At 38.7% G+C, this 69959-nt stretch overlaps 7 protein-coding genes and 3 long non-coding RNA genes across 16 annotated transcripts in view; 4 read left to right on the forward strand and 6 right to left on the reverse strand.

The window, feature by feature from the left end:
* Positions 1–2556, forward strand: part of LOC112569187 — a 17698-nt gene extending 15142 nt beyond the window's left edge. For both annotated transcript variants that reach the window (XM_025246912.1, XM_025246913.1), the window contains one exon: positions 1835–2556. In XM_025246912.1, the coding sequence (XP_025102697.1) occupies positions 1835–1982 (148 nt within the window). In that variant the 3' untranslated portion in view covers positions 1983–2556. The remainder of the gene's footprint in view (positions 1–1834) is intronic.
* A 552-nt stretch (positions 2557–3108) lies between these two features.
* LOC112569151 lies at positions 3109–7989 on the reverse strand. The gene is made up of 6 exons (XM_025246859.1): positions 7542–7989; positions 6961–7317; positions 6383–6496; positions 4757–4912; positions 4085–4228; positions 3109–3658 (listed from the first exon to the last, which is right to left on the reverse strand). Exons 1-6 carry the CDS (start codon positions 7627–7629, stop codon positions 3588–3590), a joined length of 930 nt encoding a protein of 309 aa, XP_025102644.1. The 5' UTR covers positions 7630–7989; the 3' UTR covers positions 3109–3587.
* Positions 7990–14681: 6692 nt separating this feature from the next.
* On the reverse strand, positions 14682–17396 carry LOC112568233. 2 transcript variants are annotated; one of them, XM_025245432.1, is made up of 5 exons: positions 17217–17396; positions 16531–16890; positions 15978–16115; positions 15356–15500; positions 14682–15032 (listed from the first exon to the last, which is right to left on the reverse strand). In XM_025245432.1, the coding sequence occupies exons 1-4, from the start codon at positions 17248–17250 to the stop codon at positions 15361–15363; spliced, it is 672 nt and encodes a 223-aa protein (XP_025101217.1). In that variant the 5' UTR covers positions 17251–17396; the 3' UTR covers positions 14682–15032; positions 15356–15360. The 2 variants fall into 2 exon arrangements, with proteins under 2 accessions (XP_025101217.1, XP_025101216.1); XM_025245431.1 differs by having other exon boundaries at positions 15360–15500; positions 17217–17393.
* A 773-nt stretch (positions 17397–18169) lies between these two features.
* Positions 18170–21659, reverse strand: LOC112568324. The gene is made up of 5 exons (XR_003100063.1): positions 21292–21659; positions 20297–20642; positions 20032–20181; positions 19106–19263; positions 18170–18556 (listed from the first exon to the last, which is right to left on the reverse strand). It is a non-coding gene; the product is annotated as an uncharacterized LOC112568324 (long non-coding RNA).
* A 586-nt stretch (positions 21660–22245) lies between these two features.
* Positions 22246–24996, reverse strand: LOC112568382. The gene is made up of 5 exons (XR_003100075.1): positions 24660–24996; positions 24068–24446; positions 23815–23925; positions 23178–23327; positions 22246–22994 (listed from the first exon to the last, which is right to left on the reverse strand). It is a non-coding gene; the product is annotated as an uncharacterized LOC112568382 (long non-coding RNA).
* Positions 24997–26120: 1124 nt separating this feature from the next.
* On the reverse strand, positions 26121–28128 carry LOC112568469. The gene is made up of 3 exons (XR_003100105.1): positions 28015–28128; positions 27424–27573; positions 26121–26839 (listed from the first exon to the last, which is right to left on the reverse strand). It is a non-coding gene; the product is annotated as an uncharacterized LOC112568469 (long non-coding RNA).
* Positions 28129–30016: 1888 nt separating this feature from the next.
* LOC112568328 lies at positions 30017–34217 on the reverse strand. 2 transcript variants are annotated; one of them, XM_025245587.1, is made up of 5 exons: positions 34146–34217; positions 31495–31853; positions 31092–31215; positions 30614–30778; positions 30017–30352 (listed from the first exon to the last, which is right to left on the reverse strand). In XM_025245587.1, the coding sequence occupies exons 1-5, from the start codon at positions 34162–34164 to the stop codon at positions 30051–30053; spliced, it is 969 nt and encodes a 322-aa protein (XP_025101372.1). In that variant the 5' UTR covers positions 34165–34217; the 3' UTR covers positions 30017–30050. The 2 variants fall into 2 exon arrangements, with proteins under 2 accessions (XP_025101372.1, XP_025101371.1); XM_025245586.1 differs by lacking the exon at positions 34146–34217 and adding an exon at positions 32681–32821.
* Positions 34218–35333: 1116 nt separating this feature from the next.
* On the forward strand, positions 35334–41858 carry LOC112568644. Of its 2 annotated transcripts, XR_003100135.1 has the most exons (12): positions 35334–35438; positions 35707–35838; positions 36090–36291; positions 36615–36745; positions 37046–37263; positions 37453–37558; positions 38099–38257; positions 38639–38944; positions 39256–39605; positions 39937–40114; positions 40352–40410; positions 40926–41858. XR_003100135.1 is itself a non-coding variant. In XM_025246044.1 (9 exons), the coding sequence occupies exons 5-9, from the start codon at positions 37080–37082 to the stop codon at positions 39524–39526; spliced, it is 1026 nt and encodes a 341-aa protein (XP_025101829.1). In that variant the 5' UTR covers positions 35334–35438; positions 35707–35838; positions 36090–36291; positions 36615–36745; positions 37046–37079; the 3' UTR covers positions 39527–39606. The 2 variants fall into 2 exon arrangements, 1 of the variants encoding a protein (XP_025101829.1); XM_025246044.1 differs by lacking the exons at positions 39937–40114; positions 40352–40410; positions 40926–41858 and having other exon boundaries at positions 39256–39606.
* A 381-nt stretch (positions 41859–42239) lies between these two features.
* Positions 42240–52600, forward strand: LOC112568642. 3 transcript variants are annotated; one of them, XM_025246041.1, is made up of 15 exons: positions 42240–42359; positions 42525–42600; positions 44148–44286; positions 44693–44827; positions 45085–45285; positions 45570–45701; positions 46419–46613; positions 46821–46947; positions 47594–47755; positions 47982–48314; positions 48833–49195; positions 49522–49932; positions 50164–50295; positions 50674–50847; positions 51242–52600. In XM_025246041.1, the coding sequence occupies exons 3-15, from the start codon at positions 44235–44237 to the stop codon at positions 51258–51260; spliced, it is 2436 nt and encodes an 811-aa protein (XP_025101826.1). In that variant the 5' UTR covers positions 42240–42359; positions 42525–42600; positions 44148–44234; the 3' UTR covers positions 51261–52600. The 3 variants fall into 3 exon arrangements, with proteins under 3 accessions (XP_025101826.1, XP_025101828.1, XP_025101827.1); XM_025246042.1 differs by having other exon boundaries at positions 42341–42359; positions 42556–42600; XM_025246043.1 differs by lacking the exon at positions 42525–42600 and having other exon boundaries at positions 42297–42359.
* Positions 52601–52880: 280 nt separating this feature from the next.
* LOC112568645 lies at positions 52881–58410 on the forward strand. The gene is made up of 8 exons (XM_025246046.1): positions 52881–53623; positions 55041–55174; positions 55273–55407; positions 55644–55844; positions 56090–56221; positions 56578–56766; positions 57200–57326; positions 57544–58410. Exons 2-8 carry the CDS (start codon positions 55117–55119, stop codon positions 57632–57634), a joined length of 933 nt encoding a protein of 310 aa, XP_025101831.1. The 5' UTR covers positions 52881–53623; positions 55041–55116; the 3' UTR covers positions 57635–58410.
* Positions 58411–69959: the final 11549 nt, after the last annotated feature.

Raw genomic sequence — 69959 nt, forward strand, 5'->3', positions numbered from 1 at the left:
CATTAATCCGTTCCAGATCCCAAAACACCACCTCAGTTGTTTTTGTTAAGTGTTTTTGAATAAGAAAAATGTATTTACAAAAAGAAACATTTATTTATAAATCACAAATACATATTCTATAAAAAAAAATAATAAAAGAAAAAGTGAAGTGCTTAATTTTCGTCACTGGTCTTCGCTTTTTTCGTCACGCTTTGCTCATTTTCACCTGTAGATCGTTTAAAAAAACTGTCCAAGGAGGTTTGTTTCTTCCTTTCTGGATATTGCGGAAATGAGGAACGTTTCGTTGAACAACTCCGATGCACGACCAGTTGCAACTTTTTTTTATCCTCGAACTCTACAACTTTCTCCCACATTCCCAAGATCTCCTTTATATCTCTTGTAGAGATAACCTCCTCCATCTCTATAATATTTAATGTTTATTGATAATGTTTAATGTTTAGTGATAATGTTTTGTAAATGTACAAAAAGCAAAAAACGCGAACCCAACTTATCAAAAATGCTTCGAACACGAGGGTAGCAAGCACACAGACTGAGGTCTAGTCTTAGGTGGGAGAAACTGTTAGACGCTGCACACGACCCCAACATCCGCCCCGCATGTTGGGGTCGTGTGCAGCGGTGTAGTGTGCGATTCCTCGTATCTCAAATCTTGCTCTCATCTCGAAGCAAAATATCACTCGCTCGGCAGCTCGTATCTCAAAACACTCGTATCTTAGGGCACTCGTATATCGGGGTACCACTGTACATTAAGATATAATTAAGAAGACGAAGAAGCAATTAGCGTCTTATAAAAACAAAGAAGAACACAGTTTGCGTTGAGCCATACAAGGACGGTCCTATTTTAAGTTAACAAAGCTTAGGTTTTTGTACCAAAACGCTAGATATGACACTTTCAATTAAGTCAGATGATGATGATGATGATGATAAAAACAACGTCTTATATAGAGCATTTCCCCCACATAGAGGCGAGCTCAAGGAACCTTACAAGATACATGTACAAAGGACAGTAGGTGGTGATGCCGTATGCTGAAAAAGACGACACACTCAGGCAAACATACACTCACACATACTCAATGAACATTACTGGATTATGAGGGAGCTCTAATTGTGTTCGTCCAATGCCATCTCTGATTGTAAGGTAACAGGAACTTCCCAATATTTCTCGGCAAGACCTCCTCGCCACCGAAGTATTTGGTCAACACTTGAAACGTCGTTAACTTCTTTCAAAGCCGGTGGACGTCTTTAAGCCTAGAATGAAGACAAGGCAAACACGTGGGAAAAGGTGGAGAAAGTTACAAATCATGGGACACAGATTACACTAGGTTTTTCCGAAAAACTGATAGGTTCTAAGTCACGACCGGAAAGTATTATTGTATCCCTTGGACAGAGAGACAAAGGCAGGGTATCAAAAGTACCGGGCCCGGACCCGGCTACAGGAGTCAAGTGTGGACAATACAAACGCAAATATAAGCTGCTTGGTAGGAGCAACAGATAGCTGTCTATTGCGGCTGAAACTACGCAGCTCAATAAAATGGACATGTAAACAAAGACAACGATGTGTTCTAGAATTACACCAAGGTTCCTAATAGATTGGTAAAGAGTCATTATGGATCATGATGGAGTAAATAATGTTGACATGAGTAAATTTTAAAGTAATCAGAAGCTATCGTCAACAAGCTAGTCTTTTATTAGATTACTTTTTCTTTTGCATTTCCCCTTCAATCTCCTCATATTTCTTTGCTGTCCAAGTTATGGCAGTAGTTATCACCCTTCTTATTATTTTACATCATCTTCAAAATTTGTACCCCTTTATTCTATGATGACATGTGTCTTTCAGCCATCTCACTGCCGCCAGGAAGCTAAACAAGAAAGATGATGTTTCAAAACATCAAGAAGACTCACTTTCCATGGAGTGTGCGCCAGCAGGGGGAAATGTCAAAGTTCGTGAAAAAGTCACAAAAAAGAAGACAGATACAGACTGTTAACAAAAATAGTAGTTTGATCACTTTTCCCCCATTGTACAAAACTTACCTCAAGGGGGAAGAGATCGGTCCACTTCCTGGATAGTTGTTTCACTGTACCCTTGCCAAGAGAAAATATGCCCCACCTTGTAGGACTATAGGTACTGACGTGAGGCATAGGCTAGGGGAGACAACCTGACAGAACTAAGCTGACAATGGGGAGTTAGCTTCCCACGATGGAAGGGCGTTTCTACATGTCCGTTGCCATGTGTTTGTTATCCGCTGCCTGGGTGACATCTCGGGAGGGATATAGTACCCTATATCTTTTCAAAAGTAGAATGCTGGCATAGCAACCGCTTGTATGACCTTTGTACAGGGTACCGACCAGGTCTCTTTCTTACTGGGTAGAACCGCCACGTGTAGCCGGCTCGAGACGAGGCACCTCGGCTAAGCAACCCCTTGGTGTAGATTGTTATTAAAATCAACCGATGGACAAAAGCTGGTAGGTTTGTAAATAATGTAACTATGATTTTGTAAAATTAAATTTAAATGTCTGTATGAATATGTCTGTCTTAATTAAAGTATTTACTTTATTATTGCATCATTGTTTCTGATATTCTTTGTTTCTGATATTCTGCTGTGTAAATGGCTGAAGTAACTTTTTACTGTCTTAATCATTTTTTTTATCTACTGATAAGCTTTCAAGTAATCAAACTAAGTCAGCTGTATAAAAGCTGCGAAAACACCCTGCAAAAACAGTTTGCATCAACTGTATCAGCACCGTGTATAGTATATCTCAATAGAAACAGATTTTTATATTAAACGTGAGGCAAAGTCGTGACAATACTCAAATTTATTTCCAATAAACAAAACTCAAATCATGTAAAATACAGCAAATTATACACTTGGGATAACTTTACTACTACTAATAAAATAAACCAAGCATAATAACAAACACACTTATTACAAGAAAATGGAGTCTTTTTATTACCAATAGGTCCAAAATCAAATCTGCTAATTAATGTCGATCAGAAAAGGAAAAGATTTCGCGTCCACTGAGTTGAAAAAGTTAAATTTGCAGTGAAGTGGAAACAGTCAAGTCCATCAAGCAAACAACTTTAGATAAGATGACCAAACGACTGCAGAGACCGCCAGTGGACGAGATGTCTACAGATGGACACGACTTTGCACAGACAAAGAAAAACAACCACAAACAGAGATAAACAAGTTGCGCAGGTTAACAGGAGACATCCGAAGTCGGCGGGGACTCACGGACGACAAACAATGACAAAGAAAAGTCAACTAGAGCCGGTTGTTCCTGTCCAGTCCACCCATTTATACTGTAGATGTCTTTCAATTCCAAGAACAAAGATAATGTTTCGAGATCATTCGATTGCCCATCAGCGACACGAAACGTTTGGTCAAGTCCCGGACTCACTGGTCCGCTGTGTTCATCAGGACACTGAGATGACCTTTGGTGTGGGAGGTACACTTTGACTACAGCAGCGACGAAAACAGGTTTGTGATGTAGAGCTAACGATTGTGATGAAGAAGTAGAGTTTGTGATGTAGAAGTAGAGGCTGTGATCATAGCGATGACGCCGCTGAAAGCTGCTGATGTTAATGATGACTAAGCTGACAGCGCCTCTAGCGGTGTGATGTCAACTCTTGTTTGCGGGCCGAGACTGATGGGAGTATCACCTGCAACAAACGAAGTGAAATTTCAGCAACATCAACCTGCGGACTGATTCGGTTTAAAAATCTGAAGAGTAACAAGGCAATTTTTACATAAAAAATTACAGGTAATGTCAATGTAATGTTTTATAGACATTACTTGTCTGACTAATACAGTTTGAAAATGAAATAAGTTTTACGCAATACAAATACTTTCTAACCTATCCTTTATTATAATATCAATACACTGTGAAATAAACATACTACATTAGTCAGATTTGATGTTATGTGGGAGCAAATGACACTTTAAATATTGAAATCAACAATTATTGTTCTCAGATTACACCGATACGATAGTTCGGATATAACATCAAACCTGTATGTGTGACATAGTCACCTTAATAAAAACATCAAAGAATGAAGTAATTACTAATTGAGATGGGAGAATTTTACCTGTAAAAGTTCGCAGCATCAAATCGTCATACACCTGTCCATAGATTGACCCCGAAGACTGTTGTAGGAGGTCAGCTCTGTCTTGTGACATGTTGTGTCTCGATGTGTCCCGACGTGGGCGTGAACGGCTGTAGTACACGTTGTCTGTAAACAAGTAAACAAGAAAGAGCACGTGACATCTGAGACCGGAGACAGATTGCAGCTCACACGATGTATCAGCAGTGCACTCCTTACTCTTGTTTATCGATTTATATAATATTTAATAAACTTTCTGAATTATTGTTTTTCTCTGACACATTTTTACTCAAATATTTACACGTGCCAACCGTATTGAGCCATACGTTTACCAAACAAACAAACAAAAATAGGCAGAGACTTAGGCATCCTTTCATGTTGTCCTTCATTCCTGTCAAACTCACATGCAGGTACAATAAACATAAAAGGATAGAGCTAGAGAAAAGGAAAAGATGGTAACTCTCATTGTGATCTCATCTTTGTGATGCGGATACTGGCGCGCTATAAAACTACATCATCATCATCATCATTAATTTTATTAGTCTTGAGACATAAGGAGTTAATTTAAGTGGGAAATACGATTAAAGATGGCTGCTTTAACATAGATAAAATGTTATCTAGATAACATAGATGAAACAGAAATTTCAGGACTGTTACCTTCAGACCTTTGGTGGAAAAGAGAGTCATGGACTTCTTCGTACTGTCCCATCGAGTGTTGTCTTTTAGAAAGAATGGCTTGACCCTGGCCGGAAGGATTCCTGGCTACACCTGACCCTCTGGGTGCTCGAGGTAAAAGTTCAAAAGTTTTCTTGTCTGTGTAAAAACATAAGACAACGCGGAGAAACCAAACATTTGTATTTCGTTCTGCCTAGTTAGTTTTGGTTTCTCCATCTTTAGTAAATCTTTAAAGCTTATAGTGATAATCTTCCAGGTGTTGGGTATCTGTAAATATCTCATAGCAGATCTTTCGTGTTTTTAAAAACAAGATTAGACTTATAGCCGAAAATTATAAAACAGATAAGGGCAGTTAGAATTGTGGTAAGTTATTCACTCTGAGGTTTCAAGTCAGTGAATAATGGATCTTACTTACCTGTCTTGATTTCTAAGGTGCGAAGAGTCGCCAGGTAATGAACAACACATTTTCTCTGAGAGAGAGCCTTTGTGTAAAGTTCTTTTGATAAACAGTAAGTATTACACTTCATATTGGTATCAAAATGTTATAAAAACATTGTAGATTAACAAACTCAAACGCCTTACTGACGATCAAACTATTCTGTCTGAATGCCCTTTGAACTACGTTGTGCTCAGTTACTCCGCTTTCCTCGGATTTCTCCATAATGGAAATGTATTTAAAGATAAGTAGATAGGTTTGTACTGGCTTCATTCGGACATATATCTTTCTCTTGGTTTATCACACAGATGTTTATTGGTTTATCCCACAATAAAAGGGTCCTCGCATCAACAGCCATCGTCAGTAGATCACCTGTAGAGGTTTGTACTCTGAAACGGATGCTAGAGTCTCGACTACCACAGAACTAGTTTTTATCTACTTAATGCCAACACAGGGACACAACCACTATGTGAACTATAATACTAGTACAGACAATAGCCACTGTGTGGACCCAAGTATGTCTAGTATACTATACAGACATTATGTGGACTATAATATTGACAGGCAAGTATTCATCTCTCCCTTTGTAGGTATAATACGGTAAACCAACATTTCGCTCTATCTGTTGGTAATTGAAAATAGTCTCCAATGTTTTATTTCTGAACGAGTTATGTACTACCACTGAACTTTCGACACTTTATTTTGCATGAAATGGTGAATGCTTTTAGCAACCGAATAAAAAAGCAGCATAGGTGTTAGTAATCCTCAATACATGTTCAGATGGGACAAGGACAAGACTGGGACAAGGTTTATCTGACAATGTCCTCTCTACCTCCAGCAACTGGCCCACAGGAAGAAATTAGCCGGACGCACGAAATGAGTGTTTCCGCTTTCACATGTCGTCTATTATCTCCGGGAACTCAGGTCACAGGTCATATAAAAGTGGTGATATTGGGTTAAAAACCATAAAATCACAAAGGTGCACTAATCTATAAGACTCACAACTCGAAACAGGAGCACTAAAACAATTATTTGCATAAGAAATTATTTTCACAGAGCAGAAAAAATAAATAAGCAGATAGCATCTGAATACAGACAAGACAGACACGTTGAAAATTATACAAACTGAAATACAGATGAAAGTAAATTGTGAAGTTACCAAATATACATACCGCGCTTTTTGTAGAAGACAACACACAAAACACTGGCCACAGTGATGACTGCTAAACTCCCTACAATACTGCCAAGTATTATCATATTGAAAGAAAACTTCATGGAATCATCTCCTGAAATATATAAAAGTAATATAAAAAACACGTTTGTTTGTTTGTTTGTTTGTTTGTTTGTTTGTTTGTTTGTTTGTTTGTTTGTTTGTTTGTGTAAAACAACTTGTATATTCATAGACACAAATGTATGCAATCTTTTCGAAAGAAGAGAATATTACCAAAACAAATGCAAATTTTTTTTTAATGTCGTGGGAAACGATTAAGACGGGACAGTTTTTTGTTTGTTTGTTTGTTGTTGTTTGTTTTTGTTGTTTTTTTTTTGGGGGGGGGGTAAACAAGCAGAAAAAATGCAAAAATAAAATTAAATCCCATTTTCTGCCTGTCATGTAGATGCGCGTGCTATTACTACCAGTGGTAATTTAAAATACACAAGGAGACAACAGCATTATAGAGTATTGTGGGTACTGTTTCCTGAATGACACAGATATTTCAATATTGTTACAAAGAAACTTGAAAAATTGTACCTGAAACTACAACAGTGACGGTTCTTTCATTATCTTCCGATGTATTGTGCCGCAAAGTCCACACGTATGTCAGGTTGCCGGTCCCGTTAGCTTTGGTGGTGAAGGTTGCTGGAGCAGTCGCTGACTTACAGTTACAAGCAGGTGATGACTTGCTCACTGTACACGTACTTTGGTTGTAGATAATTTTACATTCGACTGTCGGTAAAGGGCTACTTTTACTTTTCTTCGATATCGTAACTACAAGTCTGTCAGTAGTTGAACAGTTCTCGAAACGTAGTGAAAACGCGATGTTGATGTCTCGGCCGACTGTCGTGTGAATAATGTCGTCCTTCACATTGAGAAACTCCAGCTGTGTGCCTGTGAAACTCACACACATAAAGATATGTATATAAATATGTACAACGCATGATGTAAAAACGTATGAAACGGCTTCGACGCAAGAGGTTAAAATAAACAACTGACTCTGACAAACCGAAACTACTAACAATTCCAAAAAATATCTCTGTATTTTATAACCTAAAAATTAAGAGTAGCATTACTGTGCATCACATGAACATTCACACAGCGGTACAGGTCCTTACAGTTGTTATCTGATGTCAATTGCATCGTCGCCGCTGACATCAGTGTCATGATGACGATTACAAGGAGAGGCCAAGCGAAGCACAGCATGGTGATGCTACTCAAGTGATAAACACAAATTATAATGAAGACATACACTGTCCTCACACTGGTTTGAGTACGACACTAAACAAAATGTCTATTTCCTCATTAAGTTTCGAGAGTATGAACAATGCATCAGAAAACTGTTCACGAAATCAAATGTTACAAAGTAGATATGACTATGGCACACGCGCACTGTCTACTCATTGTTCCAGAAACAATAACCTGAGGTCACCAGATGTTAGGCTAGTGTCCAGGAAAACAACGAAATTCTTCCTGTCATCTCCTACTTATCTATTGTTTACATTCTTTAACCGTGTCTTGAGACATCTCTTCTACATGAGTTCCTAACGAAAGTAGTCCCCGTCATCTACACACTCGTTCACTTTCCTTTTTGGTTTCTCTGTTTAGTCTGTTGTTGCTATCATCATCGTCGTCGTCGTCGTCATCATCATCATCATCATCCTCATCATCATCAATATCATCATCATCTAAATTGATGTCATGTTATATAAGGTCTAAGATACAAAAGCTCATTACTGTCCATTATCTAATCATCCATCCGTTCTTTTCCTTGATTTTTCTGATGAGTTTGCCGCTATGCCTGTGTAAATGTTCGTAATAAGAGTATTTAAACTTCTTACATTTATTGTCAGTCTCTTCTTTTCCCGTCAACTCCAGTGACATCGTTGCCAACACCAAGGCCAAATGAAAAAACTCAATCCGTACTAATGTTAATGCTGTAAAGGGCATTTGTACCTCGGTGCTTCTTTCGTCGGTTACTTTGGGACATACACAACATAAAAGACACTTTAAATACAAATTATTTTATATGAAATTTCTGGCATCATCAAAAGCATACATAATCAGAAAATATTAAGTTATTAAAATTAACAAAAAAAACAATAAATCTTTAGGGTATAAGACTATTCCATTCGTCTTCATTATTAAATTATTTTCTCTGTAAATATCGCAAAAATGTTTCAAATACAATGTGCATGGAAAACGTTGGTCAATGCTACGCATAACATAAAGATAAATTGAAATAAATTATTGTAATTATTAACATAGCTGATAATAAAACTTACCAGATAAGAGAGAAGATGTAGACGTCTGTAGCCACGTCAATTAATTGAAAATAAACGTTGGTAAAAGTAAGGGAGATAACTGTTCCGCTGTCAATTGTACCGGAAATTCTCGGTTGGTTTTCGTTGCTTTTTGAGTGAGAATAAATTACTTTGAACTGGACTCACTGACTCACACACTCACAAACACTTGCAGCAGTTTCACTAGCAAACATATTTACACCAGCTCTCAATGCTGCTTCCTACAATGAACCCTGAAGATACTTACATACTTATATATACTTTGCTGATGAGTGTCTGAGGAAGTTGGATAAAGGGGAGGGAATAGTTCGGAACGAGTCCTATGCACAGGATTAAGTCTAATGGTTTTTCAGGGGGTCGACTGGCTGTTGCACAGATACCATACTTTTCATCTTTTTAGAATAATTCTTCAAAACTCATTGACAAAGAAACTTCAGCTGTGACACACGTAGTGTACCTTCCTGTAGTTGGAATTGTTGCTGGTGAAATCTTAGCTGTCTTGTGACATCTAGCAGTTTTTCTTTGTTGTTTGTTTGTTTGCTTTGTTGTTTTGTTTTATTAATTTTTTTATACACTAAGAAAAATTCATAGAATCGTCTGAAGATTTGTAAAATATTAAAGAGAACATTATATATATATTTGAAAACAACTTGTATATTCGTAGACACAGATGTTCTTTTTTTTTATTAAAACATCTTAGAAGAAACAATTATTATCGGCTTACTGTTTCCTGTATAACATAGTTTTCTCAAACTTCTCGCATAGAAACTGTAAAGAAGTATACCTGAGACGACAACAGTGAGGGTCCTTTGATGTTCTCTGGACTGATTGTACTGCCAGGTCCACGTGTAGGTGAAGTTGCCGGTGTCGTTAAGCTTGGTCATGAAGGTTGTTGCAGCCGTTGCTGATGTGCAGCTGCAGGCAGACGACGCCTTGGTCACTGAACATGAACTGCGATTGTAGCGAATTTTGCACTCGACTGTGTGAATAATGGTGTTGTTATTTGTCTTCGATATCTTTACCAACAGACTGTCGTCAGTTGAGCAGTTCTCGAAACGCAGTGAAAACGAGATGTTGATGTTCAGCCCGACTGTGGTGTGGATGATGTCGTCGATGACATTGAGAAACTCCAGCTGTGTGCCTGTGGAACACACACACACACACACACGCACACACACGTACAAACACGCACACACACACACACACACACACACACACACACACACACACACACACACACACACACACACACACACACACACACACACACACACACACACAAACACAAACGCACACACACACACATGTTGTGAAACGATTTAGCCGCAATAGCTAAATCAATCAGCCGACTGAGACAAACCAAAACTGTTAGCAAATAAATAAACTTTATTCCTTTATCAAACAACCTATAAAATAATAAAAAAAATATTTATCCAAACGAATAGCTACCATTCACACGAGCAAGTTCTTCACAGTTCACATCCGATGTCGATTCCGTCCTCGTCGCCGCTGACATCAGTGTCATGATGAGGATGACAAGGAGAGACGAAAGAAAGCACAGCATGGTGATGCTACCCCAGTGATACCCAGACTTACACTGGACTGACACTATCTTGGGTATCAGATTTAATATCATGCTTATTTCCTCATTATGTTTCCAAGGAATCACAAACAATGAATAAGAAAACGATTGACAATATCTAAGTGATATAAAAAGTAGGATACCACACTGCTGTCAGTTGTTTACAAGAATATCTGGAAATTAAGGAAAACCTTTTTTTTAGCTTTATTTGGTTATTTAAAGGCTGTCCTTGACTATTCCTGGAGAATTTTTATAATGGAGGCTACAAAAATGTATTTTAGGAAGTTACTTGTATTATCTTGTTGATGTACACTGACATGCTCCTAGACATATTTACTTATGTGTATAGCCACAGTTTTCAACTGCCCTACCTCGGGTGGCTCAAAAATGGTTTCTTTAAATTAATTTCTGCCGTTTGCTTATCATTCAAACACAAGGTGTAGTGCAGTGTGTGTATGTAGGGGAAGGTACATGGAGGGAACAACCTGAAGTGTTGTTTACCTACCTGTCAAACATTTCAACATGGCAAAATATTCTCAGACATAGTAATATATCGTAAACTATAACAATGAAATTGTTGTCGTGTGTAATAAATAATCTGTGGATAATCTATTTACCTTTGACTAAATACATCACAATAATAACAAACTATAACAGACATAGTGTGCATATATTCTTCATCTTATTCAAAACACTCAGTTCTTCCTGGAAAAACTCATTGTTACCAGAACAATACAATGTTGTCACCTGATGTTTACATGTTGTGCAGAAAAACAAAGGAGCTCTCTTCCTCTTCCCTGTCTTAGCCATAGACCCCTTGCTACGAGCATGTCTTATGAGAGAGGTGTGTATCTTATTATTTTCTTGATATATCAGCAAATAACAATTTGATATCAACTCATTGTCATTTGTTGATCGGTTCCATTTATAGTTAGTTGTCAGTTACTTTTTAGTGATATTTATTTGGTAGTTGATGTAGCTACATATTTTTTTAAATACTTAAAGATTGCCAACGATCTTCACACACAAGTATTTAGACTTCTTACATTTATTGTCAGTCTCTTCTTTTCTAGTCAGCTCCAGTAACATCGTTGCCAACGCCAAGACCAAATGAGAAAAATAAATCCGTGCTAATGTCAGTGCTGTGAAGTTTACTTTTGGGAAATATACGACATAAAAAAACACACTTTAAACACAAACATTTTATATGAAACTTGTTGACATCATATAAAACAGACATAATTGAAAAATATCAATTCATTAGAATTAACAAAAACAATAAATATTCAGTGTATAACTCTAGTCCATTCGTCTTTATTAACATTTCTCTGTAACTATAACAAAAATTTAATGGTTTCTTATATAATGACGAAATGCATGGAAAACGCTTCTCAAACGTTAACTTGAAAATAATTTTTAAGAAATTGTTGTGATAATTAACATACATTGATAATAAAACTTACCACATCAGTAAGTAAATGAAGAAGTCTGTAGCCACGTCAATCAATTCAAAAATAAACGTTGGTAAAGGTAAGGGAGAGAACTAATCCGCTGTCAAACATACGAATTTTTAGTTTCCATTTCATTTGAATTGGAAAAAAATTACTTTGAGCTGGACTCACTGGCTCATACACTCGCGAACACGTGCAGCAGTTTCACTAGGAAGCAGTTATTTACACCAGCTCTCATCTCTGCTTCCTACAATGATCCCTGAAGATACTAATTCTGTACAGATAAGTACAGTGGCTGTACTAATCCTCTGTACTAATCCCTACAGAATTACACAGCCCTGACCTGGAGCATCTAATGCTCGTGACTATCAGTACCTTAACTACAAGCAGCTGTACTTAAATTATATTTATTTACACAGTTTACATTCTCTCAAACTCTGCACTTGTTGTCCAAGAAGACTATGCATCCACTCTGTAAGACTACAACAAGTGACTACACATCTTGTAGTCAGTATTTCGTGCCACTTACTGGAGTTTCTGTGGACGGTTGGCTCTCTGGAGAACACAACAGTCTTCGTCGTCTCCTCTTTGCTGGAGCCCTGGTACTGCCAGGTCCACACGAAGGTCTGCTCGTCCTCACCGACCCTGGCGACAAAGGACACGGGACCGACGGCGTCAGACAGCGACAGTCTGACGTGCCCGTGGACACGCTGCACTCGCGCCTGCTGTGCGTCAGCTTGCACACCTCGCTCAGGTAGCCGTCCTCCATGGCCGCCACTTTGATAAAAATCTCCTGGATTGCCGACGAGCAGTTATCCCAGTTCACTGCGAAAGTGATGTTCACGTGTCGCATTTTGACTCTCAAAACATCATCCTGGTGGTCGAAAAAAGTTATTTCGGCACCTGCAAGTTGCAGCACGTGTGTGGACACATGGAAAGCAAAAGATGCATGTTAGCTAGAGGGATATGTGTTAATAACAACAACATCTTCTTAATTAAGATTTGGAATCATTGTCTGTACTGACTTTTCCAATAATGTTATTGGCATTTCAATATTAAATAATTCAAGAGACATGTTCGAGTCAGAGAATGTCATACAAACTGTTAGAGTGTAGAATAACAACAAACATTTGTCAAGTTATTGAGTGTCACAGAATGTTTCTTACAGTTATTATCCTCTGTTTGAGACTGCCTTATCATCTGAAGTGTCATCGCCATAATCAGAAGAAGATAAATAGAAGTGAAGTGCTGCCTGATGGGTGTCATGGTCAGCAAGATGACGATCACACTCAAGGCTCTGAGTTCCACTGGCAACAAGTTTACTGACCCACGGTCGGACCGTGGACGGGACAAAGCTTCTTTGCTCCGTGAGAGGTCACGTGATATGGCAGCTCCACACGCGCTTTACAAACACGTGAGAGGAAATAATTACAGTACTCCTCTCACTTCCACGCTGATATGAGCCATGAAGCTAGAGAATTAGACACGTGGTCACAGACATCACTTACAGCTTACATGCACACATACAGTGATTTTACTGTTGAGATGGTTCTGATAGTTTTGTGGAGCTGTAAAAATTGTAAGAACTGTAAGAACTGTAAGGAACAGGAAGCGGTGCTTTATTAGTGTATTTTATTTATTTATTATTTATTTGTTCTTGGTTCTTGAGTTAAAAAGATTAGAATATGGCTGACTTGCCTTGTATTCACAGTTTGTCTTCTTTTACAAAGAGAGACACTTGCTCTTGTCTGCTTACTGACACACACACACACGTACATACAGGATGCTTTATCCTCATTATCCTCATTATCTTTATCCTCAGCTCAGTCTGTACGACTTGTTGACCATCCAACAAACTCAATGACGGAACAGTGAGTGAGTAGGTGGGTGGGTGACTGGCTGGGTGTCTGAGTTAATGGGTGGGAGTCTGTGAGAGTGAGTGAATGAGTGTAGGTTACAGGATACAAGGGATGATGCTATCATCGTCCACTGGCTAGTCCTGGGCTACACCACACGAGTTATCTCGTCTGTCCTCAGAGCTTCTACTTCCTCATGTCTCTAGCTGTCATCACTGATGCCAGTCGTCGGCTAAACGAGAGACCCACACAGTCCATCCCTTCTTTCTAGACATTTGATTGTTTACAGAGTGTTTGTTTCAACAGGTCACCTAAATGGTTGTGTATTTGTTTTGAGTAGGACTACATGTTTACAACAATGTCTTGCTTTTCACGTGGACTGATTGTACAAAAGCTCGCCTATGAATAAAGATTTTGTTAGAACCTGCTTTTAAAGACAAAAATAGTTTATTTAAATACTTGCCTGTAATTATGTTAGCCCGTGCCTATGACATTTTCCTGTTATATTTTCGTTCAATGTGATAACCATTCATTCCTTTTCTCGTCTTTTCGTCTTTATGTTTTGCTGAAACGTGCATTTGCTCAGGAATAAACAAGATTATAATTACTTGTACTGAATTATTTGGTCAAAAAAGACAAGTTTATTCCTGTTACTGGTCACGAGTGTTTGTTTTCTTCTCGTCTCTATTGTCATATCGTTATATGTAATGGACACTTTCCCTCACTCTTTTTCTTAGCCTTTCAACTATTTTTCAACTGTTTCATGCATTACAAGCTTTACAAAATTCAGCTCCTGTTTTGTGACAACAATATTATTCTCTTTCAGAAGTTAAAAACATCTTTCGTTTCCAATCTTTAAATAAGAAATTATAGCTCCCTTAGCTTGCGAAGATTCTTGATAACATTTAAATCTTAATCTTTCTTATTGCCAAATCGATGTAATATATTTTTATGGAAGAATTGTCAAGATGTCTATTCGGTTCATTATGTTGTGATCAAGCAACGTGTCGCCATGACCTTCAACACTTTCACTGTATATGAAAGGATAGATAAACAAAGATAAACAGAAATCGAAACAGCATTTATTTGAATAATATCCTGTAATTAATACTGGGACACAAGGAAGATCCTGGTCTTGCTTACAAAGCGCAAAAAAATAGAGATCAACTAATAATAATTAAAAATATGACAATGTATTGATAGCATGTGGAGCTGATGTCGTATGTCAGTATAGGGCACAGAGAAATGAGAATTAAAATGGAAATAGAAACTGTGGAAAGGATACATTGACTAAGTAATGTAGCTGCTAAAAGCTAAATACTAAATTGTGTCTCCTGGTGGGACATCGTCCGATGAAAATGAACAGATTGTCAACTGCATCGCCTCAGCATAGTCGACACCATGTGATGTACTCCCCCTGATGACAAGTCATCAACCATCACCATTTAATCAACATATTAAAATGTTTCTTTTACAATCAGAAAGACACCTGACACATTTGTATTTAACTCAACCTTAACAAACCAGATGATATAACTGGCTGCTGAGCAGTGGACTGTCTACACAGAATATTAGACTACCAAATTATTAGTTTAAAACCAATTTGATATTCTTTTTTCATTAACCTGAAGTTACTATCCAAAGTGAAGCTTTGTCACTAAAGCAATAGCATGTCCCAAGTCAGTTTATGGGTGTGCACACGTTTCAAAGAGAAATAAAACAATGAAAACAAAGGATTACTTGCATTATTCTGGTAGTTCAAATAATTCTTCATAGACCTCTGACTGAGGCCCCAGCGAATCTAAGCGTTTCTGTGAGGACGACTCATAGCCCTGTGGTCTCCTCTCTGTTTGTTTGGAAGGCCGAGCTGTCTGACTTTTCATGGCTGTGAATACAATATTAAGAAACAAAGAAGTGGAAAAAGTTAAATATCTTATCTTAAATGATATCTGTGAGTTATCAGCTATTGTGTTTTTAAATTACATTCTGACTTATTATGCAGGCTGAAAGACATACATTCCCTTATAATTGGGTTTGTCTCTCTTTCTCAATTTGTCCACGTATCGCGTTTCTTAGAGTGAAATGTTTGTTCACATGTTCTTGCAGACATGTAGACATAGAAATCTGGTCTTAGTTTGAAATTACACCACAAAACACTTTATTTAAATAAAATTAATGGTGCTTCGTGTTTTGTTTAATGTGGTACATTTAGCTATTCGGTAATAGTTCCTTATCCTTGTTTCCATCCAATGTCAAACAGCACTTGAATATATCGGAGAAAATGGCCTTCTTACAACGGACTCTTGAAGTTCTCAGGTAAGGCAGTTAGATAAACAGAAAGAAGACTAGAAGAAAAGTTTACTTTGTCGGCAGCAGGCGATAATGCCGGCGATGATGCCACCAAAGACAAAAATTGCAGAACCAGCGACAACTCCGCCGATTAAAGCTGTTTGATGGCCCTGGTGGTGTGTAGTGTTCACTGCACCGTCCTCTGAGGTGTCTTCAGTTCGAGGATTAAATATATATGCAGAGAGAAAATAGTGAAAGTTATTAGAAGGATGAAGAATGTCATTAATCTACTCAGCATTTTACGTCAGTTCATCAGGACATAGAGACTGTTGGCACCATTGACACCGGCCAGCAATCATTCAAAGAGATGAGCGCGAGAATGGTAAACATCTTGAAGGGGAAAAAAATAATTAATTAAGGCGAACAATGCCAAGTAACAAGATTATTATATTTGACTTCGTCCTTCTAACTGAACAAATTTAAGCTCATAGGTGATAGGATTATTCTTTAACCACTTTGAAAGAAATGAAAAAATATAAATAAGACTTAAAAGAGAGAAAAGCTGATAAAGTTTAGGTATGTATGTAAGTATAGATTAATTAAGAATAAAATGTGGAGATTATTACCATAATTACTATAATTGGTGACGATGAAAACTATTGATCTGTCCTTGACACCAGACTCCAAGCTCCACGTGTACGTCACGTTGGTGACGTGGGTGAAGGTCTTGCTGAAGATCACTGGACCAGCAGAGGTCACACAGTAGCACGCATATGACGAGGTGGAAACATTACAATGATTTACATTGAGAGTCAGCTTGCACTCCTCGGTAGGGTAGGCATCACAATTCGTCGATATTTTGATCAGAATATTACCGGCAACTGATAAACAGTTTTTCCAAACAACTTTAAACGTCACGTTGATCGAACGATTGACAGTCGCATGAATGGTGTCACTCCTTTGGTTCACAAACTCCAGATCGGCACCTGGCAAAGACAACAGCCTGGTCATTTCCTGCACGTCCAACTTCACCTTTTATCACTTTGTTGAATAATTTTACTTTCACAAGCCTCTTTTGAAGTATACTCATAACAACCACAAAGCCAACAAAACATATTTCTAAGCATCAATTGTTTTTTAGTTATTCACATGTAAAACAAATTCACGAAGAAAACATCTGCAACGTTAAAAAATAGTTCAACCTTTTGTATTACATTTCATGATATATTACTGCAACAAATTCGAATCAAATACACTATACCGCAATGGTGATTTCAATAAGAAACATTTCTTTATGTGGTGAAGAACTTACAACTATTAACTGCTTCAGCCTGCCACCACGACATCGAAGGACGATAGTAAAATGATCAGTACGAGGTGAATACCAATGATCTGCTTACTGCTCATTATCATAGTTAATGTTCCTGATGACTGCGCGTCGTCTGTTAATAAATATTTTTGAAAGGAAATATTTATTTCCTCCTGTGTCATCAAGTCCCCATGTAGCCTCTGAATGCCCAGATGTGTGCACTGTCAGTGGGACACAGTAGGACAATCGACATTTATAAATATCACACACACACACGCACACATACAAGCACGAACGATCAGTGATTGTTGCAGCATGTAACAAGCCACCCTGGACCCTCATTAGGGCGATTGTTACTTCCCCATTTAAGTAACCACATGACAGTGATCATGTGTAAAGGTTATGTTTTTAGTTTGTTACAAACACGTGCGTTCTCTTTTACACTTACATTTCGAGATACATGACATAAGTCCAGCTAGTAGTTTAAGTAGTGGTTGAACTAGTGTAGTGGTAGCAACAAGAACCGTTCTCATATAATTTTGTCAAGGTTCCTGTGGAAACCTGAAAACAAAACGCGCTTTCGGAAAACGAGTCCCGTAGTTGTTTTGATTTTTTTTTTCTTCTAGATTATCATTAGCTTGTTTCACTACTATCAAATAAGTATTTACTAACAACAACAATAATATATAAATATGTTTTTAGACAAGCTGTACACAACCTAAATCAAGTGCATGTTAAGAGTGTAGCTTATGTTTCGAACATCTCAATGTGTAGGCGACAGAAGTCTGTGCTGTCCTTGCAGCTATTAGACAACCATAGAGGCGACAAATTTTTTATATGGACTGGTAATAGGTATTAGTATTGACAGTAATGTTATAGAAAAGCCATTGACAAAAAGTATCCACAGTGTTACTCCATTCTTGCAAGAAACTACTCTGTGTAAATTTTGTGTTTATTGACAGACAAGAACACAACAGACAAGTACACACGCGGTCAAACATCAAACTAGGAAAACAATCAATCGATGAAATATGTAAATAAACAATTTCTTGTCAGCTGGGGTGATCTCTTGAACAACATAAGACTAGGAAATCTCAGATCACTCTAAATCACAGTTCAAGTCAGGCATCGAGACAAACGTCATCGCTCGCGTGCTACAACACGTGACTGATGCCGATGAGCCACACCATTCTCAGGCAGGATGAAGACTGTCCTGCCGGCGTCAGTTCGCGTCTGCTGCCCTCCATCAGTTCTGGCCACGTGACTGGTCACGATAAACACCTCGCTAGTCTCAGGATGCAATGAAGGAAGGAATCCACTGAAGCCACTACTGACTCTTCACGCTATCAAGAAGACAAAGAATGGGAAGACGATTGTTTACTTGAGGTGTCCGTCGTGGAATCTTCATACCAACAGTTTCTCAGGTCGCTATCATCAGTATCTACACCAGCTCATAATTATTCTTATCCTAGTCGTCGCTGTCTCATAATCATCTAATGATTATATTTAACTATGCATAGATAACATATATCTATATATAAATAAATCAACCCTTTTCTGCGTATGTCGTTTTGAATCTTTGTCTTACCATTGGCTGTTATAGGATGGGCCTGCACATTCTGTGTTATAGCTGTTTACATTTATCTACTGGTTTTAGTTATACTTCTATTTCTCCTTCTTCAGTGCATGTCTTGTTTAGTCACCAATTCCTCGAAAAAACACGCGTTTGCATCGATGACTAAAATTTCATTTCGAACCGACAATTTAAAACTAGTCAGTTGAATGCAAATATTTCTGTGCTCTCTAATATTTATTGCAGGGACAATTACAATAATGAGACCATATAAAGTTTATATTTAGTTTTTAGTTCTTAATACTTCAGATAAACTTACAAAAAATTACTTGTATTGCTATTAGAGTTTTGTTGAGCAGTACAGGTCGTCATACAGTCCCTCAGACTGCGGTCTGTCTGACTCCCATCCATCAGTCAAAAAACCTTTCGCCGAGTTCTGGCGACGCCCTCCTGCTTGTGGACGCCGACGGATCATACCTATTCCAATTATAAACAACACAATGATTTAACAACCTCTTTTAACTTAAAATACAGTGATTAACAAACAGAGATGTAGTCACAGCTATAAATATAATAATAGCAATGTTTTGAGATGAAGACGATAAAGACCAAACCACTGGCATCCTCATTTTAAAAAGTCATTCGAGTTCCTACAGCATTGTGTCGCAGACTCTTGTCATCTTTTCACATTTAATTCTTCAGCGAAGTTTTAACTTTTCTTAATATGATTTCTCGATCCTAAAAATAATTATAACTGTAACAAAAAATTGTAATTAAATTTGCTGCAAATTTCATAAAGCTAGCTTGTTTTATGAGATAATATAAATAGCTTTAATATAAATTCTGTCATTTTAGTATGTTGCATGTTACTGTATTTTACACATTAAAACATTTCATGTTAGTATTCAGTAACGACTGCTAGACGGATTTCCTGTCTACCAACTGTTTAACAGTTTAATATTTCCTTGTTAACGAATTTGTTTCCATACGTCCTTGCCGCGACAAAAAATGACTAGCAACAGGACACAATTTTACAGACATAAATACAATACATGATACAAATACAAATAAAACAAATCAGTATTAACCCTTAGCTTGCTATGCCGACTGTAACACGAGCACATTACTTTAAATATTACATTAGAAAAGCTACAAAAGAACAGAAATATAGACACTGCATTCTAGTGTTCAATTTGTAAACATTAACACATGTTTATTTCACAAGTGTTAACGTAGTCCTCTTACCTAGTCTGTAACAGACGATGACACCACCAATGATGCTGACGACGACAATAACAGAACAAGCGATAACGCCGCCCATCAAAACTTGACGATAGAGAGGGTCGTGAGTGGAGTTCACTGCAGGCACGAAGGCTTCACCATCAGGATCTGGGTCTGAGATACACATTGACGAGAGAGATAAGATGCTAAAGACATGTAACAAAATTTAAATCTTGAACTCGGGAATAGAATTTGAATGAGGTTGTCGTGTAGGAGTGTGGATACTTACTGTCTGAAGAAACAATTAAAACCCTTTCTTTCATCACCTTCCCTTGATGAAGCCACAAGTAGGTCATGTTGCCAGCCTTTGCCATCCTCTTTCTGAAGATGATTGGTCCAGCAGGGGACAAACAGACACACGGGGTGTTGTCAGAAACATTACACATATTTCTGGTCACTGGCAGTTTGCACTCGTCAACATCATGTCCACTGATGTTGGCTACAACTTTGATTAAGCCTCCATCTCGTGGACAGTGAACAGTTCACCCAGTCTACAGCAAACGTGATGTTGATGTAATGATTGACGATGGAATGAATGACATCATTCTGGTGATTGAGGAACCTGATGTCCACACCTGTTTCAAATAAACAAACATAACAGCTGATTACACTCCGAGCTCTAGTTACGATTGACGAATTGCATCGTGGACAGAGAAACTTGCAATGGGTCTTGAGTAGAATTGATTATAGTCACAAAATGACCCCGCAAGTTGAAGACATATAAATGCAACATAAATGCCATGTAAATATGATTACATTCTCTATATTTTTAGGGTGGGGTAATGGTATTTTACAGCGATCCAGCAACTAAGACGATATCACGTCAGGGCAATCAAACCTGTAAACAGATGCCATGTGCATAAAAAAAAAAACGAGAACGAGATCGGAAAAGGACAGCCTGACCGAGACGTCAGCAAAGTGATTGTTTAAAGTGGGAACGACATTTAGTTTTGAATTGCAATGAAACAAATGCGGCAATTTAAATTTGAAATTCATATACAGAGTGATTTTTAGGACTCGGTTGTCCGCCATATTTTTTTACTTAAGTAAGGTGGTCCGCGGTCCGAAATACTTTGAAAACCACTGAGCTAGAGGACCGCCCCTCTGTATACTAATACAAACTCCAGCTGTGTAGGTTTTAGCAGAACAGCACAAATGAAATGTTTCCTTTTAAAACCCCAAAGTAAAAAAAAAATACGAGCTACATCTACTGTAAATACTTACAATGATGTTGAGTTGTCGCATGCTGTGTCCATTTCAGCGTAAAAAGCACAACAGCAATGAGACGATAACAAGTAAGCAGTCTGCATGATGTGAACCTGAGGTCAGCACTGCTTGGCGCTGTGCAAGCCATCCAGCTGTCAGAGTCACGTGACCCTCCAAAGAAAAGGTTGGTCAAGGAAAAAACTGGTTTAAATGTCACCTATTCAGATTTCTAAATGTCTTTACATCCTTTTCAGAAATATGTATGTAGCAGTCATTATTTTATAGTGCTTCCAGAAGATAATTCTCAAGCAACCAAACATCTCCACGCGCGTGTCGTTGTTCCTCAAGACAAAGTCGTGCGCACATGCGTTCGCTATAAACAATGAAGGACGCACACACAGTCCACTCTGTAACAAGAAGGAAGTGTTCAGTTAAGGAAATATAAAGTTAGGCAGGCAGTCAAAACTGTAAAAACAGCCAGAGACATTTTTGATACACAGGGAAAGCAAACAAAATAATGGTCAATTAATTCACCACATTCAACAATAGCATAACGAATAAACTGTAAAGTGTAAACCGAAAACCACATGACTCAAATGTATTTTCACAGACTTACTTTCGAATATGTGTATCTTCTACTCGACATTAAAATGTTATTATCAGAAGGACGTGGATTACAATGTTGTGATCTGGAAGCACTTTGCGGGACATCCTCTACAATTAATAGTTAGACATAAAGTCTTACGGCAGCTCTCATCAGCCTCCACATTTATGGTAGTTACAGTTACCGTCTGCTACCACCTGTCATGTCATCCGTAGAGACGATAAGACATCAGCGATGAGTAGATAAAAATAATATGTCATTCTCACAATTTCACTTAAGGATGTTTCCTTCACGAACACACACACTAACTCGCATACGCATGCATCCCAAAGCCCAACTCCAGAGCACAAAACTGATATTTAATCTTTATTGCGAGGCTCCAGGCCTAGACGTAGAAGACTATCTAATTACACTGAACAAAACACATTGTGTGAAAGAGAGAGAAAGAGAGAGCTTGCATGTACCTGTGTGTGCGTGTGTGCGCGTGTGCACGTGAGGTCTATATTCTGAATTTCTCTGTACAGAAAAGCCATTTACACAAGTGTGTCTCCTGTCTGACTGCTGCATTTTATGAGTGTTGTCCACAGCATCTGACCATCATCACTTTCCCTGTGTATACAGTGACAGCGAAAAGCTTCCGGTAACCTAGCAACAGAGTTGTGCCACACCCCAGGCTACCATTTAAAAACTAGGGAGTAGAATAATAAAACATTGAACTTTAATTTGAGAAGTAATCCATTCGTCTTGATGAAGAATGTTACTGCTTTTTTTACATTTATTTTGTTTCATACAATACATACCATAGAATGTTACTGCTTTTTAAAATTAAATTAAGCCTCACAAAACATTGAGCAGAAGAGAGGTACAAGATAAGTGTAACAAAAACCTTTCGTGAAGGCCTTGCAATTCTGTATGGCTGTTTTAATGACACATACTAAACACGAAAGATAAGTTCCAAACTCCTCTCCTCCCTTTGAGTAAAATGTATTCAACGCGTGAATTCAAATCGTTAATTCAGTATAAAGTTCCTCCTGGCACTCCTCTCCAACATTTGAGTAAATGTGTGTCTCCGACTGAGTCTGATCGGCTGTGGGTGCACTATAGGTCACACGGCTTCCTGGTATCAAAATCAAGAGGAAATATTTCAGTTGACATTTACAGACAAAAAGAGATTCTAATATTTTTTAAAAAAAGTGAAAACTATAATTCCCACATGAAGCAACCTTCCAAGAGAAAGAGATAACATAGCTTATAACATCAAGTAGTAAAGGTAAACAAATAGTTCAGCATTAAATTTCACCTGCATTATTCTGAGAATGTGTTGCATCGCACACATCTTCGTACTGTGCCAAGTGAACAGACATTTTTCCATTTTCGTTCTGTGGTGGAGACACTCGAGAAAGCTGAGTCGTCTTCTCTTTTTGAGGGGACGGGTTCTTGGTTCTCATAACTACAGTCCAATGAATTAAAAAACAACTCTTCAAAATGTAAAATGTCGTGTTCTACATTAAGAAAGGTGCTGATCTGTTTCTGAATGAAAAGATAAGACAAGAAGACAAAGAAGAAATCAGGGGAGGCCAAGTGACACAGAGAAGGCGTTTGAGTAGTCATCACTGTCGCCGCAAGGTCTTTATGGGTAAAGCTTTCAATAATTTCTTTTTAACACTTCTCTTATAATTATTTGTTTTGTAACAGAGATATATTATTTTATTCAAAGCACAAAATACATACTTTACCACACAATCATCACACTAGTGTGCTCTATGAATTAACTCTTATACCACATATAAATACAATAACAGACTGCAGTGACAAGTGCTAATGTAGTACAAGCCCTTAGTCACTACACAACATGTACTTAATACTATATACAAGGAACAAATGCTTTAATGAGTGGGATAAATTACAAACACTTATGTTATGAGATAAACTATTACCCTTTTTACGAATGAAAAGAATGATGACTAAGGCGACGACAGCAAGAACACAGCAAGTACCCACAACAACAGCAACAACAACGCCAGGACGGGGCGAGTCGTCCTCAGTATCTGAAACAGTAGAATGTAGCAATAAGCAAAGAAGATGCTTGAAAGGAACTGTGTTGTTTCTTATACTATAAAGATAACAGGAGACTGATCATGTGGGTAAGGATTGGTTTGTAAAATCTGAGTATGAAGTACAGGTACCTACCGCAACATGTCACCACTTCAAGCGGCACATCAAGAATGTGAACAGTTACAGCTTTTTACTTTGGCTTCATCTCCATGGTACCATAGCCACTCATATGTCATGTTGACAGGCTTGGTGATTCTCTTGTAGAATGTGATTGGGCCATCGGAGGTCATACAGAAGCACAGGTGAGGTATCCGAGACATTGCAGGTGCCTTTGATCAGGAGTATTTTGCATTTGTCTTCTGGCTGCTCGGTGGTCTTAGCTACTACTTGAGAAACCGTCCGCTCGTAGGAAATGAACAGTTAACCCAGTCTATAGCAAAAGTAATGTTGATATAATCGTTGACGTTGAGATAGATAACATCGTCATGCTGATTGAGGAACCTGATGTCAGCACCTTTCAAAAGTAAAAAAAAAAACGGAAAGACCAACCATGTCGGAGTTTTACAGTAAAATATTTAGAGTGTATTGAAGTAACAAGCAGGCATACATTAAACAGCATATTATACAGCTTTTTTCATACAATGCACCGCATCACTCTGGGTGCATTTTTCATAGAACTGATATTACAACAAGTGTATCAATAAATTAGAGATTTGTTTCTACTTACAGTTGTATTCCTCTCCACCATGGGTCTTTCCTTTCAGAGCAAAAAGAACAAACGTAAGCAGACAAAAAGAAGTAAGCATTTCAATGCTCTCTGGTTCTGTGCATCTTAGGAATCTGTACAATGTGAACAACTGGGCAAGAAAGATCACAAACACTGATTCTAAAACAAGGACATACACACAAATTAAGATTGCAGTTTCCGTGTGAAAGTTTACCTAAACTTCCTTTGAACGACCTTAAAGCAATGTATTTAAAATATACTCACAACTACTTCTGACCTGTTATATTGTCATTGCACATCGTGTGTGTCAGTCTTTACAGGAACACGGGCACTACTCGCATTTTATTTCCCACAGGAACTGTGCGACAGACAAGAAGGAGAAAAAGGTTTACAAGAGACAGGATTAGAAAGGAAAGTAAAAATAAATACTTGGAAGATGAGAAGAGAATTAAGACGAGTGATGAGCAAAAAGGAGAGAAAAAGTTTGTTTTAGCAATAACTTTGTCCCGTGTAGTTCTGGTCCTGTACCTGTACCCGTGATCTCCACTCAATCAGAGACAAGGTACAGTCACCTGATATCAGGAAACCCACCCTAACCCGATATCACTTCCCAGAAAAGCAGAAAAAACATTCTTTCCAGCCATTCTTAGGAGAGGGCTTACTACAAGATGTGTCGACAACAGAGGACGATGTTTTGTAGAAAAAAACAACTATTCACTGTTGACAGTGAGAACACGCCACACAGCCAGCCAGCAACTTTATTCTACCTATAGTGTCTTCATTCCTATACCCTGTAGTGACTGTTAATCTGCAGTGGGGAAAGGAAAAACCACATCGCTCATTTTTATTCCGTCAATCCTCTCTCCTTCATTTTCCCTCCATTATTCTCTCTCCCCTTACATTTATTTCCTCAAAGCTTTCTTCCTCAGTCACACACTTACTACATTTCTTGCTCTACGCTTGTTTGTTCAAGAAATAGTTAAGGGTAGGACAACTTTCTAGAAGACAGAAGAGCATCACCACTAATGCTGATAAATTTCAAGACCAAACATAAGTTAAGGAATACACTGCTTCCTACTTTCTCATTGTGATACCCATAGTACACACATGCAGCTGCAAAAAATACAGTACCCTGAGAGGCATGACAACAAACTCTTGCTTTCTCTTTGTTCACAGTCATCAGAGAGTATGAGAGAAAAATGTGTTTGTGTGTGTGTCTGTTCTCTTTGAGGCATTGGGAACTTGATTTTGATGTGGACAAGTCACACAATGTCGTCTTCATTGTTTGTTTGTTTCCTTGTCCATGGGTGTAGTCCACAGCTCACAGTACTGTTCACATAATAATCTGAATGTGAAACACTTCCATTAATTAACTTCCTTATCTTCACAGCTAGTAAACTAAGACACAAAAAGTCAAAAGAAGCAAACAATGAACTTTAATGAACAAATCAATCATTCATAAACTGCCATCAACAGTAATGTATACTCTCAGTTTAAACGTAAAAGGAAATAGTCCTGCTTTAAAAACCACAATTATTTTATGTAAAATATTTGTTGCTAGAGGAGACTGGCATTACAATTCTAGAAAATGTTACAAGGATGAAGCTTCAAGGCTACGGAAGTGTAAGTTGTGCTTATTGCCAACACCAGTAGGCAGGTGGTAAGAAAACTAATATAATTCTATATGATAGTCCAAAAAGCATTATCATAATACATGTATTTCACTCGAGAATAAATATTAACAAAGTACCACAGTTTGCCAGCATTTCTTTGTTAAGGGAATCATTGACAGCGCTATCAGAAGCTTGGTTGGAGAATAATTTTCATCAGAACTTTAGCTTATTACAGTTTTTATGAATAAATCATCAAACTTTAAATACATTTTCTGCAATGGTTGTCACCTAGGCACAATAACAATTCTTAGATTACAGTAAAATTCACAACTAGAGTATCTCAACTTCCGAAATCATACAAATTATAAAAGAGACTATTCCATACCCGATTATTACTATTGATTATTACACTAAAATATAAATACATCCTAAGGATTTCTGCCAGAAACATGAAAGCAAACGTTCAGAATCTACTGTCTAGATAAGTGGATTGAAAATATAAAATAATCTTCTTCCTTTAACTGTTCGAGTAGATCTTTGTCTCCGACTTCGTTGTTACTCGAGTCCCTGGTGTCACAATAAAAGAAAAGTCAGCAGATGAGTATATAATATCTATAAATTGCACATCTGTATTCACATGCAGACAAGCTAATACTGTACGGAGGCCTTACTAAGACAACAGTAATAGTTTATGTAAGGTAAAAAGACGAAAATTAGTTAAGCTTCCAGTAGATAGGGGCAAGTACAGCTAGTAATTAGAAAGCTGGGACAATACCTGGATTCTAGAATGACCTATCAGCTATCACCTTAATTATGAGAAAAAGAAATCATACAGACCTGCCTATGAACATCAGTATTTAGAAAACAACAGGTGAAATAAGATATATAATTTATCCTGTGTAACTTGTCATGATGAGTCGGGCCAGCAAAGAAAGATGTGAATTAATCAAACGGCGCCCAAAGTGGAACAAACGTAACGGGTACAAATATGTTCAACTGCCTCTCTTCCATCATCCACCGACTTCAACAGCGAAACAGTTCAGGGTTGGTTAAATTATATATTTGAATCGTAGATGTATCGGCTTTGTCTGAAAAGAAAAATAGCAGTCTCACATGTTGAGGATTGACTTTAGTGAGAGAGGACAGTTCACCTGCAATGCTCTGACTGTTCACTGCATCCCACACGTCTTCGTACTGTGTCACGTGACACTTGCCGTCAGCTCTGTTCTGTGATACAAAGTCTCCTGTGGTCTGTCTTCTCTCGTTCTGCTGTAGAGACCTGAAGTAACCGCTTCCCTTGACTATAATCCAAGGAACTCAGTAAAAACAAATGTGCAAATTCTATAACATTTCGTTTTCAGAATGTAGTATTGTTAACCTCGTCTGAACTTTCCTGTACATTACATGAAAACTGTATTTACTGAGTCTACTCTGCAACATGTGTTTTCAAGACATAAAGCAACGACAACACTGACCATTAGTCGCAAATAATAAACAGAAGACATGTTCACTACAATACAGTAAGACTTACTGAGTAAATAATAATAATAATAATAATAATAATAATAATAATAATAATAATAATAATAATAATAATAATAATAATAATAATAATAATAATAATAAGTTACAGAAATAAAGAGTGAGAGTAAAAGGATTAATAACTAAATTAAACACTGAGTAAGCGGAACACACCCAGATAAATAGCATATTGTATTGATATTAATATATGTTGCACAAACCGTTTTTACGAAGGAAGAAAAGAAGGACCAATATCCCACGACAGCAAGTACAGCAACCACTCACAAGTCCAGGGAGGGAAAAACTAGCCGGAGGCGAATCGTCTTCGGGAACTTGTCGTCCTGACAATATAAACATCGAGAAAGATGATTGCAAATGTCTCTAACGGCGACCGTTATCTAATTAAAAACTACACTGTAAGTGACCGATCGTCGTTTCCTTTGTGAATGTTGTGTAACAATTAAAAGTTTTGTAACAGGATACAGGTTCTTACCAAATGATGGCGACCCTCGAAAACTCGAACAGTTACAGTTTTTTCTTTAACTTCATCTGCACGGTGCCATTGCAACGTAGGTGATGTTGGCAGCACGAGTGAACCTCTCTGTGAAGATGACTGGGCCACTCGGTGACATACATGAACACCCAGGTGTGTTATCCGAGACACGGCAAGTGCTTTTATTTACTGATAGTCTGCACTCTACATCACCGTGACTGCTGTTGTTGGCTACAACTTTCACTAAATGTTCACTTGTGGAAAGTGAGCAGTGAACCCAGTCTAAAGCAAATGTGATGTTGATGTCCTGATTGACTTGCGCACAAAGAAGTCATTCTGCTGATTGAGGAACTTAGGCTCAATACCTTCAAAAAGACAAAGGTTGATGATAATTAAATAATAATGGCGCTAACTAATTTATATGGGGTGTTTTCCCACTTGAACCAACCTCTGCGCGATTTACACAAACGGAAATAGATAATGACTGGTAACATCGCCTTGACGAGGATATTTCATATTTTAAACAAACCTCGCTGTGATGAAAATACAAAAACACTTCAAACATATTTGTACAGAAACATCTCATTAACTGCTGGTCATAAAAAAGAATATCGCGATTTGGGCGTTGCATACATTGATGTAAATGGAATCCCTGCTCCAATTAACCTTAAGGTCAACAGTCACGTGATTTGTGTACTTACAGTTATTGTTTGCATGGAGTGTCTGTTTCAGAGTAGAAAACACAAAAGCAAAGAGAAGAAAAGTCCGCAGCTTCTCCATGCTCTATTAAATTTCAACAAACTGTAACAAACTGTGTCCTTACACACGGACCTCGACGATGGCTTGCCTCGCTTGAGATCAAAACCAAGAATGGGAAGTTGCATTTTCCGTTAAAGAAGTGTAGCCAAAATTATTGTATTACTTTTGTTTCAAATACACACACAACCACATCTGATGTATTCGTCTAACTCCTGTAAACATCGAGCCTGTAATTTTCTAAAGCACAAAACCGCATGTAGTCACGCGAACACACACGCAAACACACACACATACGAACAGAAAAGATCTTAGACAAGTGCTCGCGATATATGTAGGAGGATAAGTACTGGAAAATATACAAAGACAAGGAAATATTAAGTCAAGGAAATATTTCAGGGGACGAACACTGTCATTTTTGGGGCACTGAAAATTTAATTCAGGTTTGTAATATTTCCACAAAGCAACATTTACATATAACTCGCCGACATACTCGCGCTCACAGCACACACAATTTATATCTTCACTTTCTTTCTCAAACATAGACTTACATACACAAACATTTGCTTGTGATTACAGTGCAAACAAATATAAACTCCTTCAACGGCTTTTCAGAACTGATTGAAATCCGGAAACATGTAAAGAGGTCAGCAAAGTTACACAAAGGTCAAAAGTATTTATTACTTAACGAGGTCGTCCACCCACAGACTTCTACAGATGTCTGGCCATAGTTTCTGGTATAAAGAAGGCTTTCCTTAGCTACAATAGCATACTCTCTTGTTATTAGTCTTCCGTAACAAAAACGAAACATGCTGGAATTTGTATTGATAAAGAGTTAATAAATTTATTAATATTGGACTCTTTTGACAGGGTGAGACAATGTAGACAAACGCGAGCGCGCGCACACACAGACAAACATATCTCTCTCAGAAAGGACTTGAACAAACACATGAAAAATATCTTAAAAACACCTTTTTTATTTGTTTATTTACACATATCATAAGCTGATTACCAAATTTTGTAGAACCCTACGCTGACAGATGCTCGTGTTGACATCCCCTGCAAAGTCTTGTGACGGTTGCTACTGGATGACATGGGAGTTAGGTAGTTGGTGACTACATAGTCAAATAGGATACGGGTATTTTTGTGACTCCTGGAAAGACTAGTGTGGGCGGCAGTGACATCCGACACCCGGGGTGAGCAGTTGGCAGGATAGTATCGCACTTCCTCTGCAAACACGTCGTCAGCGGAGTCAAATCCATCCGGGGTAGACGTTCGTTTGCCAGACACAGAGCAGGCGGATATCCGGGCTGACATGGATGACACAACTCAAGGATTAGTAAGTTGCCAGTTAGCGTACAAAAATAAAGTACGCAAGTACATAATACACACCTATGTACATGAGAAAGAGGGATCTCCCTTAAAAGTAAGTTTTAATCTCTCTCTTGCCACACCCCGATCTGATTCACAGGACACACCAACTTAGTGTAGGGATGGGTATCCTAACCCTGAGTGTTGTAAGAAAGCGGCTGGTCTCAAAGATAAAGGGTTGGGCGCTGTAAGGTGTTTACCAGGTGAAATTAAGCGAGGAAGTGAAGGAAGAGGAAGGTCATCAAGGTTGACGGAGATGCTAATCCTCCTGTCGTCAGGGAAGGCCTCTGAAGGCCGAGGGGAGGTCACTCTTCTGTACCACGTGACGTTTGCAGATGACTGGTCTTGACTGCGGCGTAGCTTGACTGTGTGACAGGAGATCACAGGGTTTCTATGAAATGGTGTTGATTGTCAGATGTCGGTAAGTTGATGTTACATACAGACCAGTGCGTTTATTTCCGGGGAATATTGCAACAAATAATGTCTGTAGTTAAATAATAATAATAATAAAACAAATTTATAGTTAATAAGATAACATAACTCTATCTCTAAATATTGCGAAGCTTTTTAATAACACTGTAATTTACATTTCAGAGAAAATGGATTTATCACAGAGAAAGAGAGAGATAATTATGGTAGAGAGAAATAGTCTACGAGGGCGAGTGACAATGTCCGCACCTTTCCTGACGCAGAGAACAGACACGATGACACCGACGATAAACAGACAGACGAACGAGACCCCAAAGATGACGGTGGAGACGAGCTTTCGATGTTGAAGCATCAGGGTCAGCATCAGGTTGGTCTGCAGGAACACACAATAACACAATAACAGTTACTTGCCTTCAAACAAAAGGCGAACAGAGGTCGTTCATTGTAATATTGCAGTGATGAAATTTCCTAACGAAGTGAGGACACTGATCATCCACTTCCCTTAATGATGATACCGACAGACCACTCATTGTGGGTTTATTGACATTCGTTATTGTGTATATCGACAAAGACACAAACAAAGAAACAATCAGAGATCATCAGAGAAGCTTGAGACAGAGGAAGATGACCAAGCAGATGGACAGAGACTCACTTTGAACGAGCGGTCCGACCGACACAACAAACAATTTTTTTCCGATCGCCAACAACACCATGTCCACCTGTACGTCACGTTGCCATGGCGACTAAATGTCTTGGTAAAGGCGACGGGCCCTGATGACGACAGGCAGTGACACGATGACGTCATCCGGGTCACGTCACACACAGTGGCACTCCTGATCACGTGGCATTCAGTGACAGAGTTATCAGCCGTGTCTGCTGTGACTTTGATGAGAATTTCTTCAGCTTTGGACGAACAGTTGTCGAACACAACATCAAACGTCACGGTGATGTCGCGGTTCGTAACGGCGTGAATGACATCGTCTGTGTCATTGCCAAAGACTAGCTCTGCGCCTGTTAGATGTTGAAAGGTTTTTATGAAATATGGTCTCAGAACTTCAGCAGTGTAAAATCTGGCTATTATTTTTATAATTTTATTTTTACTTATTTCTATTACAGATGGGAGGAGAACCATTGGTCGTCCTCAGCTGCGGTACAAAGATACACCAGGAACCTCTACTTCCAACAGTCAAGTGACGTCAGCTGGTCTTTGGCCATTGACCCGGCACGACACCCTGTCGAAGTCCCCTTGCAGGATGGCTGACACAACTGGGGTCAGAGTAAGAACTGACTTACAAACTCAAAGTCTGGACAGGTCGTCCTGTACAGCACCTGCTGACTATGACCCACAATAGACAAGACTGGGGGGCCTGTCAGCTGCCGGTCTGTGTGATCCCCCCAACGACAGTTACCGGTCAAGGGACGACTGACTGACTGAACACTACATTGAGACAACCGTCCGCTGAGCGCAAATGTAGAGAAGAAAGGCGATCACTTGACAGGAAAGCTTGTTGAGGACGGAAGCTCATGAGGAGACCTGAGTCAAGAGTCAAGTAAGGGAAGTCACTGTCATCGACTCACCCCTGAAACTGCGGGATGTCAGTAATGGCGAAAACTGATACAAGTCTACTGTTTATTTATTCCCTCCTGTGTTAAGTCTTAGCCTTATGTTCACACCTAGAAACTCCTATATTTAGTCTCATGTCTAACTCATGTCTCAACGTCACCTACATGATAACACCGATAATACACGTGGGATGCTGTTACTATATTTAGACACCTGACACGATGTAAAAATAATGTGTGTAAACTATCTGACCTTTAAAATAGGTTTTACTTACAGTTCTCTACGTTGTTTCCTTTGACCACTATCATCGTGCAAACGAGGCAGACAACATGATAACAGGGGAGAAGACACAGATGATCTCCCCTCAACGCTTTCATTCTAAAGAATGTCATCTTTCTCCAGAAATGTTTATAATCCGGAAATAACTGTTTTTCGTTAACTGCTGTCGGTTGTGGGCTACATTGCTGTCATAAGTCTATTTAGTTATTTTCCGCAAAAAAACTTTCGACTTCCTGTAATCTGCTGTGTTACGCCCCCTGTTTGTTCATTGTTTATTATCTTAATCCTTATCTTAATCATTTGTATTTGTCGCCAGCAGTTTTTAAAACGAAAATCAAGTGAACGGTAGTTGAGCTTTCATGACAGCTACTAACATTTTGAAAAGTACGAGGAGTGTCAAGACTGTGCTGGAGTAGTCATTAATGTATGACGAGGAGCGTCTCAAGAAGTGTTGCCATGGTGTTAGTAGTCTTGTCTGTCACCCACGTGACTTTATTTATAGCCTCAGAAGCACAAAAATATTGGAGTTTGTGGGTGGAGCATTCGGTGGAAATGTAACAGCACCATAACAGTTTTAGTCAAAGTGGTGGTGGTGGTGGTGGTGGTGAGGTTACTGGTGTTACACTGAGCCAACAGGTGTGGATAAACCCAGTCGCTATTTTTACATTTATGGCGACTTTTTTTTTTTAGGTTATGAACTCTTTTTTAAAAATGAAATTTTTCTTCAGAAACCACTCCTTTCCTAAAGGAAGGTAAGTCAGATGTTACAATAAAGAGATAAATAGAGTTAAATTATTATAAATAAAACAAAGACGATGGGTTGTGTAACTTCTTGCAGAAGAATACTTATTGCCAACCTCTAGCAATTATTTTTATATTATTTTATTTGTTGATTAACTCAGTCGAACTGCATTCTCTAGACACTCTCTGCTTTCCGATGAAGCACTGGGTACATTTATTTTCAACTCACGAATGTGTAAAATTTTTCTGAAGGCGTTACTTTCTTTTTGCTTGGAACAGCTTTCAATTCGCTTGATAAACTATCATCTGCTTTAATCTTTCTGATTCAGGAAGAAACAGTCGTGCACATGAGTCTATTGCGGTAAAAGGGAAAAGTGAGTTGGACTTGTATCAATAGCATTTGAAACAGTCTGTTATATAAATGCGAATGTGTACATAAATAAAAAGGACAGCTCTATATATAGATATCTTTAACAATGTTTTTAATTAGCAAGCATACATACTTTAATACTTCCAAATGAAATATAAATAAGATCCCACCATACAAATATACTGAGATGCATCCATACAATCAAAAACACAGACACACATACACACATGCACTTCCGCACTAAGACAACATATCCTAGTAATTAGAGAAGGACCTGAAATTGATAATCTAGTCACTACACCTTGCCACACACATAGGCTACACCAACCACCTGCAAGGTAAGACTTACTTTGAGCTGTGAGCCACATTTAATGGCCAATGTCTTATTTTCTTCTGAGAGTTCTGTGTTCGTTATTAACTAAGTTCATTTCACACATTCCGGTTGGATTTTAGCCTCTGTTCGCGACAGGTGGGTGAGACTGAGGTGTTTATGTATTGTGGCCACACATGAGGTCTAGGTAAAGTCTCTCACCTGTTACCTTTGCCGACACTCACATCGTGTGTCACTTTCATGACTAGAACTGTACATCCGGGCTTTCCTCTCACCTGGCTGCTCAGGTGTTCATAGACACACATATACCCTCTCACACCTGTATGTTTTTTAGAGATTGGTGTCTCGGTACATTAATTAAATAAACATTCTATAGCTCAATTTTTCTGTTTAAAGTATCTTCAATGCATTGTACAGAAAAAAAACTTAAATACACACAAATACAGACCTACAAGAAGTAAACGTGGACGCATATAAATATATATAGAGAGCAAAGTACATCAACAAATACAAACATACAGGCAACACAGCACCAAAGTTCAGGATCGTGCAGTAAAGACAATGTAAATAAAGGTTAGTCCGAGCACTGAAAGTTTGTCTCCAAACGAAGCTGCAATATACGATTCATGGTTGAGTGTTGGCCTGTAGACATGTCAGTTTAAACAGTAATTAACTCCTGCCTCGTTAGCTGTAAGCTGCATCTCGTGTGGTTTGGGAGAGGTCAAAGTTCATACAAAACAGTCGTCAGCAGTGTTGAAATGCATGTAAAACATCTGACTGCGTAAGGTCTGTCGCATAAAGTCTGCATTTCACAAGTACAGTGGGTCGAGAGGTATTTACCTGACAACATCTGTTTCTCAGAAAAGAGCGAGTGTAGTGTCGCATACCTTAAGCTAGAAAAACGATCGTCAGGGGACACCCAGAGCTACAGTCTGCCTACAGTTATACACATCTTGATCACATCCACACTTACATGCACACAGATGTCATTCTGCCAACGCTCACGTGCGTACACACACATACATGCACATACACTGACATACAGACAGAAACACACACAGACAGACACACACACTACATAACTTTTTCCTCTCACATCATTCACACAAGAATATCATTGTCCTCGTTGTCGTCATCTTTATCACGTTTTTCTTCTTACTTTCCCTCTCATTCACCTTTGATGTCAACTCGAGCTGAAGAATCTCATCTCCTCATTGCACTTTGCTCTCACCCATCACGTGACTGCTTTCAGATGAGAGGCCTGTTACGCGTGTCTGCTAGTCTGGCTTATGCCAGGCTCGTCAACACAAGGTCAGTTAAAAAAATTTATTTCTTTACACTTTCTAGGACACATCCATGTCATGTCACATGCACAGTCACATCCACGTCTTCAAGAAATCCAGTTCACAAAAATTTCATTAGTAAGGGCGAGGTGAGCTGTAATACACAATCAATATGTAAATAAATTAATAACAAATGACATACACTTTGTCCAAAGCAAATACTGTCCGAGTGTGGGTGTGAAAGACAATATAAGATGTTTAGTTCAGGGTTACCTGTCTTAGTCATGTTACAACAGACAAGACCACCTGTAAAGTTCGTCCCGTCAGCCTCACCGAGGCAACAAGTCTCACCTGCTACTTTCCACAAGACCTCAGTGTGTCCAAGAAAGACTTTACTGTGTATCATTACCTGGACGGCAAGCGGCCAGGTGAGTTCTACTGCCATGCATTTCTTTTGACTGAATACACAAAGAATACATAGAAATGTCTGTTCATTATAAACATCATAAATTAACCTACAGTCAAGTGACCTACCTGATGTCCACCTAACACGAGTCCTTTGTAGTAACGTGCACATGTATGACTACAAATAGCAAATACAGAGACAGATGATTAGTTAAAATATGAAAAAAGATATGAAAATTTTAAAAATAATCGCAAATTGTGTGTTTGGTGGCAGTGTCCGTGCTGGACTGCCTGTGGTTGTCGGGTAGATTGGAGTGCGTCACGGCCAGCAGTTATGAGTACAACCGTCTTGTCTCCAATCGGGTCACGGTTCGAATCCCCAGCGTGACTTGTGAATCACACAGGAAAATATTCCTGCCAGATTTCAGGATCCAATCCTGATGATCTCGAATTTTGTCGACTTTTTCTGACTTCAGGTTAATTTTTTTCCACAAAACTATTTGTTATTTCCGGAATATTTCACGATAAGCAAAAATTTGCACAGTATAATATAAACTTACTTACATGACATCGAAGGCATGAATGTTTATTAAATTTTCATAAATGCCAATAAATCAGTGTTTCAAATGATTAAATTAAAACACCTTTTAAGAGCTATATGAAGCAATTTATTTTGTACATCGCTTATAAAGTCATGAACGTTTGACCTATCATTGCTAATAGTAATTATTATAATATTAATTTCCCATGCACTAGTCTTGATGCAGGCAGGTCAAGTAGTGTCTGTCTGTTATCAAAGGGAAACAAGTTGCCAGGTGGCTGAAGTAGAACCTTCCGCTGACACCAACTTGACTTGCTACTTTCCTGAGGACATCAGTCGGTCCCAAAGAGACTTTGCAGTCTATCGCTTCAAAGACCAAGAAACATCAGGTAAGATAATCAGAAATCCATGTGCAACTAAGAAACATTCTTCACCTCTCTGTATTGATGTGATTTTTTGTGTGTTCGCGTGTTTGTTTCTCTAATTCTCCCGTTTGCTTCTCCTTTTACTTTTCATGGACCTTTTGTTCAAGTAGCATTTGTTCGCGTATTTGTCCCCCAAGTTTGCTTTGTTTTTATTTCTCATGCACTTTAATTTTGTTGGAGTAGTATTTGTTTGGGGTTTTTTTCGTTAATTCCCAAGAATTCTTAGAATGAAAAAAAAATGTGTTTATTTTGTTTATTGTTCAGAGCTGGTCGTGGACTGTTCGTGGACTGCGGTGAGATGAAGTGCAATGCACAGGGCGGCTACCAGGTGGACCCCAAGATATCAGATCATGTTACAGTCAACATACGACAGGTATCCCAGCAACACACCGGCACCTACCTGTGTGGACTGGTGGGCGATGGACCTGACACTTCCTTGGCCTGTAGTCTTCACCTCAAACCTCTGGACAACGTTCTACCGGGTAGATGCGTGTGGTGACATGGGGTGGCTCGTGTGGGTTTTTTTTTAATTATGATTTGTATATCTACACACATATACACACACAAGGTTTGTTGCAAGCTTGGACCAGTTCACGCAATTATTCCACGTAATGTTCCATTCTGTCAAGAGGGAAAGAAGTCAAATAATTGTTGTGTTGTTGTCTGGTCAGAAAAAGCTCAAGAGGCGGGACACAACACGGAGGCTTTCACAGCTGTCATCATCGTACTTGCTATAGCAACCAGCGCACTTTTATTCTGGGTTGTACTTAGAGAATGGTAAGAAATTTTTCTTCTTTTGCCACCCCTTCTTTGTTAAGTTCTTTTATCGTTTCACTTTTATTTGTCCATTTGTTTATTATTAATTGTATGTTCAAGCCAATCAAAAAGCATTAATATAGTTTTTACTTAGCACTGTCTATGAGCTTACAAAATGATAAAGGACTTAACTATTTCACTCCTTTTGTAGCCTAATTCTTTTAGGACATGGCAGCTGTACACTTCATAGGTAAAGTGAGTTTCGTCTCTTAGTATCCGTGTGACAGGCAAGCTGTTTGGTCTCTATACTATGTCTTTCAAGATTATCCGTGGTTAGTGCCTTCTGAAGATGGCATTTCTTTAAGACTATTTTTAATTTCAGTATTTTATATCATCATACAGCGTTTCTGATTTCCGTTAGTCAGACAGAGGTGTGTGTGTGTGTGAGGGCGAGGTGGTGTATACCAATAACTCCATGTACCTAGAGGCTGTGCTGTGCACGTGACTCTGAGTTGTCAGGACGTCCTCAAAGCCAACTTGATTATTTATTGTTTACTGCAGCTTATGGCATCGCCTCAGATGTAGTCAGAATACACAGGAAAGCTACGAGGAGAAAAACTATAAAACGAGGATGAAGATCAGGGATGTCAAGAGTAGAGCACGTGGAAAGCAATGCTCCGCTCTCACCTGTCCTACAGGTGTGCTGGCATGGACCAGACGGTATGTAGCTCATCCACTGAGCACATCCACTGAACACCTCCACTGAACACATCCACTGAACACCTCCACTGAGCACATCCACTGAGCACATAAGGACAGAAGCTTTGGAAACACGTGAAAAACTTTGAACAAACTTTCTTCTTTTCCTCTCTTCGCTTCAAATCCGTGTGTCTCCTTATGTAGTCCTTTAACTAGACATCAGTAATCCATCCAAATCTGCTATCTCTCTCTCTCTTAAATATATATATCTTGGGCAAATTGCTCCAACTCTTTTTCTTGTTAGCTCACTCACATACTCCCTCACTCAATCATTAAAACTTACATTATTTTTTTTGTGTAACAGTTTTAGAAACTATAAAAATGTTTGCCTGTTGTGTGGAGATTAAGGGGAAGAGTTCCAAGAAACCATGCTGAAGAAATTGGCGAAACCGACAACTTTTTGCTGGAGAATTTTTCCCACAACCAGTGTGCCCTAGAAAACAACTCTAATGGAGATGAGATTTTCCCTCGGACACGGAGAAGTGATCAAACTGAAATAGGTCAGGGAGGTTCTAGAGAACCTGACCTCAGCTCTTTCAAACAGACACCTGCTATTCTACAGTCCCTGATGAGCGAGTCTGTTGTTGCTGCCGTTGTTGCTGATGATGATACAGGGGATGAGATCAACAATGACAGGACAGGTGAAAGGTTAGCATTTCTGGCACAGCCAAACAAGTTTTATCTTTGTTTTCTTCTTCAATGAACTATGGACAGAATATTGCATTGATTAAAAACTGTTGTTTAGCAGAGTAGAGTCTGATATAACTTCTTTGCTTTTAGTCCATACATAGTATTCTGTGAAGGTGATTAAATGTTTCACATTTCTCGCGTGTAAATTTTGTCAAAATACATGTTGTTTTGTAAATGCTGATTTAAGTTTACCTTTAACTGAAAACACTACAAAATTTGTTGCCATAAAATAATTGAATCTATCACATTTGTCTCCAAAAACTTGCCAGTGTAGACAAAAGTGCGAGGACAAAAACGATGGAAAAGAGATCTCAACCTGAAGAAGTTTCTGTTGCTGAGGGTGAGCAATGCTCTGCTGTCATCAACACGGATACAGACCAAGAAGCAGGTAAACAAGGTGCACAAAGTGCGGGCTGCACAGCACCTTCTCCACCAGAAGAAACCCAGCCGTCGACTCCATTAGATGCCAGTGGAGAAAACCAACCACGTGACGTGAAAACAGAGACGATGGGCACTCTCGAAGGGCTACACTTCATATGAACCCGATTAGTGTTGATCACCGTCCGGAAATGTCAGAAAAAGAAAATGGAAAAGATAAAAAACGACCTTCATCAAAGAAGTAAGTTGTTTTTTTTTTTTTGCTTTTGATTCCAAGTATACAATAAAGGAGAACTGAGCTGTGCTGACCATTTTCTATATTTTCTTTCTTTGATTCTTTCATTAATTCTTTATTTTTCTGCCGTTTTCTTTCTGCTTTCTCCACTGTGTTGACGCATTCCTTTTCATTATATTTCATGTAGGAGAAAGTTTTACACTGATGTTTTTTCCGAATAAAGTGTAAATATAGTATTAAATATCACCTGACGTCTGTATCTTCTAAAAAACTAGTCTCATAAATACTTAATTGATTGTTAATTTTTGACTGGCAATAAAAAAGTGTGTTTTAACAGGAAAATAACAACAAGTGATAAGGACAACAACAAAAACAGAACAAAATGTGAAGAGCCCATCCGTGACTCGGAGGAGCATGACAGTGACACCGCTCTCAATGATAAGCTCGCGAGAGAACGAGCTGGTCACGTGTCTCCCAGCAAAACTAAGACAAAAGACCAGCGTGCGGTCTAAAAGGTAAACTAATTAATATTTTATAGCAAAACAAGTTTGTTTTTCCTTAGTAGCTGTTTGGTTTATTTGTGCTTTTGGCTTTCCGCTTGATTCCTTTTGCCCACAGTCTTTCATTCTGCGTCAGATGGGCTTTGACTGGATTCTTCTCACTCATGGCACCTCTGTACCTCATGCCTCATATCCATGATCATCAGTCTGTTAGTCTCACCTTCTCTCTTACTTTCTTCTGTCTATTTTCAGCAAAGCACAAGGCTGAAGCGACAGACGTTAAAGATGGTGACAAAATGTTATCAAAGCTGGTAAGTGGCTTTACTTTTTGTGAATATTGTTGATCACACTTTTATTCATTTTTTTGGTCTCCCCTACTTATTTTCAATCCTTATATTTTATTTAAATTTTGATTTTGCTTTGTATTCTATTTTCCTTATTTTATCTAAACATTTATTGTAATTTCATTTCCTATTTGTTTGGTTTAACCTGAAATCTGAATATTTCAATAGACACATGTCTATTTCTGTTCATGATTTTTTCAATTTTGTCCTTTTTTAATGCCCTGCTTTTATCTCTCACTCTCTCACTGACTATTTTTCCACCGCGTTCCGTGAATTTCACGAGGAATCAAATTTTTCATAAGGTGTTTCGCTAGATAAAGAAAAGATCATATTTACAGCTTAGCAACATTTTTATGAACGACTTTGACTTCAACGAGTCTCTGCTCTGTTATACTAAGTAAAACAATGGATTCATCTATAACTAATTTTCCAGTTATCCACTCAAGAGTCAGTGATGTCAATACATATTTTTATTTTAACAGCGAAAATCCTTAAAAGGTGGAAAAACTGCACGGGAAGAGCCGGACTGTCCTCACAGCAATTTAAAGAATACGGAGGCAGTTAACAGAGAACATGTCTTATCATCAACAACTCCAACCCCCGTAATACTCCCATTAACTATAAGGATCAGTCACTGACAAGCATCAAGCATGATGCAGATGATCAGACACATGGCAGGATGAAAAAGAAGAAAACGAAATAGTGACTTGGTTACCTTCTGGGATTTTTAAATTTTATTGTTGTTGCTGTATAACAAGTTATAATTTCAAGATATTTTCAGACATTGTTTTTTTCACTACTTTTTATGCCAGGATGTGTTCTTTCCTTCAGTGTGTTCATTTATTCAAGTTCAAAGATAAATTCAAATAAGCACATTGCTTATGGACTGGGACATACCATAGACTTTGTAACATATTGGATATTAGACGAAAGTTTTGTTGACTGTTAGGAATTTTTGTACATTTGTGGCAATATTATTCACATCTTGTGTTGTATAGTATGCTTTCCAAGAAAAGTGTAGCAGGTTCTCTTCCCGCTATTAACAACAGTCATGCGTTTAAAGAAGTTAACATGATTGATATCTAATGAGTATTCTAATTAATAAAGAAGAATAGTGATAAATTTTTTGCAGGAGTCCTAATTTAGTCTACTGTGAGGTGAAAAGTCTTCAAGTAACAATAATAATGACAACAGGGAGTAACTCTGTCAGGAGTGTAAAAAGTAGTAATGAGGGTGGCCTCCCTTTTCCGAATGGAAGTAACAACTCCTGAGGCACCACCGTTCAGACGTTGAACCAGCCGCCGTATCTCTTGATACAAGCATCGAATTCTTGAAAAAAATTTTATAATAGTTGCCTGCACTGAAGCCTCACATGTCAATAAACTAAAATAAACAAGCATGTTATATGTTGACAATCAGCATCCTGTCTCTCGAGTTACTGTTTTGTTTTAATTACGAGTCATCAAGAGTCTAAAAATACATATTAACACTTTCAGAACAACTCAACACTTATATTTTCATAATAAAACTGCTTACATTACTCCAGCAATTTTTTAAGTGAAACGCATCCGTCGCCTGCGACCATACCACGTTGACCTCACCGGTTCTTGTCATCGAAATTGCGCAAAGTCGGGGGAAGCGGGTAGCCAAGGGGTTGGAACGGGTACCCGTCTCCACAGATGGTTGGGGAGGGTAAGGAGGCGAGGGAGAGAAGATGAATACCATCCTCACATAAAGCTGGGCCCGAGAAAAGTGAGTTCTCTATCTCGTATCCACCAACGACCTGAAAGGTTATGGGTCAACTGTCATGGCCTACATCATTAGTCACCTGTTTAAACGGATTTTCCCAAATGACGGGATCAAGTGTTGACACTATTTTTAGGTAGATGTCGTTCTGAAAAATAACCGTTGGATACGTAAGTACTGAGACAACCTTTGATGTTTGGTCATTTATTGAAAAACACGAAATTTTTGTCATATGCACTAAGTCAGAGAAAAGAAATAATTCGAAAAATCACGTGAAAACTTAAAAAAAACTTGAACTCTTGTTATCTATCCAGTTCACTGTCTGTGTTTCTCAGAAAATGGCTACCTAGGTGTGTTTGACTGCAGGTGTGCATTTTCGGCTGACACGGCCTGTCATCATCGACACTTACGGTAATTAATGAACGAACAGACTATTTCAAGCTAAATATTTTAGTAATTAAGGAGCTGACACCTAGTTTGAGTGATACTTCCAGTAACTAATGAGCTCATACACAAAACCTCCAAGCCGGAAGGTGTAGGATATTGTATAAAATGTAAGATACCGACTCTCAGTAAACAAGTCTTAGGAGCGAGTATAGAACTGAGAGAGCACCTGTAGTCAGACATGTATCCTAGAGAGCTGCTTCTTTGGATACTTATTCCTATTTGTGTAATGAATGCATAATAACTTGCACTACTTTCACATGTTGTTGTGTACCCTGTCCGGGACTCCTTGGGACTAATTTCAGTTGTCGTGCGATAATTGTACTGCGTGCATGCTCTCAGTAACATCAAAATATTATCATACAGTCTGCGTTTATAGTCATTAGAATGTCACTATTTATACAGAAGCTGTTATTACTGATAAAGTGTTACATCTCAGTGCCATACAAGTGTTTTTCTAGCCTTCAGTGACAAGCTTCATAAGTAAGTAGATGTGTTTCTTACACTATCAGCCGCCTGTACAGCAACCTGTCAATGATATGGTATATCAGATAGGTCGGACCCACTTACAGTAGTGCTATGGCTGTTTGTGTGTGTCACTCTGTACACACCTGTCACACCTGTTGTCGCGGGTGTCACCGAGCTGGTAATGACCCTCAGAAATTATGCCTCGGGGTAACAAAGCTCCCTGTGAAGATGACACATAAATCCACCTTCCAGTAAAGCCTCCCAGTGATGGAGCTAGAGGCTCGATGGTCATGAAGAATTTATTTGCGTAATTTTTTTTCAGAGAGTCGTTAAACAGTACTGGCGATAGGGGGCGTGCTTGACAATCCCACTGTAGTAAGAAAGAAAACTTCTGTTTAGTTATCCTGCGCTCGTCAAACCTTTTTACAGCACCTTGAGGACTTCAGTGAGGCCCTCTTCAATGCTGAATTTTTGCATCACATGCCTCAGCCCCTCGAGCCAGACTATGTCTTGTCTTTATAAAGCTGAGGAAAGCGTGGGAAGAGTTTCGGCTCTCGTTAACATTACAATAAGATCAAGGAAGCTCTTACCTTTGACCCTGTCACAACCTAACCCTTATCTATCAAGTGATGGCCAGATAGAGCGGCTTAGTTAATTAACCCCATCGTTAGGACATTTTTTTATTAGTGAAATATTTTACGAAGCTTGATAAATTCATAAACACGTATACATGTAAGCTCATAAACATGTGTACATTCATAAACATGTTTACATCTAAGATTTAGGAAAATATCTAAATAGTGACAGCATTGTCCGCATCTCGACTGGCTGCTGCAGTCACAGCTACTCACACTTCCTACAGAGACAGCGCGTGATTACGTCACGTGACATGCACGCACGAGCACTGGACTGTTCTGTGGTTGACGTCACATCATGAGTAACTGTTTATGTGAGTCAATGTGAGTAGTTAATAGCTAATCGAGAATGATACTTGGGCTTCAGGATGACATTGAGTTCGTACTTTTATCAATGACGTTTGTTTACAGACACAAAATAAACAGAAGACGTTACCTGCCGTTGACGTGACGTCACCAGTCACTGGGATTCTGTGAGATTTTACGAGATTCTCCGACATGACACTGCTTTGCCTGTTGGTCTGTCTTATCTGCCTGCTGCCCGTGCAAGGTAAGAGTGTGACATAAGTCGAAAGGTCGAAAGAAAGGTCGAAAGAAAAAAGAGAGAAAGAAGAAAGAGAGTAAGAAGAAAGAGAGAAAGAAAGAGAGAGAGAGAGAGAAAGAAAGAGAAAGAAGGAGAGAAAGAGAGAGAGAAAGAAAGAGAGAGAAAGAAGGAGAGAAAGAAAGAGAGAAAGAAAGAGAGAAAGAAAGAGAAAGAAAAAGAAAGAAAGAAAAAGAAATGAAATAGAGGGCACTTAATACTGGTAACATTGAGCTCAGAGAAGAAATTTGATATTTTACTTATTAATGCCTTAAAATTCCTGGAAAGTAAATGAAAAGACTTCCATATTCTTTTCCAATAATATAAATTTTAAGTCACATTGAGAAACTATGTAGCAGTTATTGTGACATTGCAGCCGCCAAGACAGCATGTAGAGTTCCTTCTGTTGGACAGTCGGATGCGACCACACTGACCTGTTACTTCTCTGAGGATGTTAGTCAGACAAAGAAAGACTTTGCTGTGTATCGCTACAGTGGCAATGAACGACCAGGTACGGGTGCTCATATCCTCCTTCTGTAACCTCCACACCCATCTCACACACACACACACACACACACACACACACACACACACACCCATCACACACACACCCATAATGCCCATCGCACACACACATATCACATCTACTTAATACAACCACATTAGTTATAGATGATTATTAACTAGCATTACCTTGGAATTATTTCTTCTATACCACAACCAGTCAAATCCTATTTGTGACAGACTAGAGTTTGTATCTTGTGTCAGACCCTGTGGTGGACTGCCTCTGGGTTGATGGAAAATTAAATTGCTACACGAAACCTGGCTACACCTATGACCCAGTCATCTCCAATGAAGCAACCGTCCAAATACCCCGGTTGTCTGCTAATCAAACTGGGAGGTACACGTGTCAGATCTCAGGGCTGCAGCCTGAAGATTTTGAATTTTGCGAACTTTTTATCTCGCCAGGTACGAGACTTTCAATAAACACAATACTAGACCATTGAAAACCCTCGTGAGAAGATTAATGAAGCATGCCCTTCTTGTTGTTTTCATTTCATTGTGCAGCTTTGGTGTTGCATGGGTGTGACAGTCAACATGGCGACCTTAGTGTACATGCCATCTCTTAAATATTAAAGACGAAATAACATTTGATTTTAACCTTAATCACGTCTGCACACTGAACAGTAAAAGTTGTAAACATGCAGTGAGTATAAAAAGATAGACTTCTATGATAATCTCATCATTAACAGAAACAAGGACCTGTGAGCTCCAGTCTCAGGAGTCGACAGAGGAGCACACACTCACCTGCATCTTCCCCGAGAACATCGCTCAGTCCAAAAACGACTTTGCAGTTTATCACTTTGATGATCTTGGAAGACAAGGTTAGAACCTCGGAATTATTTTTTGTACAACTTTGTATTATCTATGTTCAGAATATCTTGATATGTTTATTAGACATATAGACATATAGCTGTACTGACTGTTACATGTTTATATGGTTTATGCGGTTCATAAGAAGGTTTTGTATTCGTGCGGCAATACTTGACATGGGAGTGGTAAGTGACTACAACACCCGTCTTCCCACCCAAGGCTGAGCACCCTGCAGTCATTGGGAACTCTGTTTATTAGAAAAAGTAATGGTGTTATCTGGGCTTATTCATTGGAACATACAAAAAAAAACAACACTTTATCATAAGCCAGGGGGTCAGAGGTCACAGTGTCAAGGCACGGTCATTGAGAATGCGGAGCTGAACCCCTTCCTTCCACCGCAATGACCTCCTTGATGAATCATGACACATTCTTTTACAACAATACAACTTTATCTATCCACAAGGGTAATTCTGAGCAGCTTCTGGGTGAGCATTTAGAGTTTTCTAGACAATGGTCCCAGTATGCTTTGTTTTTTGAGCTAATGACTATCTGCTCGACATTTGAGCGCACTGACTACAAGGCTGGGGAGCCTCCACTAACTTGAAAAGAAATTAATCAAATGACTCACACAGAAACATGTAGATGTAGAATAATAAGAGAATTTTGCTTTTAACTGAAATGAACATTAGATGACATTCAAAACATTTTTCTTCTCTTAAACTTCATAGTCGTTGTGGTGGACTGCTTCTGGCACATGGACAGCCTGTCCTGCAAGACTCACCCTGGGTACCAGTCAGACAACACAGTCACGGATCGCTTTCAAGTCAGAATTTCACAGACATCAGAACACAGGAATGGAAGCTATCTGTGCGAAATGTCTGGATCCAGTCCCATTTATGTCTCGATTTGCAGCTTTCCACAAGGTAAGTCCCTCCTGACACCACCAACAGCTGTCTTCTGTCTTTGTTTATGTGTTTGTTTCTATTTGTTCTCTTAACCTCTCACTGCAACTTCTGTCGCTATTCTGGTACCACACCTCTTCTCGTTTTTTTATTCTACTTGATTCAATAAATTCTTGTAATTTTTGTTGGATGTTTTGTAAGTATATGCAGATACATGATTTCTGACAGGAGGACATGTTTACCAAATGGCCACCGATGTTTCCCGAGAATCATCAAACGCTGCTGCAGTTGTGCTTGGAATTCTGCTGGCAATAGCACTAGCAGTTCTTTTCTGTGTTATCATCTACATCAAATGGTAACATAGCCTCTACAACGATTCTGTTTTTCTGCTTGTTTGCTGGCTGCCTTTCTAGTCACATCCATATTTTATTTTATTTTATCAGTTTATTTTATTAGTTTTAAACTATACAAATATATAATGTGTGTCTGGAAATTTTATCTACCTTTAGTTTTGTGGCAATACTTTACATTTTGTATTTTCATTTCGTTTATTTCAAGTATTAAATTTTGTTAGTTATATTTGTCACTTTACTGTTTATAAGGATGATTGTTGATCCTTTGTACGAAAGAAATAATTTTGCTTTAAGCTTTGCTTTCCTTCTCAGAATTTAAATGTTGAATAGGTTAATATTGTCAATATTACTTCCTCTATGTGCAGAAATTTACCTTTTAAATAAACGGAATGAATTGTTCCAGAAAGGTTAAATTAAAGCTTCCTGGCCTAAGGAACGGCCTTATCAAAAATCTGTTTTACCATTTTCCTTAATTATTTAATAATCAACTATATAAGTCTTACTTGATACCTTAGTGTTATTTAAAACAGTTTCCTAAACCGTCTGACACATCAGTATTATAGCAACCAGAGAACATTTATGTGTTTATATAGCACTATCGGAATACGTGTGATGTTATCTACATTATTTCAATATTCTTTTTCACAGCAAACATCCTCAAGTCCTACAGAGTATTACATGTCCAAAGCTGAAGAAAGAGAAGGTGGAGAGGCAGGTCGTCAGATCAGGTGACAGGGAGGCGGCTGTGGGGCTGATGACCAATCAGGAGAGAACAGGGCCAGCGAGCCGTGTCCGCTCAATCTTCACAAAGTATGTTTTCCAACATTATTTCGTTAAAAAAAAAAAAAGAAAAAGTAAAAGATGATCATGTGACTGAAGTCTTTTTCCCCTCTTCATTCATCCTTTCTTGCTTCTTACATTCTTCATTTCACTCATTATTGAAGATGTCATGCATGATACTCACAAGTGGAATAAATCATTTTATAAACAGAAGTAATCGAATCAGCATATTTTCTGTCGTATTTCTTTTTAATAGTGCAGTGCAAAGAATTTCAAGTTGTTCAAACGCAGCATCGACAGACATAGAAATGAATGCTGAGCAAGCAGGAAACATAAGCGACGAGCAGCTTCATCGAAAAGGAAAGTTGCGCTCTCTTGCAGTTGAGACTGATCGTCGTGACATGGTAGAAGCAGTTACTCAGGTCACAGAGAAAGAGTTGGAAGTGTTTGACCCTAAGCCTCGCACTGTGCCACAGACGAGCGGAGTAAACACGCGACCAGCCGAGCACCCGAGTGACGTCACTGTGGAAGTAGAGGACACCAGTGATTCCACGAATAAGAAAAAGTCAAAATTTTCATTTGGTTTTGGGTAGGTATTTTGCCGAGATGTCAGCTTTTATATTTATTTATTTTCGTAACCTACCCGTGATTTTAGTGGTTATAGTATCAGAGGCAACATGAATTAATTAAATGTTAGCTCCTGTACTGTCATTCATGGAACTTTATGCAGGTGATCTAGTAGGTAAAAATATACTGCACTATGTCATTTAATTTATTTTTATGTCTTGAAATGCTAATAATTTTTTTAAAGTGATAAATGTTCATATGTGTTTATAGGTAAATATAAAACGCTTGAGGCTTTTTCTCAATTTTTTATAATGGTTATTTTTTTACTATTTATCAATGTAGCCATTTTCCATGTACCGTCTGCATTTTTTTCTTCGCCATATATTTCTCTTTTTCAAAAATTCTCTCATGTTTCTTATAGCTCTCTTTGTATTCTCTGCTCTTTACTTATATTTGCTTACATACACACTACCCTGTGTTTGCTGACTTTTAAAACAGTTGTGAGCATTCAAGTAATTAGTAATAAAACCTGTCTTCTAGAAAATCCAAAAACAAGGAAAAGGAATCTAAAAAACCACCCGAAAAGGATAAAGACACACCCGGCGACAGCAAACATGCTGGAATACACCATTCAACCAAAACAAAATCCACTCCAGATGACCAGGAGTCGTTTGACCATAGACACAGGGATGAATTCTCTCGAGAGAATGTAGGCCATGGCCAAGATAGAGCATTCGGGAGAGGTTATGAAGGTGAGAGCTCTAGCAGGAGACAGCCGTCTGAAGAAGTCAAATACCCGGACAAAAGCCAATACCCACCAGAAAAAGCTGCTTCAGCTTCCGCTGCACCAAAATCGCGCACCCCCGTGTCTGAAGAAACACACATGGCAGACAGCAGGAAAAGGTATGAAAGGCGAAAGAAGGGTATATTTAATTTAATTGGAATATTTAGTTGTTTATTTGTTTTCTTGATCATCCCTCTTTCTTTTATCTCTTTGTTTATATTTCCAATTCCCTTTGCTATTGCTATTTACGGAGACCATTATGTATTTTATAAGGTGGTAAATAATTAGAGAAGCAAATGAAAAATACAGTCATTAGGCATTTCATTTCATGAAAGTAGTTCATAAAATTTTCACAAAACGTTTCTGCGAAGTTACAGTCTTTTGCCTTAATGCATTCCTCCTTATAAGTAACGTCTGTTTGTAACGTAAAGTATCTCTATCCCAGCAAGCCTCGGGAAGAGTACAGACCGACAGAGGAGGAGGATGTAGATATAGATATCAGACGTCACAGCAGGCCAGCGGAAAATCGTCCCCAGTCAAGAGGAGACAAGCGAGACCCGGCTCCCGTCAAGAGTAGTGTTAACGCTCCTTCAAGATACCCAGGGTACCCGGAAGACCCCGGACAGAGGTCGGGTGACGTGGCTAGCATTGCACGTGACCAGGTCTCCAACGTCACAGGCGCACCACAGGCTCCAGCAGGTGCTCGCGCCTTGCAGACATCAGGCTTCCAGATGCCAGAGACAGGTACTGAAGAAACTTCAGACAAGAAGACATCAAAAAATAAAAAGTCAATGAAACAAGAATCCAAAGAAAGTGAGGGAAAAGACAAGAGTAAAGGTGCATTCTGGAGCAGAAGGTCAGACATTATATTTATATTTATATCTTATATATTTATATTTTATATTTATATATTTTTATTTGATCTTTCTCTCCTCATTTGCCTTTTCTCTTTCATGATGCTGCCTCATAGCTTTAATGTATTCTTCGTCGCTTCTTCATTACATTTTATATGGTCAAGTAGTTTTGTTTCAAAATTTCAAATTATTAATTGATAAAAGTTATTGATAGTGATTGAAATTTACTCCAGTTCCAGCAAAAAACAAAAAGAAGGAAGCGCACCAACTGTATTACTCAGTGGTCCCACGAGTGACGATGCAGAGGCAGTCAACATTCAGGTAGAAGAAAAGAAAAAGAAGAAATCAGGCCTGTTTAGCAGGAGGTGAGGAAGTTGCTTCTTTTTGGATACGAAAGTTGTCTGTCTGTATGTTTGCCTGTACGTGTGTCTGTCATTTTCTTGTCTGTCTGAATGATGCTTTATTGTGTCGAGTATGTCTTCTCTATGTGAATGATGCTTTATTTTTGCCGTTGTGTAAGTCTTCAATCCAATCAAAATAAATTTTATGAAATTATTGCAGGCATGGGTGAACTATACTTGATGGTTTCATCTTTGGAAGCCACTATGATAAAATTATAATTTACTTAGACAGGACTGGTGACACAATTTCTCTCTTGTTTTTGTTACAAATGGTTGACACTAGACATGGCAAAGTCTTAGTATCTTTCAAACATTAAAATGTGATGGAATATTTTACGCCAGTTCCAGCAAGAAAGAAGCAAAAGCAGCAGCAGCAGCACCACTTCTCGGTGATAAGATAAACGAGAATGCCGAGGAAGCCAGTAGAACCGACCCTCAGCAGGAGTTGATAAAAGACAGTGACAAGAAAAAAGACAGCAAGAAAAAGAAAGAAAAGGAGAAAACATCTCGCAAGGGGTAAGGGACTTTCTTTTAATCTGGACAGGAGTTCTGTCAGTCTCTGTTTATCTCGCTCTCTCCCTCCTCTCCCCTTTTTTTCTTCAAAACAATTTGTGATGCAAAAAATGTCTAAATATCTTCCTATCCACATTTCATGAAAGTAATATAGTCTTCAACACATTTGTAACTAATTAACTAGGAAATTATATATTTAGTTGATGCGTTCATTGGTGCATGTGCTCATGAAATATTTGTAGCTCTACTCTTCTCTTCGTTTGACCACTTTAGTCTACCTACCTGTGGTATTTCTTTTTACTGTGTTTCTTGCCATGTAATGTAGCGGCCACATGTGAAATGTTTTAGACTAATGCTATCAACTCATGAATAACATCAGTACACATTGTCTTTTCAGCAAAGCAGAATCGCAGTAGAGAGCTGGACAAGGATGACTATCAGTGAGTTAATGTCAATGGCAAGAAGCATCAACCAGAACGACACGGCAACTCTGAGTCGAATGATGAATGTTCACACAACAGATTCATAAACACAGGATGTGACCGAAAATAGTGAAGGAACCAGGGAACTATAAAACAAAGAAAGCAGCCTTGTACGGGTCAAGACAGCAAACCTCCTACAGGCTTGTTCCTGATCAGTCATGTGATCAGTCATGTGATCAGAAGCGTGAAGTGTGACCAGAATTGAGTCGATAAACAGACAAGAAAATAAACAATTGTTTGGTTTGTCAAGAATGTATCACACGAAAAATTAATTCTGCAAAAAATGTTTTGTGCAGAGGAGGCTCAGTATCCTTCTTGTATTTGCCTCGGGTGTAAGCCTACCCTACCAAAGGAGTAACAAGCCTTCAACGTGCCGTTGGTTATCAGACTTCTGCACACAGCAGGCTTCAAGAAAAAAAGGATTTATTACCATAAATGATAAGCTAGTTCAGACTGAAAAAAAATATGCGTTGAGGCGTTAATGACCCTCAAGACTACTGCAAACATGTCACTGATGTATTGTTGTCGATTGAAAATATTTTGTAAACATACAAACAGACAAAGTGTTATCCGGGCAGAAAGATTTTATCTAAAAAAATTTCAAATGCAAATAAGTGTCTATATTTCATTATTCATTTACTCATTACTCGCTCATGTTACTTACATTTTACGCGAAATGTATATGTCGTTAACAATTATTTTTGTTTGTATGTTTGGCACTCATTGTGTGTATTTGAACTTTATGTGACACGTTGCTGCTTGTGTAAATAGAAGAGTGGGGTTTTTTTTTCACCTTTCATCAGACAGCAGGAACCGTTACTTTTACCTTACGACAATAATGTTTAGGGTGGACTTTGTGTTAAACTAACTCTGTGTGTGCCTGTGTTCTGATTAAGATATTACAACAGACTAACAAACAGCTGTCATGGCCTCCTGTCCGTTTGTGATCACTCATCAGATGTAATGTACAGGTAAACCGAGAACTTAACGAACCCTTCTCGCATATTAATTACTCACTGATTATTAATAACCAGAATTAACTCTCCAGAGGCGCATATTCTTGATACTCGTACGCGTGTGAAAGCGCATGTGGCTAGAATTACATTTTAATGCGAAAGAGTATAAACATTCATGAGACCGACCACATTAATTTAATCACAGAATTATATGTGTGACATGCAATACTATCTTGGGATGCCTGCTTTGTAAATTACATGTGAACATGAAAAAGAATGTGCAAATAGAATAGTAAAAATAAATTTCTGACCATAGGAGATAAACGTTTATCTTTGAGTGCAAAAGGAGATATGAAATCATGAACAGTGGACGTGAGTGTTGGTAAGTCGTACAAAGCTATTTTTAGCAACACTTGGATGTGATTAGACCCAGGGATGAGCGGATTTTCCCGGAATTAACAAAGACTTATGAACTTGGAAGATTGGTATTCATCATCGTTCTTTTTTTAATTAAGTATTACCTGAATGGTGCGAACAGTTTTGAGTAACAGCAAATTATTTGTGATTTACATGTGAGTCGGAGTGTTGACTTTTCCTGATGTCGGGTGGCCCCCATGCAGTCACATCAAATCAAGTGGATTTTAAATATGAAATTACATTTTATAACAAACGACCAGTGACAATGACATGGATTAAGCACAAAGAAAAGAACAGATTCATCTTGGACTGCAATTCTCAGAAGTGGTTGCTTCGAAATGTTCTACAGTTAAGTTGGTCGATGAATTCGTCACATCGTATTTTCCCCAAATGGGAGAAACTAATTTAATCTACTGATCATCTGAAAGGCTTAGGTCTGGCTAGTCTATACCTGTAAACAGTCGATTTAATCATTCATCTTAATAAACTGGAATAGTATACTCATGCCATGGTAGTCTTGATTTGTTAAGGGTCTCGTACACCTGTCGTGATATGTCAAAGAATACTCGGACAATTAAATTTTAGATCGAGATATATATACTGTTTTATATATATATACACACACAAACAGACGTAATTATATATGTATGTGTCTGTCAATGTGAAACAATTAATGTATGCAGATGTGAATGCGTATGCATGAAGCATAAAAGCCTCGTTTATCAACATGGAATGTGAACTCAGTGACCTTTAGTGGTGAAGCTGTGGTCTACACACCATTGAGGCCTAGGCTTAGACAAGTTGATAAAAGCTTTGAAGCTAGTCGTTGGAATCACTCAGATCGGATTTTCCCCTAATTTGTCAACATTAGTCATTGAGTATCAGTAGAGGCTCTTAGAAGCCAGCAAAGATGTGGTCGGTGAGGTAAGAATGATCTTGTTTCTTTCTTGATTATCAAAATACTGAAATAAAAATCGTTGTTTAGTGTAAGTGTATATGATGTGTAGTAGATTGTGGAATATACACAGTCAGTTTCATTTGTACCCGGAATTTTGTTGTTTACGCATTTCACTGTGAATTTAGTGTATTCTGAAAAAAAAGAGTTTCAGGTTTTGCCCATGTTATAACAAACCATCGTGTCTCGTGAACTGCAACTGTGTCGAGCCAAATAGCTTTTCTTCTAACAAGTCCTCAGATACATGTGTTACAAAGACTGAGAATGTGTTTTACTTTGTCAATAGTTTTTACAGACAATGTGTTTGTGCTATAACAACTTTTAATTAACAGTTTATGATGTAGATGTTTTGTTCGATTGTCATCCTTAAATAATAATTGCTTGTAGACAACAACCCTGAGCTTTGATAATAATTACAAAATACTCAAGTCTTAAGTCACTAAACCCTGTTCTCAGAAAATAAATATTACACAACTCTTCATGCGATACTAGTCTGAGATAATTCGGATGTTAGAGGGTCTGGTGTGAGGACACAGTTCAACACATTGTCACAGTCCTCTCTTACTAGACTTTGTGTCAGTCAGTACTTTGCCACTCACACCAAGCTACCGTAATGTGTATATGACATTTACTAAAATAGTACAATATGTGTAACACATATGTACACAAAATGTGTCTGACTAGGTTTTTAATTTCACAGGGCTTGAGTCCATAATTAGTCATTTGGGATTTCCCCAAAGTGTGTATGGATATGTTTTGTTAAACAAGAGAACGATAGTTTTCACACAGATTGACTAAACATATTTTCTTCAGCAGCTTTGTTTAATCACAGCTCTTTTCGTTGTCCTCTTTCTTTATTCTGTTCACGGTCCGCTACTGTCTCGTCTTGTCTCTCAATCATCTCATCATAAGCGCGGACAGCGACGCTAGGTGAGATAGTGCACAGTGTGTGTTATCATCATCGTCGTCAGCATCATCCTCACCGTGGAAATAAACATCTCTGTAAATTTTAAGTAAACAAAACTCGAAGACATATCAAACATACAGAGTATGTAAGCAGGAAATAGGCACAAAACAGAACTGTTAAAAAACTGCATACAAAAGAAGAGATGTACACTTTAAAGATGAATTTAAGAACTGTTTATTTACTGTATAAAACAGAGATCCGTTAATTAAATACATTGGTTAAAACCAGTTAAAGTGGAAAGCAGATTTAAAATAGTGCATCAAAGACTAATGATGACGATGAGGAGGAGGAGGGAAGGAGAGGGATACGGTGCGAAGTGATCTGGACAATGTCATTTCAGACACCGTGACCAGAGAAGACAAGTATTTATTATTTTAAGCCGATTGTTTCTTCAACATGGGCTCTATTTTTTATTACAGCCACCCACACATCTACAGAATGGCAAAAGCAACCACCTGACGGCTTATCACTTTACAGCATCAGAAGAAGTTTACAATGGTCAAATTTTGCTTGTGTCTGCTCACCTGTCTCGCGTGGTCATCTCAAGTGCAAGGTGAGAACAGAACCAGGCATGTTCACACAGTTCACCTTCAATGGCAGATTTTCACAAGGTTTCTGTCCCTAATTCTTCCATAATACATTGTCTCACAGGCGGTAGGACAGCATGCAGAGCTCTCAGTGTCCCAGAAGGGGAGACGACCAACTTGACCTGCTTCTTCTCTGAGGACGTCAGCAAGTCAAGGAAAGGCTTCACAGTCCTGCACATCAATGGCAAAGAAAGGCCAAGTATGTGTCTTCTTTCTTCCAGAATCGACTCACATCGCTTCATTACTCATACTTTATACTATAATCAACTATAAACATACAAAAACTAGAGCATTTGCCTTGCACCTATGCATGCGGACAGACACACACTTCAGTTCAATAGAGAGCCAGCCACGTGAATCAGAAAAGCAGTTATATTGTGAACTACTACAAATTAACACATTAACAAATATAACAGGCTATTTTTCTTGTGACAGATCCTGTAGTTGACTGTATCTGGGTTATCGGAGTTCTTGAGTGCGCTACAGAGGCTGCCTACGTATTTGACAAAGTCGTTGCTAGTAGCATGACAGTTCAAATACCCCGGGTGTCTACAAATGAAACGGGAAAATACACATGCCAAATCACAGGCTCAAAGTCAGAAGACCTAGAATCCTGCGAACTTCTTCTGTCAGCAGGTATATATATATATGTCTTTTAGGAGGTTATATACCTACACATGTTTAAGTGTTAGTGAGAGACGGTATAATAATAATACAAACCATCAACTTGCTCCCACATCCATAATATCTCTGATTTCATTTCTGAACGATTTTAACAATTTTAAAGAATTTTTAAGCATCTGTCGATTACAATTTGTTGAAGTAAAACGAACACTTTTTCAGAGATGCATGTGTTCATAAAATATTTTGTGTGTTTACAGGAAGAACGACTTGTGATGTACAATCATCACAGCCTGTAGAAGAGACGACACTCACCTGCTACTTCCCTGAGGACATCGGAAAGTCCAAGAGGGACTTTGCTGTTCATCACTTCAATGAGACAGGGACTTCAGGTTAGTATGTAACACATTAAGAATTCATATGTTTGTGTGAAATTCCTTTCTGGTTTCTATAATAATGTATATTTTATGACATTGTGGTGAAAAAGCGCTAAATGGTTACAATTCATAAATGTTTGAAATGATGTGTGAAGGCTTATGGGGATTAGGAACTTTTTATTGTTGTTTCCTTCTAAGCATGGATTTTGGTTTCTGCTTTATGTGGAAGTTTATGTTGCTGTATCGTAGCTCAAGGCGCTAGTTGAAAATATTTCATTCACACACATAAATGCAGAAACTACCCGTTTTCACATATCAAAAAGTCAACAACGTTTAAGTGTTTCTTTTCTATTTTTCTGACCTTAATGTAGCTCTTGTGATCGACTGCGCCTGGGTGCTGGGCAACCTTTACTGTAGTAAGCACCCTGGGTACGAGTTGGACTCAAGTGTCTCAAACCGTTTTGTCGCCCGCATTCCACGAAGTCTCGCCGGACGTTACCTGTGTGAGGTGTCTGGAGCACGATTACATCATGCTTCGCTCTGCAGTGTTGGGCCTCCAGGTAAATTATTTCTTGTCTGTCTGTCTGTCTGTCTGTCTGTCTGTCTGCCTGCCTGCCTGCCTGCCTGCCTGCCTGCCTGTCTGTCTGTCTGTCTGTCTGTCTGTCTGTCTGTCTGTCTGTCTGTCTGTCTGTCTGTCTGTCTGTCTGTCTGTCTGTCTGCGGGGGTAATGTGTGAGACATGAAAAGCTTGGTATTACTGTTTTGTTTTCTTTTGCTGTTTAATGATTTTTCTGATCGTCTTTTCATAAAATGTAATTTAACAATATTTTATATTGATCAGGGGTGCTATTATAAGGAATAGTTATTAAACAGATCATCATAGCCTTTTCTGAGAATAAACTCGTGTGGCAATCAATCAATCAAAGACTCAATCAACATTTCTAAATCCCAATCTCTAACTGTAATGTTTGTTCTTTCTCCCACTCACAAACAGAAGACAGAAGAGATCTCTCTGGTTGTGACAGTCGTGCGCTGACAGCTGCCGTTATTTTCCTCGTGGTTGTGATCATTGTAATGATAGGAATATTTATATTCCTCATATTACAACATCTCAAAAGAAGGTAAGTCTTTTCTTATTGTATCTCCTCCTCCCTCTGTTTTCATCTGACGTGCACGCATACACACACATGCACACAATATTATTATATATTTATTATTAAGTTATGTAATTCTTCATTTATTTCTTATATATATAGTCAATGACTTATTTCTCTCGCCCTGGTGCTGAGATATGGACAAAAGATGTTTCTATGTGTATGTGTATTGCAATTTTTACAGAAAAGCTCCCCCATCGCAGTCAACATCAAACTGTTCGTGCAAAGCCCTCCTAGAACGCCAGCGTCCGGAGCAGAACGGCGCCGTTGTGTAATGTGGGAATACAAAGCTATGACCTCACATGACCTTTTGTAGGACTGGTCAGCAGGCTGAAGGAGCTCATCAACATGAAGGAACAATAATTGCGACAGGCCTGCTATATCGTAGCTGTTCTAGTCAGGAAAGGTAGAGCCTGGCACCTATATTCCTATGTCGGGTGTTCCTTGTGTAACGGCGGTGAGCAAAGGGGAGCAACGCTTGGCAGGACGTTGTGAAAGGTCAGAGGTCAACGTGTTGCTGCTTCGTTGTGTCTGTTAAACTCTACATTGCGGATTCACTCGGCTGACTGTGCTTAAAATTTATTTGAAACAAAGATCTAGGAGTGTGTTCTTGGAGGTTTTAAAGATTAAAAAAAAAACTATTCTAGACATGGTGACAACGTCCGTATGTACGAGCAACGACATCCCACAACTGGCTGGCTGGCTGGCCGGTGTCACAATCATCTTTCGTTTTAGAAAGATCGTTGTCTCTTACATTGAGCAAAGGCTGAGGTCATCATGTCGTTTCCGGCTTGTGTACTGAAAACTCCTGAGACTTTAGTCTTGGGCTGGAACTGTTTGATTGCACATATGTTTACTATCTTGAGACATTTGAATGCGTTACGACATAAACATACATATATGTTGTGTTTGGTTCTGTAAATAATTTGAACTGTTGAAAAAATGTTATATACTTTATGTCCAGGGATGGGGAGTAGCTGTAGCTAGGCTACAGCTACTGTAGCCGGCTACAAATTTTGTAGCTTGTAGCTTAGCCGGCTACAAATTTAAAACAAGTAGCTTGTAGCCGTAGCTACATTTTAGAAAGTAGCTGTAGCTTGGCTACAGGTTGGCTACTTTCACGACTGTAGCACTCTAGTAGTGTACAAAGTATAATGTCTTTGGGTTGTAGATTTGCATCTATATTCCAGAATGTTCAGCACGGCAGCAATGTAAAAGATAGAATGTCTTTGTGCGAGGGAGGAAATGATGTTCAACAATGTAGCAATGTTCACAGTAAAATGTCTTTGCGCGAGGGAGGAAATGATGTTCAACAATGTAGCAATGTTCACAGTAAAATGTCTTTGCGCGAGGGAGGAAATGATGTTCAACAATGTAGCGATGTTCAAAAATGTCTTTATTGCGACGAAATAGAATGTCTGTGCTAGAATGTTCGAGGGGAGGGAGAATAAATAGTAGGGCTGACAGTGGTGTGGGACCTCTTTGTGAATTGGAGAGAGAGAGAAGTTAGGCCAGCTGCTGAGAAAAAGATACTGAATTAAAGAAAACTTCAGTGTGGAATTCAATCTCTGTGTTATTTCTGGTACGACAGCCACTCTACGTAGCCATTTGACGTGTTGGTTACACGACCATTCGTCGACAGCGTGTCAGCAAGACGACGACAGCCACTGCTGTCACTGCTCGGTGTCTTGACAGCCAGACACCCACGTGTCTCGCACGCTCAGTAACCGGAAGTACCGGGTCGTCCATGTGGCGGGAGCGATTTGAAAAACTAAGATGGACGTACCCATCAATTTCCAGCATTATTTGAAATTTTTTACATTTTGCGAAGCCACAAAATGTGGATATAGTTTCAAATGCAAGAATGGGTGCGGCAGCACGAAAAAGTACTCAACGAACAAGACGTTACCGGCAACCCTGAGACAACTACCTTCCTGATGTCTGGATTGTCACAGAATGTCAGTGAACTGGACAAATATCCCACGGTCAAACAAATTTATTTGCGCACCAACACTGTCTTGCCAAGCAGTGCTGCGGTTGAGAGATTGTTCAGTCTGGCAGGACTTATCATGACAAAAGCTGCGCACTAGGGTGACAGACAGCAACTTCGAGGCCAAAGTTCTGGTCAAATTCAATTCTATGAAGGACTAAAAGAATGTAGATTTGTTTTAAGGTTACCGGTACACTCCAAAAATTAAAATCCATATTTTAAATATCTTTAAGGGTTTTTAAATATAGAGTAACAAAATAACATAAATATAGCACTTTAAAACTGTTTTTGAGTACCTAAAGTGAAAATTGTGACTTTAATCAACGTTTTTGTTTCAAAACGTACAAGCATTTTAAAAACAAATTTACACAATACCATAAGTCACATACCAAAGGTTTTGGATTTTTTTGTAAACTAGAGGCACTGATAAGAAAACTGATGCATAAGGCGTTTTGATATCTCAAGATTTCTAGGAGATATAAAAAATCAGACATGGTACCCCCCGACTCAGTGTGAATGTGGCAATTAAATATTTAGAAAAATGTTAATTTTATCAAAAGTAATGTTTATATCATATTCTCAAATGCATCACTTTGTATCTTATGCATTTCTAAACAAAATTGCAACATTGTACTGCTGTAGCACAAGCCAATCTTGAGAAATATGTTTTTATAGTTTAGGACTGGATGTCAAAAACGACAAACAGAGAAATTCAAGCTTAAAGATTTAAAATAAATATATCTTGTATCAGATCATTTTTGAAAAATATATTTCAGTGTTTATATGCTACATTTGACATCCTACTATATAATTAAAGTCTATTCTAGTATGCCAGGACTATACTTTTCACCCTATCAGCTTTTGGAAACAATTAGTTTCTGTTCTTTTCTTTGTTTTCAGTGTCAGTGTTAGAAAAAAACTGCCTTATAATCTGCTTGCCTAAATTAGATTAAGCAGTGTTTTACTTATATTCCATGCAAACTCATTTATTTCAATGGTCTGTTGTTCATTGTCACAGTATTGATAAGAGGTTGACATTTTTCATCACCACATAACCTAACTTATTGAAAATTCCACCAGGTACCTGATACTTAAGCATCTGTTTAGTTTTCATTTCTAAGTAATAGGGAACAAATAGTTATAGAAAACAAATGTTTATCGGAAAACTTATATAATTTCTTTTGTCACTAAAACAGGATGAGGAAAAATATCCAGAAATGTTTGATATAATCGTAAAATACGTGTACTTATTGTGTGAAAAAGGCCGGGGGAGGAAGGGTGCAAGGAATGAATGAAAGCATTTATGGATTCACTAAATAAAATTGTCGGTATATCGCAGTTCTCCGTTTCATTATTATAATAAAAACTTTGTAAAGCAAGTAATATAGTGTTTTGTGTGTATGTTTGATGTTTGTGTATGTTGCTACAGCCAGCTGGCTACAGCTAACTTGTTACAACATCACGCTTTTAAAAGTAGCCAAAAGAAGCTGGCTACATTTTAAAAGTAGCCCAAAGTAGCTGGCTACTTTTTGGAAAATTGTAGCTGTAGTGTAGCCGGCTACATTTTGAAAAAAAGTAGCTGTAGCCTAGCCGGCTACAAATTAAAAGTAGCTTGCCCATCCCTGTTTATGTCAATGTTGTTTAATTATAATGGTAAATAACATATATTGATGAGTGCGAGTGTCAGCGAGGAAAGGGAGATCACTCTAGCGAAAAAGAGAGAGAGAAGCAGACGGCATTGGCGGCCATGAGAGCGGACGGATGTCGTGTGAGTGTTAATGTGAGCGTAGATGCTAGAAGTGATTCCTTGCCTAGCCAAGGTTTTTTTTATTCCTCTGTGTACTGGCGATTGTGGTAGGTAGCGCCTTTATGATCGAGGATTCGTCTAGATCTAATCTTGTCGCCTTCGGTGAAGCGCCCAGCAGTACAGTCTGTAGTGTACCGTGTGTACCTTGTGTAGACTGTGTGTACTGGGTGTACCGCCAACAAAATGTAAATGAGATAATAAAATTGGGACTGTGTGTGGACGAACAGAACTCTGAGTAAGGTACTATATGACTGCTGGTGAGATTATTAACTATATGATAAGAATAGAGATTAGGAGTGGAGATTAGGATTAAGATTAAGAGTTATTTAAGTGTAATTGATCGAGGAAGGCCCCAGATTGTAAACATTGTATGTTTCGCCGATAGAATATTGTGTTGAGGCGGGTTATTATTTATGCATATATGTCTTGATGTTATTGAAATCCTGAGCCATTCAGCAACTTATTAACATCATGTGGACAGCCGCAGGCAATTGTTGTTTTGTGTGTGAAAGAACGCGTACGGACGTCGTGTGTGTGTTGAGAGAGAGAGAGAAAGACGGCATCCGCAGCATAGGGCCGAAATACTTCTCTTCAGCTTTACTATATTGTTTTCAATTCCTTCCTCCCTTTAGCTATGGGTTAGAAATAAAGAAGTAAAATCGCTCTCTCTCTTTTTTTTTTTTTTTTTTTTTGCTATGCTTTGACGTGGTCTTATCTGTAACAAGAGAGTATCGTGGAGTATAAAAGCGTTTTGTGCACCTGGCCTTAATGAGTTCAAAATCGCCTTATGTCAACACGTTTGCACAGTTCTGGGAAATGGCAATAAGCACAAAGTGTGCTTATCATAAGGTCACAGACACCGAACTCAGTTACTTCACTCGCCAGGTCTTGTCTGCTTTGCTAAATTCGTGGCACGCAGCGAATCCTCTACCCTAATCTATAGAAATAACTACATGTGCCGTGTTCCTGTCCTAAATTCTCTCCACACTACCCTCAGCATAAACAATTTCTGTAGGTTGTATTGTACACACTAGTCTTGCTGGCACACCCACCACCCAGAAATAAAAGGCCGCTGAAGGATGTGTGTAAGGACAGGGAAGTGCTGTAGATCAAACAAGCTTGCGTCTTTCCAGCTTTCTTTAAAGACATTGCAAACTAATTTCAACCACAAATGGACAAAGTGATCTGAACTAAAGCACATTAATTGTACTTTCCCTCAGAGCAGTGAATATGGACTAGAAAAGGACGAATTCCCGGTGTAGGTGTTTTTATTGTTTCTTCATTATACGTTTAGTTTTGAGAACTATTAAATTATCCATAAATTATCAGAAAATTTTAGTTAGGTATTTTGGTGTTTCACAAGAGCATCAACTCATCAAGGGACAAAACCTTAGGAGGGGGCGCAGTTTTGCTTTACCAAACCCTGATGTCTTAGACTGGACAAGATGCCAACTAACAGTGGCCGACTAGACCAGCTCACAATTCAAAGGTGTAAAACTTCCTCACCCTTAGCGGTTCCTCAACCAAGTTTCAAGACTTCACTGTGTATGTTCCTGGCACACACTAAACGAATCTCTGGAAATCCATTCGACTGGAATACGTGAAACAGCTGTATTGCCAAAATGGTGTCCCTAGGACCGGTGCAAGGAAGCAGGTACAATGACTAGTATCTAAGCTGCTTACTGTGAATTAGGTCTTGCCGCACAGAGCTCATCTTTGTTCCGAGCTTATTACCTTTGTGTAAATAAAACTTGTTTGCGTTCTGTTTAAGTAATGGAAAATGTACAATATGAGTACAAAGCTGTAGAATATACAAGTACTGGTAGAGTCGAGTACGTACCGCCTGACACCCTCTGATTATAGTAGATGAGTATGAAAGCTGACTACCTTAATGACTTTCTGGAATATAAGCAGGCATCTTGTGCTATTTCCTGGTCTAATTTACACTCTTTTTATTTCTTACTTTTTTAATTACACACAATCAATTACTTTATTTTAAAAAATAACACTGGCTTGTTCATTTCCTATGTATCAAATGGCCAGAAAGATTTATCTGGAACTGTATCTCTATTTTTCAAGCGTAACGTTTCTAGCACTTTAGTTTACCTTTCTTGTGGTTTGTCTACCATTGTCACTTGCGCAGTGAGTGGGGGAGTTAGTGAGTTGAGAGAGGCAGATAAAGTGTGTATATGGAGGCTTTTTGCTCTGATTACATGCATACTGACGCTCGTTGGTCTGTGACTGTGTGTGTGCACACATGCGTGCGTGTTTGGAGGATAGAGGATTTCTGTTCGTTCGCATGTGTTAAGCGTTCCTGTGTTTCGATATATAATATAAATATTAGTTAATTACTTACACGGATGTACACACATACATTGACTTCACCCTTGAGATGAAACCAGAGCTAAATTCCTCACAAAAGAAACTCTTCCTCCTTTTCGGTCATATGCACTGAGGTTCTCATTGTAACTTTTGTCCTGATCATGGAGTGTCGGGCTTCTTTGCTTTTCTTTGTCATTCTGTGCTCAATCTCCTGGATCTCATGTAGCAGCATCGGCGTTTCAAATGGCAACTGTAAGACACAAAATTTTCTTCTTTAGTTGTATTTATCGCTCGAAATGTCTGTTTAAAATAGTGTCGCTTCTTTTATAATTCTAGTTAAAGTATCGTAAAATAGCTTTCTTGTGTTTGCGATTATAAAAAGAAACAACAAATTATTATTATTATTTATAACCTTATAATCATAATAACCGCACGCGTAGACTGGCCAAGTTAGCGAAATTATTTTAACGAAATGATGACATGTCATGAATTAATAAATCATTCTAGCTCGCACAACTTTCTTCTCCTTCCTTTGCTACAGGCGCTGAGCTAGTGCTCCTCCATCACACAAGTGATGTGATCCACGTGACATCAGCTCAAGACACGCAGGTCACATTTGCGGTGGACTGGAATGGCTGCTTGTCCCCTACAGTTGAACTCATCATCAAAATCTCCAAAAAAGAGAGAGGCCACCTGGTTGACGAATGCAGATTGACTCACAGTAGAAAATCCTGTAGGATGTCCAAGACAAGTGTTGCATGCTCCTGTTTGTCTGACACCGGCCCAGTCACCTTCGTCAAGAGATTCAGCAAGGATGTCAACCTGACCTACATATGGAGCTGGCTGTTTCCAGGAGGGGCCGAAAAGGAGAGAGCTATAACCTTTGTGGTCAATGGTGAGTGCTATATACTAAACATATGTCACTCCCATGGTCAGGGAAACGATAAATATTGCCATCATTCAAAAATTAACGATATGAAAAGGGCAACAAGGAGGAGCATGGCCTTCTCGAAAACGATACTGAGGAGGCAAGAATGTGAGTCTCCTTCACTGTCACCAGTGACATAACCCACACACACACATACACAAAACACCGAGCATCTACGACACTTCATGATGATGATCTATGGTGACTACAACTATGATAATGGTGGTGGTCACTTTTTTCAGTGACACTTGTTTTTTCTCATCATTAAAGCGTTGATGATTGCCATGAAGGGCACTTCCTCTGTTAGACATATGTTAGTGCATGTGTGTGCGTGTGTGCATAATTATTTGTGTGTACTTTGCTCTTTCACTGACAGTCACTTCGCACCTGTGTAATCCATTAGTCGCCCACTGTTACTATGCACGGATGAGGGTATTTTAGTATCTACCAAGCTAGCAGGTGTTAGGTCAATGTAAAATGTGCTAAAAACTGTTTTAGGGAAATAAGCCTGGTTAGGTTTAAACCCAGTGTCGGCCTGCAAAGGTACGACTCACGAGCAAAGTCTTTACAACCCTTGTTTGATAAGCCGGTGTGTCTCCGGTGTAATCGAATGTATTTAATCACGTGGTTAAGAGCGACACATACAATGGAGTTCTGCTTGCTAGTTGACAACTGACGGTAAGCCATAACTTTCTTAGATGTGCCTTTTCAGGGCTTGTGAGTGCAATAATTAGGATGGTGAAGGTGACATGCTGTACTCACATTAACTAAATTGCTCGGATCGTTGCCTAGTGTGAGACTTGCTGTGTATCATTCGACACAGTTATATGTTGGTGTTGTGTTCGTGTCTGAGTGTCAGAGAGACCCGGACATTACAGGATGGGGTAAGTAACACCTGTGTACAGTATTGAGTAATGCCAAGGACCGAGTCAGTGGCTAATGCTTAATCTTCGTCGTTTCATTTTTTAATCAAAACATATCAAAGAAAAATACTGCGATATGCTACAGTTATAAGTGGTATTTTATAGTTTTAACAATGTGGTCATAGATATTTTTTCACTACTTTTATCGACCGCCTTTAAACTGGTATTTTCATGATAACTGCCTGCCATACGGTATTCATCACCTATATTATCCTTTTTATATGTTGCTTGCCTGGTCTAATGAAAATTAAGCAGAGCTGCTAATTGTAGTGAGCACTATGTGCGTCCTCATAGCTATTAATAACACCATTCTTGACGCTGCGATCTCGTCGATATTCGTCTACGGCTCTACGCCATTGTCACGACCGATGTTACTTAACCTCATTGATATGGCGTCATGTGATAACTAGTAACTAAAAATAGTCTGCTGAAACACTTCTCGATTCGTTATCTCGATTACAAGACATGCTGTGACGAGAGACCACTGTATATGATTATCTTTAGAATAACACTTTTGAACGGCAGTGTTCACAGTGGCGGTGCTGGCTAGTTAACGAGTTAAGACTATGTAATTGCCGTATAGCTAGCTAACAATCTTCTAGCAACATAAACAAGGCTTCTAAAAACTAGCATTTCGCTGACTACTCGTTAACTATCCAGTAACATCCCTAGCGGGATACAGTGCACCCAGATTGAGGACCCTGACAATCACAATGGCCATTTAGGTTTGAGACTTGAAACGCAGCCTTGTGTGGGGAAAGGGCGGAGGAAGGGACTAACACTAGTAATAGGGCGTGCGGGGTGCAATTAAACAAAACTCGTCCTTGTTATCGCAAGCTCCCACTCTGTTTCTAGATCAGGTTACCTACATCTATAGTTACCGTGTGGTGGACCTTGAACTTTGACATGATTGAAAGTTGTGTTAAGTCTGCTGTGAGCTTCGGTGAAGTTACTTTTGCGTGTTGCAAATAAATTTCTTAGGAAGTTTAATTTTTGTGTCTGTTTCCTTTGTGGCAAAATTTTGGATCGGAAAAGACTGACGCGGGTCCGTTGTCTTTCGTTGTTCGGTACAACGGCAGACACGTGCATGAGCGAGTAACGATGCGACTTGGCTGAGCGGATATTTGTGTCTGTGTGGATATTTGTGTCTGACACCACACAGACCACAATCAAAGTTCGGCCAAGAACTTTAAAATGAGTTGTTTATTTCTTGTAAATCTACTCACAGAATTGATCAGCCCTTCTTGTGACAGACATTCCGTGGACCAGGTTAATATTGGGTTTATTCTTCTGAGCTCTCGGTAAGTCAAAATGTTTTGACGATTTATTTACTCTTCCTATTTACTCTTGTTAGGTTAATGACAATTAATATGATTACTGTTTTGATCGTTACTGCTATGCCTTTAGATGGACAAATAGGCAGGACCTTGACCTTTGCAACTTTCATTGTTCACGCTCTTGTTCTGGACATTTTCAATTTTCACTCAAACACACATAATGTATGTTATATGAAGACGGTCTCCAACAGGTAACGGAGTTCTTACTGCCCCAAAATCCCAGGAAAATCCAGACAGAACCTGTCTTCGGTTTTCATGAGATTTTATTTTAGAGGAACACTATTCCCAGTAGCTTCCCATGTGGAGTTGTTATATTTCATCCAGGCGTTCTCTAATTCGCAGTAAGTGCTGAATGCACTTACAGTTAGAGTTTTTAAAATGCAAATTACGCCTGATCATACCGAAAGGACTTCCAGTGATAAAATTTGGTGTGCACATGGCTAGAGTTAGTAGTCCATACTAGTAGCGAGTCTTGCTCCACCATGCTTTTAAGGAGCAGATCTCTGTGAAAGTTCATGTTGACAAGTATGATGGGGTCTGGCTAAGTACAGTCAAATTTTGTTCTGATGAGAAGTCCACTAGAAGCTTAGTGTGTCAAAATCTAGTAAGAACAACTTCTTTAATATTTTGAGAGTACACATGTACCTCTACGCGATATATATATATAAGTAAAAGAAAATAAATGACATCTTACGAACATCTTAGTGTCTTATTGCATCTGTGCGGGACGGCGACGCAAACGTTAGCGCCGATCACCAGTAGAGCAATAGTACCAATAGAGCATTGGCTCTCCTGGGTTCAGATCTTGTCTCGGGCACGCTATTCTTTCTGTGCATGTGGCATCTCTATACAGGGCTGGCTGTTGTGCCGTTTATATCCTTAGTTTCTGGCTTGCCGTTAAACACCAATTTCTCTTGCCCTATAGTATCTAACCTAGATCTGACCACTATGATGATGATGATGATGATGTCGATTTGTAATGCGCAGGTATCCATTCCGAAGAATGCTCATTGCGCAGAAAAAAGAACAAAAGAAGAAAAAATAAAGTGAACAAATATATAAAACACCAGGAAAGTAAAAAATATGGGCAGAAGTGTTTCTTGGTAGTTTAAGACTGGTTTGAAATAAACAGATGGGTTTTCAGTTTTTTGCGGAACGTTGTTGGTGAGGTGATGGTGGAGAGTGACGATGGCAGAGCATTCCACAGCTTAGGTGCCGCGTGTTTGAAGGCCCTGGCTCCAGTGCGCTTCTTGTTGGTGTCTGTCACTGCAGGGAGACAGAAGCGTGACTGGGAGCCTGAGCGCAGGCTACGTGACGGCTGGTACGGAGGAACTATCTCTAGCTAGCTAGAAAATGCTTTAAGGTATATCCTTCGCTTACTTTCAAGATTCAATTTAATATTATTTCTTTCCTGTTGTATGACTCTCCTCTGTTGCTTAATTATTGCAGTGGGCTGTAAACCTTGATAAGCCGCCGACGCTCTTTGGATGGTCACGCGGGTAACTCGAGATGATCTCCCTGTATCTGTGTCTGCTAACTTTCAGCACCTGTGTAATGTCTGTGCAAGGTAGGACTGAAAATGTTTAAAACATAATGACACATTTCTAATGCACTAACATTTAGTACACTGTGTTTATCACTTACATTTCTGTTTGCCGAACGATGGCGACACACCTGTTGGGAATTAATAATGCAGCAGCCAAGACATCCTGCACGGTGCCATCCGTATGGGAGATGCAGAGTACGACCCTGACATGTCACTTACCAGAGGACGTCAGTCAGTCAAAGAAAGACTTTACAGTGTATCACTACAGTGGCAAAGAAAACCCAGGTGTGTTCATGCAACCTCACCTAAGCATATACCCGTATACCCACATATTGAGATGCTACGTCACTGCTTTGACTGTTTACACGAGTGCAGTCTCCTTGTCACTGAGCCGAGAATAGTGAAAAAACAATACTCTCCCAGAATCTTTGTAAATAAATAAACCTACATGCATCACCTTGCATACAAAGTGTCACACCCAGAATGTACCCTGTCAAGGTTTTTAGCAACGAAGACTGAGGACGATGTGTTCATTAGGAGTTCATGATGTCACTGTCGTGTCTTCTTTGTAAGTATGGGGACGTGTAGGAAGATATCTCGAGAAAAGAGGAGGTTGTTCACTCAAAGTTGGAGAAAACATTCTTGCACTGATCTCAAGTGATATGACAAATATTTTCCATTTGTGCCGACTGCTAATTTTCTATTACAGTCTTAGCATAATAATGTTTGTATTATTTTGTATTATTATATTTTAGACATTTCATTTAATTTTAAATGGCTGTTTGCACAAGCTTTTTATGAAATTGAATATAATATCTTGTACGAATAGAGACTACAACCTCTAACTTGTCACAGATGATGTGCTATCGTGTTTATGGACGGATGATCAACCTACGTGCGACATTAAGAAAGGTTACGTGTTTGATTATGCTGTAAGCGACACCATTACACTTGGTATACCCAGGGTGACGAAAGACAAGATTGGAAAGTACACATGTCAGATCAAGAATATGAAGGTTGAAGACATGGAATTCTGTGAATTGTCAGGCAGGCAACCGTTTTGTTTTGTGATAGAAATCAGTGCACATATCTCTAGACAGATCTGAACAGGTGTTACCAAAGTTTTAATAAGCGTTTTATGTTTCACTTTGTATTGGTCGTATGCTGTGTTCATAATATAAGTGCTATACGAGTTCATATGAGTGCCAGCTCCATTATTGAAGATGTGTACTAGTAGGAAAGATTTAGCCAGCGCGCGTAATCGCAATCGTAATCGTAATGTATCAGTGCGAGGAGCCCCACACCCAGTGAACCCTCACAACATGCATCTTTCTCCCGTGTAGCAATAACTTTAAGGGGTTAGTCTACACAATACAGTTGTCTCAGTCTCCTTCCCCGTGCAGACTTCAATAGTTTCTATCCAGGATAGTATGGAAAAGAAGCACTAGCAGATAATATGCCTCAAATAAAACAAATACACACGTAGACAACCAAAATAGTACTTTCTCAACATCAGACCCTTTTATTTAACCCTTTCAAAAATCAACCAAATTCTTACAATCAGTATTTACAGTTGGTTTCATGTATACGTCGTACTTTTATTGTGAGACATGTAAATATTGTGTAAGTTTAAATACTCCCCGCACTTCGTAAATATGGCCGATTTAACAGAAAAGACTGACCAGCATGTGGCCCTTTGACCTCCGACACCTGAACTGCGCACAAAATCGTTACATAGTGAGAAATA

This window comes from Pomacea canaliculata, linkage group LG7 (genome assembly GCF_003073045.1).
Source record: "Pomacea canaliculata isolate SZHN2017 linkage group LG7, ASM307304v1, whole genome shotgun sequence".
Taxonomy (NCBI): Eukaryota; Metazoa; Mollusca; class Gastropoda; order Architaenioglossa; family Ampullariidae; genus Pomacea; species Pomacea canaliculata.

Coding starts and splice junctions, on each gene's coding strand:
- LOC112568233 (XM_025245432.1), bottom strand. CDS start 17,250: ATGTCGTGGTGGCAGGCTGAAGCAGTTAATAGTT. Junction 16,891..17,216: donor GGCTGAAGCAGTTAATAGTT/GTAAGTTCTTCA, acceptor TGTCTTTGCCAG/GTGCCGATCTGGAGTTTGTG. Junction 15,501..15,977: donor TATCGCCTGCTGCCGACAAA/GTAAACTTTTCT, acceptor TTGTATTCACAG/CCATGAAAAGTCAGACAGCT.
- LOC112568642 (XM_025246041.1), top strand. CDS start 44,235: ATGACACTGCTTTGCCTGTTGGTCTGTCTTATCTGCCTGCTGCCCGTG. Junction 46,614..46,820: donor GATTTGCAGCTTTCCACAAG/GTAAGTCCCTCC, acceptor GATTTCTGACAG/GAGGACATGTTTACCAAATG. Junction 49,196..49,521: donor ATGGCAGACAGCAGGAAAAG/GTATGAAAGGCG, acceptor TCTCTATCCCAG/CAAGCCTCGGGAAGAGTACA.
- LOC112568644 (XM_025246044.1), top strand. CDS start 37,080: ATGAAGTGCAATGCACAGGGCGGCTACCAGGTGGACCCCAAGATATCA. Junction 37,559..38,098: donor TGGGTTGTACTTAGAGAATG/GTAAGAAATTTT, acceptor TGTTTACTGCAG/CTTATGGCATCGCCTCAGAT. Junction 38,258..38,638: donor GTGCTGGCATGGACCAGACG/GTATGTAGCTCA, acceptor TGTTGTGTGGAG/ATTAAGGGGAAGAGTTCCAA.
- LOC112568328 (XM_025245586.1), bottom strand. CDS start 32,798: ATGACATTCTTTAGAATGAAAGCGTTGAGGGGAGATCATCTGTGTCTT. Junction 31,216..31,494: donor GGTCGGACCGCTCGTTCAAA/GTGAGTCTCTGT, acceptor GTGTTCCTGCAG/ACCAACCTGATGCTGACCCT. Junction 30,353..30,613: donor TCCTCGCTTAATTTCACCTG/GTAAACACCTTA, acceptor CATCCATGTCAG/CCCGGATATCCGCCTGCTCT.
- LOC112569151 (XM_025246859.1), bottom strand. CDS start 7,629: ATGCTGTGCTTCGCTTGGCCTCTCCTTGTAATCGTCATCATGACACTG. Junction 7,318..7,541: donor ATTGACATCAGATAACAACT/GTAAGGACCTGT, acceptor TGAGTTTCACAG/GCACACAGCTGGAGTTTCTC. Junction 6,497..6,960: donor CGTCACTGTTGTAGTTTCAG/GTACAATTTTTC, acceptor TATATATTTCAG/GAGATGATTCCATGAAGTTT.
- LOC112568645 (XM_025246046.1), top strand. CDS start 55,117: ATGGTCAAATTTTGCTTGTGTCTGCTCACCTGTCTCGCGTGGTCATCT. Junction 55,408..55,643: donor CAATGGCAAAGAAAGGCCAA/GTATGTGTCTTC, acceptor TTCTTGTGACAG/ATCCTGTAGTTGACTGTATC. Junction 56,767..57,199: donor CTGCAGTGTTGGGCCTCCAG/GTAAATTATTTC, acceptor ACTCACAAACAG/AAGACAGAAGAGATCTCTCT.